At 41.7% G+C, this 57,693-nt stretch overlaps 2 protein-coding genes across 7 annotated transcripts in view; both read left to right on the top strand.

Annotated features, from left to right (window-relative positions):
• Nucleotides 1-13,439, top strand: part of LOC115148796 (BTB/POZ domain-containing protein KCTD7-like) — a 15,098-nt gene extending 1,659 nt beyond the window's left edge. The window contains exons 1-4 of one of the 2 annotated variants that reach the window (XM_029691029.1): nucleotides 1,859-1,954; nucleotides 2,209-2,378; nucleotides 2,615-2,793; nucleotides 10,538-13,439. In XM_029691029.1, coding sequence (XP_029546889.1) covers nucleotides 1,883-1,954; nucleotides 2,209-2,378; nucleotides 2,615-2,793; nucleotides 10,538-10,914 — 798 coding nt within the window. In that variant the 5' untranslated portion in view covers nucleotides 1,859-1,882 and the 3' untranslated portion in view covers nucleotides 10,915-13,439. Of the gene's footprint in view, nucleotides 1-1,858; nucleotides 1,955-2,208; nucleotides 2,379-2,614; nucleotides 2,794-10,537 lie in introns of those variants that run through there. The other variant, XM_029691028.1, reaches the window with a different exon arrangement.
• Nucleotides 13,440-17,827: 4,388 nt separating this feature from the next.
• Nucleotides 17,828-56,345, top strand: LOC115148794 (rab5 GDP/GTP exchange factor). Of its 5 annotated transcripts, XM_029691025.1 has the most exons (10): nucleotides 17,896-17,927; nucleotides 18,320-18,408; nucleotides 29,542-29,756; nucleotides 46,809-47,008; nucleotides 48,709-48,875; nucleotides 51,095-51,176; nucleotides 53,807-53,939; nucleotides 54,158-54,249; nucleotides 54,438-54,694; nucleotides 54,810-56,345. In XM_029691025.1, the coding sequence occupies exons 3-10, from the start codon at nucleotides 29,578-29,580 to the stop codon at nucleotides 55,227-55,229; spliced, it is 1,530 nt and encodes a 509-aa protein (XP_029546885.1). In that variant the 5' UTR covers nucleotides 17,896-17,927; nucleotides 18,320-18,408; nucleotides 29,542-29,577; the 3' UTR covers nucleotides 55,230-56,345. The 5 variants fall into 5 exon arrangements, with proteins under 5 accessions (XP_029546883.1, XP_029546886.1, XP_029546885.1 ...); XM_029691023.1 differs by lacking the exon at nucleotides 18,320-18,408 and having other exon boundaries at nucleotides 17,828-17,927; XM_029691026.1 differs by lacking the exon at nucleotides 18,320-18,408 and having other exon boundaries at nucleotides 17,847-17,927; nucleotides 29,546-29,756.
• Nucleotides 56,346-57,693: the final 1,348 nt, after the last annotated feature.

Below are 57,693 nucleotides of genomic sequence, written 5' to 3'. Positions count from 1 at the left end.
TGATAGTGGATTTTTTGACAATGATCCACGCTGTCAGGACCCACTGGCAGACTTGACCATAAGTTGCTCTTCGCATGCGGCCCGTTTTAGTGAAGGATTTCTCCCCACTTGTCATCCAAGCCTCCCGCTGAACACGGAGCGCCACCTTAAATGCACGATTTACACTGATGTCGAGTGGCTGCAAATATTTTGTTGTGCCCACATGAATCAGGGTGACAAAATGACTACCGTAATCAGAATGATGGGAAGTTTGAGAGCGCTCAATTTATTGTAAACAGTAAACAAAAAAGATGTTTGACCTTAACCCGTTCGGCAATTTCATTGGTCTAATGAAAGCTTCATGCCGCCAAAAAACTGAGCACGTCACAGAATGTGTTTTTTTGGAGAAAAACATTTGAAAGCGGGAAAAATACATATATTATCCGCGTCATTGTTTAAGCCGTGACGTTCAAAGCCTGGGAAAAAAGTTGCGGCTTATAGTCCGGAAATTACGGTATGTAGATGCCTACTGGATAACTTTATTTGTATTGCTTTTAAGTCTTTTAATACATTTTTATCTTGTTAATAACACATTTATTTGAGATAGCTATTTGTGTAGGTAGCTATCAAGTAAACAACAGTCGTGGGTTTTATTTGTTTGGACACCTACTCATTGAAGGGTATTTCTTTATTTTTACTATTGTATTTTTACTATATTCTACATTGTAGACTAATAGTGAAGACATCAAAACTATGAATTAACACATGGAATCATGTAGTAACCAAAAAAGTTTTAAACAGTGGTCTAAGGCAGTGCTAGAGGCATCCCTACAGACCCGGGTTCGATCCCGGGCTGTATCACAACTGGCCGTAATCTGGAGTCCCATAGGGCGGCGCACAATTGGCCCAGCGTCGTCCGGGTTAAGGGAGGGTTTGGCCGGGGTAAGACGTCATTGTAAATAAGAATTTGTTCTTAACTTACTTGCCTAGTTAAATAAAAATAATAAACAAATACAAATATATTTTACATTTGAGTTTCTTCAAAGTAGCCACCCTTTGCCTTGATGACAGCTTTGCACACTCTTGGCATTCTCTCAACCAGCTTCATAAGGTAGTCAACTGGAATGCATTTCAATTAACAGGTGTGCCTTCTTAAAAGTTAATTTGTGGAATCTCTTTGCTTCTTAATGCATTTGAGACAATTAGTTGTGACAAGGTAGGGGTTGTATGCAGAAGATAGCCTTATTTGGTAAAAGACCAAGTCCATATTATGGCAATAACAGCTCAAATTAGCAAAGAGAAATGACAGTCCATCATTACTTTAAGACATGAAGGTCAGTCAATCCGGAACATTTCAAGAACTTTGAAAGTTTCTTCAAGTGCAGTCGCAAAAACCATCAAGCGCTATGATGAAACTGGTTCTCATGATGACCGCCACAAGAAAGGAAGACCCAGAGTTACCTCTGCTGCAGAGAATAAGTTCATTGGAGTTACCAGCCTCAGAAATTGCAGCCCAAATAAATGCTTCACAGAGTTCAAGTAACAGACACATCTCAAAATCAACTGTTAAAAGGAGACTGTATGAATTAGGCCTTCATGGTCGAAATGCTGCAAAGAAACCACCACTAAAGGACACCAATAATAAGAAGAGACTTCCTTGGGTAAAGAAACACGAGCAATGGACATTAGACCAGTGGAAATCTGTCCTTTGGTCTGATGAGTCCAAATTTGAGATTTTTGGTTCCAACCGCTGTATCTTTGTGAGACGCAGAGTAGGTGAACAGATGTTCTTCGTATGTGTGGTTCCCACCGTGAAGCATGGAGCAGGATGTCTGATTGTGTGGGGGTGCTTTGCTGGTGACAGTCAGTGATTTATTTAGGATTCAAGGCACACTTAACAAGCATGGCGACCACAGCATTCTGCAGCGATACGCCATCCCATCTGGTTTGCGCATCTGGAGCCCCAAGATTAGAGGTGATAGAAGAAAACAAAAGACAATGACAGTAGTTATTTATTGTTGATGAGTTCTGTATTTGCACTTGTCACATTTTAAAATGTTTAGTAAAATTGGTCTGATATATAAAAGTAATTAAAACATTTTTTTTAAAGAATTTGGGATTATGGTATCCACCTTTTTTTTTAAAACCAAAATAAAATTTACTGTATTTTATGCACAGACCTTACAAAATGGATAATGCACTGTCCTGTTTTTTTCCAATCACTCGTAGTTTCCTGAGGTAATTTCTCTCAATGTGGGTGGCACCTACTTCACCACCCGTCTGTCCACATTACGGCGCTATGAAGACACCATGCTCGCCGCCATGTTCAGTGGACGCCATCACATCCCACGTGATGCTGAAGGTCGCTTCTTCATTGACCGGGATGGGGCATATTTCAGGTGAGCACTCTTCAAATAGCCTGCAGCAAAACATGCTTATTACATGTTAATAATAGTGAGTGAGCATGCCAGACCCTTATTCTACAACACTTTTGACATGAAAGCACCATTAACAGGTTGACTTACAAAATGGCAAGGTGGGCTATCCATGTCTAGACAAGGTTGAATGAACAGATGAAGGATGGTGGATGCAATTTCAACTCAAAACCGTGTGTGTTTGCATGTTCCTTGTATAGGGACATCCTGAACTTCCTGCGCGAGGGTGAGCTACCTCAGAGGGATCATGTGATGGCGGTACACAGGGAGGCCCTGTACTATGCTATTGGTCCACTGTTAGACAGCTTGGAGGACACTCAGCCACTCACAGGAGAGAAAGTCCGCCAGGCCTTCCTTGACCTCCTGCCCTACTACAAGGGTAACTGGCACTCTACTTTCACCCGCTAACCCTATTGCATATGGTTGCTTACGTGTAAAGCCCCAGTGCAGTCAAAATTCGGTTTTCCTGTCTTGTATCATATTGGACAACAGCTGAGGAAACTAACACTTTAAAAGTGTCAAAAAATATGATCAGTGTTACTTCCTGATAGTTGCTGGCTAAAAGTATGTGGACACCCCTTCAAATTAGTGGATTCAGCTATTTCAGCCACACCTGTTGCTGACAGATGTATATAATTGAGCACACAGCCATGCAATCTCCATAGACAAACAGTTTGTACTGATGAGCTCAGTGACTTTCAACGTGGCATCGTCATAGAATGCTACCTTTCCAACAAGTCAGTTCGTCAAATTTCTGTCCTGCTAGAGCTGCCTTTGTCAACTTTTAATGCTGACATTGTGAAGTGGAAACGTCTAGGAGCTACAAAGGCTCAGACGTGAAGTGATAGGCCACACAAGCTCACAGAACGGGACCGCCGAATGCTGAAGCGCATAAAAATCGTCTGTCCTCGTTTGCACCACTCAGGAGAAAGCTACCTGCACAGTGCCAACTGTAAAGTTTGGTGGAAGAGGAATAATGGCTGTTTTTCATGGTTTGGGCTCGGCCCCTTAGTTCCAGTGAAGGGAAATCTTAACGCTACAATGACATTCTAGACGATTCTGTGCTTCCAACTTTGTGGTAACAGGTTGGGGAAGGCCCTTTCCTGTTGCAGCATGACACTGCCCCATGTACAAAGCAAGGTCCATACAGAAATGGTTTGTCGAGATTGGTGTGGAAGAACTTGACTGGTCTGCACAGAGCCCTGACTTGAAACCCATTAATGCTCTTGTGGCTGAATGTTCCAACATCTAGTGGAAAGCCTTCCCAGAAGAGTGGAGGCTGTTATAGCAGCCAAGGGGGGACCAACTCTATATTAATGCCCATCATTTTGGAATGAGATGTTCAACGAGAAGGTGTCCACATACTTTTAGCCATGTAGTGTATGTTAGAGAAAGACCCCACTGAATGATTCAGAATGAATTTGTCTTGGTAAAATGTATTTTATAACATAAGGAAGTGAAATGTCATCACCAAAGCGCTCTGCACAGAGTGGGTGGACACCCTAGAATATGTTCTATGCAGTTATGAATTCATATATGCTTTTATGAATGCTTAGCAAATGTTGTAATGCATTTTTATGGGTGTAATAGGAAGCACCATAAACTCATTACACCCAGGTGGTTCATAGAAACTATTATCCATCTTTTCATCCCCATCTTAGCTTTTTCAAACAGGAAATCAGTGGAATACTGCCTTTAAAACAGACAATGTGTCTCCCACCAGGGGCTGGGTTAGGCAGAGATAGAAGCAGGCAGACAGGCAGATGAGAGACTGGCATGTGATTAATCCTACGCTGATGCCTCTCTCTCTCTTTCTTTCTATTCCTATCTATCGCTCTTTCTCTTTGAGCGTCGTCCTACCAGACTAATTGCATGAATGGGGCTATGGGCACCCACTCTCTGCCATCGTGATGATGCCAGAGAGCGAGAGCACAACTCACTACCGAGTTCCAAATTGCCTCTGCAAGCAATGTAACCACAATTACTGTTCATCGGGAGCTTCAAGAAATGGGTTTCCATGGTCGAGCAGCCACACACAAGCCTAAGATCACCGTACCAAGCGTCGGCTGGATTGGTGTAAAGCTCGCCGCCTGGACTCTGGAGCAGTGGAAATGTGTTCTCTGGAGTGATGAATCACGCTTCACCATCTGGCAGTCCGACGGACGAATCTGGATTTGGCGAATGCCAGGAGAACCGCTACCTGCCCTAATGCATAGTGCCAACTGTAAAGTTTGGTGGAAAGGAATAATGGTCTGGGGCTGTTTTTCATGGTTCGGGTTTAGCCCCTTAGTTCCAGAGAAGGGAAATCTTAACGCTACAGCGTTACAATGACAATTAGTGTTTTTGTCACAACCCGGCTCTTGGGAAGTGACAAAGAGCTCTTATAGGACCAGGGCACAAATAATATAATAATAATCAATAATTTTGCTCTTTATTTAGCCATCTTACATATAAAACCTTATTTGTTCATCAAAAATGGTGAATAACTCACCACGGGTTAATGAGAAGGGTGTGCTTCGAAGGATGCACATAACTCTGCAATAGAGGTCGACCGATTAATCGGAATGGCTGATTTAATTTGGGCCGATTTCAAGTTTTCATAACAATCGGTAATCGGTATTTTTGGACACCGATTTGCCAATTTTTTTTTTTTTAATGCACCTTTATTTAACTAGGCAAGTCAGTTAAGAACACATTCTTATTTTCAATGACGGCCTAGGAACGGTGGGTTAACTGCCTTGTTCAGGGGCAGAACGACAGATTTTTACCTTGTTACTAGTCCAACGCTCTAACCACCTGCCTTACATTGCACTCCACGAGGAGCCTGCATGGCAGGCTGACTACCTGTTACGCGAGGGCAGCAAGAAGCCAAGGTAAGTTGCTAGCTAGCATTAAACTTATCTTATAAAAAACAATCAATCAATCTTAACATAATCACTAGTTAACTACACATGGTTGATGATATTACTAGTTTATCTAGCGTGTCCTGCGTTGCATGTCATTGATGCGGTGCCTGTTCATTTCTCATTGAATCACAGCCTACTTCGACAAACTGGTGATGATTTAACAAGCGCATTTGCAAAAAAAGCACTGTCGATGCACCAATGTACCTAAGCATCAATGCCTTTCTTTAAAATCAATACACAAGTATATATTTTTAAACCTGCATATTTAGTTAATATTGCCTGCTAACATGAATTTCTTATAACTAGGGAAATTGTGTCACTTCTCTTGCGTTCCGTGCAAGCAGTCAGGGTATATGCAGCAGTTTGGGCCACCTGGCTCATTGCGAACTGTGTGAAGTCCATTTATTCCTAACAAAGTCCGGAATTAATTATGACATAACATTGAAGGTTGTACAATGTAACAGCAATATTTAGACTCAGGGATGCCATCCGTTAGATAAAATACGGAACGGTTCCGTATTTCGCTGAAAGAATAAATGTTTTGTTTTCGAAATGTTAGTTTCCGGATTCGACCATTTTAATGACCAAAGGCTCGTATGTCTGTGTGTTATTATGTTATATTTAAGCCTATGATTTGATAGAGCAGTCTGACTGAGCGATGGTAGGCACCAGCAGGCTCGTAAGCATTCATTCAAACAGCACTTTCATGCGTTTGCCAGCAGCTCTTCGCAGTGCTTCAAGCATTGCGCTGTTTATGACTTCAAGCCTATCAACTCCCAAGATTAGGCTGGTGTAACCGATGTGAAATGGCTAGCTAGTTAGCGGGGTGCGCGCTAATAGCGTTTCAAACGTCACTCGCTCTGAGACTTGGAGTAGTTGTTCCCCTTGCTCTGCATGGGTAACGCTGCTTCGAGGGTGGCTGTTGTCGATGTGTTCCTGGTTCGAGCCCAGGTAGGAGTGAGGAGAGGGACGGAAGCTATACTGTTACACTGGCAATACTAAAGTGCCTATAAGAACATCCAATAGTCAAAGGTATATGAAATACAAATCGTATAGAGAAATGGTCCTATAATAACTACAACCTAAAACTTTTTACCTGGGAATATTGAAGACTCATGTTAAAAGGAACCACCAGCTTTCATATGTTCTGAGCAAGGAACTTAAACGTTAGCTTTCTTACATGGCACATATTGCACTTTTACTTTCTTCTCCAACACATTGTTTTTGCATTATGTAAACCAAATTGAACATGTTTCATTATTTATTTGAGGCCAAATTGATTTTATTGATGTATTATATTAAGTTAAAATAAGTGTTCATTCAGTATTGTTGTAATTGTCATTATTACAAATAAATGGAGGGGGGGGAAAAAAATAAAAAATAGTCTGATTAGTCGGTATCGGCTTTTTTTGTCCTCCAATAATTGGTATCGGTGTTGGAAAATCATAATCGGTCGACCTCTACTCTGCAATGTTGGATTGTATTGGAGAGAGCCTCAGTCTTAAATCATTTTCCACACAGTCTGTGCCTGTATTTAGTTTTCATGCTAGTGAGGGCCGGGAATCCACTCTCACATAGGTACGTGGTTGCAAAGGGCATCAGTGTCTTAACAGCGCGAGTGCGACAGTGGCTTCTGATTAAATTGAATTTTCACAGAACCTCTTGTTGAAATTTCGATGAGGCTCTCTTGTTCAGATATCGGTAAGTGTACTGGAGGCAGGGCATGAAAGGGATAACGAATCCAGTTGTTTGTCATCCATTTCGGTAAAGTACCTGTGTAATTGCGCACCCAGCTCACTCAGGTGCTTCAATATATCACATTTGACGTTGTCCGTAAGCTTGAGTTCATTTGCACACAAATAATCATACAATGATGGAAAGACCTGTGTGTTGTCCTAATGCAGACAGAAAAGAGTTCCAAATTCTTAATCATAGCCTCAATTTTGTCCTACACATTGAATATAGTTGCGGAGAGTCCCTGTAATCCTAGATTCAGATCATTCAGGTGAGAAAAAACATCACCCAGATAGGCCAGTCGTGTGAGAAACTCGTCATCGTGCAAGCGGTCAGACAAGTAAAAATGATGGTCAGTGAGGAAAACTTTAAGTCCGTCTCTCAATTCAAAAGAACGTGTCAATTCTTTGCCCCTTGATAACCAGCACTTCTGTATGTTGTAAAAGCGTTACATGGTCGCTGCCCATATCATTTCATAATGCAGAAAATACATGAGAGTTCAGGGGCCTAACCATTTTCACTGTCGTGTCCAAAACGTCTTTCAAGCTGTCAGGCATTCCCTTGGCAACAAGAGCCTCTCGGTGCATGCTGCAGTGTACCCAAGTGGCGTCGGGAGCAACTGCTTGCATGTGCGTTACCGCTACACTATGTCTCCCTGTCATGGCTTTTGTGCCATCAGTACAGATGCCAACACATCTTGACCACCAAAGTCCATTTGATGTCACAAAGCTGTCCAGTACTTTAAAAATATCCTCTCATGTTGTCCTGGTTTCCAGTGGTTTGCAGAAGAGGATGTCTTCCTTAATTGACCCCACATAAACGTAACGGACATATACCAGGAGCTGTGCCAGGCCTGCCACGTCTGTTGACTCATCCAGCTGTAACGCATAGAATTCACTGGCTTGTATGCGAAGCAGTAATTGTTTCAAAACATCTCCTGCCATGTCACTGATACGCCGTGAAAGTGTTGTTTGATGAAGGCATTGTCTGTATAGTTTTTTTTGGCCTTTCCCCCCAGCATTGTCCCAGCCATATCCGCGGCAGCAGGAAGAATTAAGTCCTCTACAACAGTATGGGGCTTGCCTGTCCTAGCCACTCGGTAGCTCACCATATAAGACGCTTCTAGACCCTTCTTATTAATGGTATCTGTTGCTTTTATACGTCTTACTACTTGAAAGTCGTCTTTATTCTCGCTCAAAAAACTCATGTGGCTTATTTTTCAAATTGTCATGTTTCCTTTCTAAATGTCTGCGCTAGAGTGAAGGTTTCCCGTGAGAGAGTAATGTGATTGAATGTTAGTTATTTGACTAGGCTACCTGTATTTGACAATGTGTTGTTATTTCGCTGAACACTAGATTCATTTTATTTTTGACAGTGAAACAAGGCTACTCAGGCAAGAAAAAAAACTTCATTTTTATTTGTCGTACCCCTGACTGCATTGCGCGTACCCCAGTTTGGGAATACCTGATCTAGTGGAAAGCCTTCCCAGAAGAGTAGAGGCTGTTATAGCAGCAAAGGGGGACCAACTCCATGTTAATGCCCATGACTTTGGAATGAGAGTTTTGTCGAGCAGGTGTACACATACCTTTGGGCATGTAGTGTACAATTTACAAAGGACCATCTAATCAGCAGGTTTTACATGGGTGGGGTTTTGGCTTGCCTGATGACATCACCAAGCGCTATAAGCTGTCTGGGCAAGGTGGGACACTTGCGTCCCACCCTAGTCAACAGCCAGTGGAATCGTGTCGCGCGAAATACAAAACCTCATAAATGCTATAACTTCAATTTCTCAAACATATTACTATTTTCCACCGTTTTATAGATACACCTCTCCTGAATCGAACCACGTTGTCCGATTTCAAAAAGGCTTTACAGCAAAAGCAAAACATTAGATTATGTTAGGAGAGTAACCAGCCAGAAATAATCACACAGCCATTTAAAGCAACTAGATGCATCACAAATACCCAAAACACAGCTAAATGCAGCACTAACCTTTGACAATCTTCATCAGATGACACTCCTAGGACATCATGTTACACAATACATGCATTTTTTGTTCGATAAAGTTCATATTTATATATAAAAACAGCATTTTACATCGGCGCGTGATGTTCAGAAAATCTTTTCCCTCAAATGCTTCCGGTGAATCAGCGCTACAATTTACAAAATTACTATTCGAAAACATTGTTAAAATGTAATTTTGTCATTCAAAGAATTATAGATTAACATCTCGTGAATGCCACCGCTTTGCCAGATTTTAAAATAACTTTACTGGGAAATCACACTTTGCAATAAACGACGTGATATGCTCAGAAAAATAGGCTAGGCGATTCATGTTAGCTCCATCTTGGAACCATCAACCATCAAAAATACTATTGTAAATATTCCCTTACCTTTGATTATCTTCATCAGATGGCACTTCCAGGAATCCCAGGTCCACAACAAATGTAGTTTTGTTCGAAAAAGTTAATTTATGTCCCAATAGTTCCTTCTTGTTAGCGCGTTCCGAAGGCTACTCATAATGTACCGTAGTGCGCGGGACTTGTCGTCACGAATGTGCAAAATATATATATTTAAGTTCGTTCAAACATGTCAAACGTTGTATAACAAATCTTTAGGGCCTTTTTCAACCAGAGCTTCAATAATATTCAAGGCGGATGATTGCATTGTCTTACTAAACGTTTTGACAGGGGAGGGTAGCCATGGGCGGCCACGTCATAATGGTAAATGGCCCTCCCCCTGTGACCAGGTTCCACAGCCTCTCTTTGGGTCAGTTTGTACCATAGAAGACTCAAACCACTTTGTAAAGACTGTCAACATCTAGTGGAAGCCTTAGGAAGTGCTAAATGATTAATAAGCCCCTGTGTGTTTCAATGGCAAATGTTTGAAGTGATTTCCACACATCAGATTTCCATTTCCTGTTAGGATTTGTCTCAGGGTTTTGACTGCCATATGAGTTCTGTTATACTCACAGACACCATTCAAACAGTTTTAGAAACTTTAGGGTGTTTTCTATCCAAATCTAACAATTATATGCATATTCTAATTACTGGGCAGGAGTAGTAACCAGATTAAATCGGGTACGTTTTTTTTATCCGGCCGTGCAAATACTGCCCCCTATCCCCAACAGGTTTTAATAACAAAAAGCGTTCAAACCTCTCTACCAATAACAGCTAGTTTTCAGGTTACGTATCTCTCCCATTAGGCCACTCCAATTAGTCCCTCACTCAGACCACTCCCAGACAGTCCTAGCAAAATTATTGCTTGAGAAATCGTTTTTTTGGGTAAAAGCTATTTTTGTTTCTTTTTGATTGGAACCTAGAAATTACTTGATGTTGAGATAAAAGGCCCAATGCAGACGTTTTTAAGTGGCATTGACTATAATAAAGTAGAAATGTGTGAAGTAAATGGAAATGTGTCAATTAACTATTTTGGAAAAGCTTGGACTGGAGTGAAGTAAGTTATCCCTTGTATTGTTTCCAGATAATCTGGAGCGCATCGTGGAGATCGCCAAGCTGAGGGCCATGCAGAGGAAGGCGCGCTTCGCCAAGCTGAAGATCTGTGTGTACAAGGAGGAGATGCCCATCACGCCATACGAGCGGCCACTCTTCAACTCGCTGCGCTTCGAGCGCACGGCAAGCGAGGCCAAACTGTTCGAACACCACTGTGAGGTGGACGTGTCGTTCGGGCCCTGGGAGGCGGTGGCGGATGTTTACGACTTGCTCCACTGCATTGTCAGCGACCTGGCGGAGCGCGGCATCACTGCCGACCAGCAATGCATCGGCGTCTGCGACAAACACCTCATCAACCACTACTACTGCAAGAGGCCAATCTACGAGTTCAAGATCACATGGTGGTAAAGCAGGGGGAAGACAGAAGTCTCTCCCTTCCTGTCTGTCGCAGTGTTTTTTGTTGTGAGGTGGACTTGTGTCGTAATAGGCTGACTGATCTCCTTCCTGGTCCCTCAGGTTGAGAGAGAAAAAGGGTTGTCAATGTTATTCCCCCTTTTCAAGAACTGAAACCTATGAAGTGCTGAGTTTATAGAAAGGAGCGAGTCGGACAGTTGTTGTTCTGTTTCCTTATTGAATGGTTGTGACCAATGTTTTTTCTTTCTGTTTCTTTTTTTATAAACAGCATTAACCTAGGCTCTCATTGGCTGTTTTATTGTGTTAAACTCTGGGAGTTGTTGTGCTCATCCAAGTTTGTGGACCATCAAATTTCTCAGAAAAGGGTCAAGTTAATCTCATATTGTGATTACAGTGTTGTCAGTCCCTTTGGCTTAATTCCTACTTATGCTATTATGTTTTCTATGCTTTGCGTTTCTGTGTTAGCCACTTTGATGGTCGCGCGAGAAAGCCTTCACAAATTAACTGGATGCAATTTAGCAAGCTGATGAAATATTTCTCATGTACTGTATATAGCTACATGTAGAGTAAACATCTATTTTTGTTACTGATGCTGGTATTTCTGTCACTTACTCTCCCATAAACCGTTAGAAGTTCTAGTTTAGAGAGACAAGTAAATGTAGATGTTCTTTGCTATACTGTCTGTGATCAGCAACGCTTTGGAAAGTCATTCTCTTTTTACTATTCCAGTTTGAGAGACCCAGTCAATTAGAGAGTTTAAAATCAAATAGGTTAAAGGGGCATGGGATAAAGTTATTTTACTTCAGTTGCCTCATGAGAGATCCAAGATATAGCTTTTTTTTTACTGGAAATTTTTATTTTGCAGTTAAATTATGCATCTTCTTTTTGTAAGAAAAATTCCTGGTGGTGACCCTACTGCCCCAGAATGTATGTCTCTGAAGGGGTTTCTATAGCAGATGGAACATTGACATTTGCTGCTAAAGGTAATTTACACTTAAAAAGCTATTGTCAATTTAGCAGATTTTTATGATACTTTACATTTATCTGATATTTGCCATTATTCAATAATTGTATCTTCTTTTGCAGCATGACATAGATTAGTCACACAAGTTTCATAGATAATTTTATATGGCATGATATTTCTACTGATTTAAACAAATTCAGCTTAAGTGCCTTTTCTTAAGGGCAACTATTTCACTTACACTTACATGGAGTTTAAACCAGGAAACCACACATTTCTAATCAAGGACTGCAGTGACAGTATTGTCACCTCCCCTATGGGTTCTGTTTTCTTTATTGTTCCCCATGTTGTTCTTTAGTTATTTAGTGAATATGTATTAGATTTTCAGATGTCATAATATGTCCATTTTTATTACATTTCCATAGAATAGGCTACAAGTTCTAGTTTTAGAGGGATTATGTGCAATTTACTGTTTGTACAGCACCTGTATTTCTGTTGTCAAACATGTATGTGAATCCATTACTTTGATAGTTTTCAGAAGGTAATACAATTACAACACAATACTGTATGTCCAGACGGCTGGGGTTATCCAGTATAGGCTCATTAATGCATTAAAACAGAACAAACAATAAGGTAAGTCAGGTAGATCAAGATGAAGTCTTGATTCGTACTTGTTTTGTGCTATTGATGTGATGTCTCTGACACAGTTTGAGTTTTGACTTAGATAATGTGACTAGGACTAGGTTGAGTAATTGACAAAAAGTGTTAAGTTGCCACTTTCTTACTGATGGATGTCAATTGATTGGATTTTGTTGATTTTATGAAGCCTGTCACAGATAGAGGCTTCAATCTTTTAAGATTCAATTGCAGGGATAGTTTGGGGTTAAAACAATCCCATTTTATTTATTTCAGCATTTAAGGCAAATTAGGCTTTATGAACATTCCAGGCACCTTATAGAAGTTTCTCCCCTGGCTGGTGAATGTCTTTTGCAGATTCCATAGCTGGCCAATGTTGTCTACGCTGCTCATGTCATGGGAAAGTTGAAAAACAATGCACAGCTAGACCAGTGCTCTACTATTAAGTTTACAAGAGTAATATCTTGCTTTAACATACATATTGCATTATTTGTTGTAATGCGATGATGTATTGTGCTAATAGGAAGTCATGTATATTTTTTGTTTTTATATGAAGGTACAAATACAGTTTGTCTTAGACTGTATAAAACGATCAGTCTCTGTGGTCGTTAATGTTATGCAAACAATGTGCCAATGTTTCAAGTTGCCGAATGCAGTACTACCATGAAATGAACCAAGCAACCTACCTAATAGCTCCAGTTTCCTAAACTGAAAACATGTGGATGGAGACCCAGACCTGGGATCGGTTGCTGATCTGTCATTGAAACCAAGCTCATCTGTGTCATTCATCAGTGCAACAACTTGCCACTTATCACATTTTTGTGACCACATTTGGCCAGGATGTCATCTCTCCCTCTGCTTCTTGGCAGTGATCTGTGTCTTATTCATCATACGCCTAATAATAAAGTTCACCTAGCTTCAATATGCATCTCTCTCATATATAACCAAATATTCCACATTGTTGGTATGCTGACTGAGGAATTGGAATGGATGAATGCATATCAGGGGAAAAATATACACAGTACAATGAATGACGTGAATGTTACTGCACTCCAACCGCTAGGGGCACCATTCCAATTCTCCACCTCCTGACAATTCCCAGCCACATAATGCAGGAAAACTGAAATCCGATCACCTTTACTCCACACACCGAGACGCGTACAAAGCTCTCCCTCGCCCTCCATTTGGAAAATCTGACCATAACTCTATCCTACTGATTCCTGCTTACAAGCAAAAACTCAAAACGGCAAGTACCAGTGACGTGCTCAATGCGGAAGTGGTCCGATGAAGTGAATGCCATGCCAAGCTACAAGACTGTTTCGCTATCACAGACAAATGTATTTCCCGGAACTCATCAGATAGCATTGATGAGTTTACCACAGTCACCGGCTTCATTAATAAATAATAGAATGTGGCAGAGCTTGCAAACTGTCACAGATTACAAAGGGAAACCCAGCCACAAGCTGCCCAGTGACGTGAGCCTACCAGACAAGCAAAATGCTTTCTATGCTCGCTTCGAGGCAAGCAACATTGAACCATGCGTGAGAGCACCAGCTGTTCCAGACGACTGTGTGATCAAGCTCTCCGTAGCTGATGCGAGTAAAACCTTTAAACAGGTTAACATTCCCAAGGCCGCAGACGGATAACCAGGACAGGTACTTAGAGCATGGGCTGACCAGCTGGCAAGTGTCTTCACTGACATTTTCAACCTCTCCCTGATCCAGTCTGTAATACATACATGTTTCAAGCAGACCACCATAGTCCCTGTGCCAAAAAACACCAAGGTAACCTGTCTAAATGACTATCGCCCTGTAGCACTGTAATCATTAAATGCTTTGAAAGGCTGGTCATGGCTCACACGACAAGGCCTCTTCCACCTCAGGAGGTTGAAAAGTTTTGGCATGGGCCCTCAGATCCTCAAAAAGTTATACAGCTGCAGCTTTGAGAGCATCTTGACTGGCTGCATCACTGTTTGGTATGCCAACTGCTTGGCATCCGGTAGTGCGGATGGCCCAATATATCACTGGGGCTGAGGTCCCTGCCCTCCAGGACCTAAATACCAGGGGGTGTCAGAGGAAGGCCCTATAAAATTGTAAAAGACCCCAGCCACCCAAGTCATAGACTGTTCTCTCTGCTACCGCACGGCAAGTGGTACCGATGCACCAAGTCTGGAACCAACAGGACCCTGAACAGCTTCTACCCCCAAGCCATAAGGCTATTAAATAGTTAACCAAATAGCGACACGTATTATCTGCATTGACCCTTTTTGCACTAACTTTTTTGACTCATCACATTCGCTGCTGCTACGGTTTACTATCTGTCACTTTATTGCTAGTTATATGTACATATCTTCCTCAATTACCTCTTCACATCGACTCAGTACTTGTACCCCTTGTATATAGCCAAGTTATCGTTACTCATTTTGTATCTATTATTATTATTATGTGATTTATTTTTCTGTTCTTTCTCTATGTTCTTTTTCTTTGCATTGTTGGGAACTGCCCATAAGTAAGCATTTTACTGCTAGTCCACACCTGTTGTTTAAGAAGCATGTGACCGATAACGTTTGAAAATGTGATTGATTTGATTTTGTCCCGGCAGCCACAAGACTTCCGGTTTTCGATTTTTGCCTTTAAAAGTCTGCGTTAAAACGCTATGTGTATGATAAAACATCTATATTTTTTGCAGCTTTGCATAGAGCATAATGTTACAATTATGTAAAACAATTATAACTACTGGGGGAAAATCTAAACTCAAGAGAATTACTACTTTTTATAAGATTGTGAGATTTGGCCCGGAATAATGGGGTGTTAAAGTTTAACCTATACCTTTAAGCTAATAAATATTGTTGGGTTTTATTTCACTTATTAGATATGATGCATTACCATTTACAGTAGATGTAGGCCTAAGTATGAACGGACTGTAATGCACTAAGAGGTTTATATTGTATTAACATAGATTGAGCGACATATAATAGACATGACTAACTGGAGGGTTGCTGGCTAGTAGGAGTGTAGGCTGAGTAGACTCGTGACACACACACACAATGCCTGGTTGTGGGGTCGCTCAAAAACAGGTGTACGAGAGGGGCTGGTAGAATGGAAGCAGAAACTGTCCTAACTGTAGCATAAAAACAGGCACTGTCCTTGGGTGTCTGACTCTCGGGTACACACATGAAGATAAGCTAGAAGACAACTATGGTTGTCAACAAAGATGCGTCTAGAGGCTGGGACCAGCCTGCACGCCAACGATAGGATGAGTAAGTTTATACCACGCTCATCCTCCCTCTGACAGGCCAGCAGTGAGCTGGAACTATCTCTGCCAGACTATTTAATGAAGAACTTATGATGTCATTTTCAGTTCTCTGTTTTGCCCTGCGAGGTGTTACAGTGAACCCGTATATACGGAATTTGCATTTGCCATTTATTAACTGCTGAATAAATATTGACATTAATATAAAATATAATTGACTCTTTGTTCCTATATCAGATTCGAACACATGCAGCCTTAACAAGATAAATAATATTTTAAGGTGAAGCACATTGAGAAATGGTTGGAGCTTGAGTAAATGAATGTAAAGAACACAGCCAACTGGTAAAAAACATGACAATTTAAAAAAATAAATCACAATTTTGATTGTATGATTCATGTTAATTTCCTCGTGCTATTGTTCAAAGATGCAATTTTGAAATGTAATGTTTAAGAAAGTCTTACTGTATTCGTGTTGTATTGCACAAACACATTGCACTGCCACTGTACAGGAATAACGAACAATAGTGTGTCCATAAACCCATGGTCCAGTCTACTCACTAGAGTCAAACTTGTCCTGGTGATCACATCGCTATTTTACGAGGCAATAATACGTCACACAATCACAAAAAAAACGAAACCACATCTCTGCTGCTTTCAGACCAAAACCCTGTCCAAGATACAAACCTTTTGATGAATTGCGACCAGGGTGGGTTGAAGAATAGCGCTGTTAACCTCCGTGATAATCGTTGATCGGCTATAGGTATAATTGGGGTGATACTAACCTATAGCACTATGATCTTACTAGTATATGTTATGGGTGTAAGATGGCACAGTGATGCCATCTGTTGGTAAATGTTAATTACTACAACTCCAGTGTTTTACCGGTGTGCTTGAAATACCCGGATGTATTGCAATATACTGAACAAGACTGGTTACTCGCATCCATGCCTCTGTCTCGTCATTTAACATTCAAACATGGTGTCAGAAGTGGGAAAACATTTTTTGATATATATTTGTCTAGCTAAAACGCTTGACCTGGTGCATGTTTTGGCACCTAATGCGGGCTTTGGGCTGATTTAAATGTCTGCAGCCTGCTCATAATCAATACTATAATGTAGGTAATTTACACGTAGCTATGCCAGTCAGTTAATGTTTCCATTGTTTCTTTGAAGCGGTTAACGTTAGCTTTTCACCTAACACCTGCTAGGGCAAGACAAGAGTGCAAGTCTGTGGAATTGCGTTTTATTTCATACAGTAAACTAAATAGAAAGCTAATATAGTTAATTCATTGTTTTGGCATTTAGATATAGTCCTAAATTAGTCAGTCAGCAGAGTTAAAGTGACAGTACAGAAGTATGATTTAGACATGAGTTCCCCGACCTCACAGCCTACGCGTAGGTGCTGTTACCGAGTCTTGCTGTTCTGGCCTTGGTGGACCTCATCTGCTACTTGAAGAAAGAGGCTTGAAGAGGGGATTGGCTGTAATGTTTTCTAGGGATTCTAGTGATTAGACTGGACCCTGGTTTTATGGACACGCGATCGATGTTTTTGCATTTACAGTGCAATATTTGGCTCAATTTTAAGTCGTTTGACGTTATTTGTCAGGCCAAACGCATATTTTGGCACGATTTAAATGTGTGAAAAGCGCAACTGGCTGATCATTAGATTAATCTAGGTCGTTAACAGGTATGCCAGTCCATCATTGTTTTCATTGTGTCTTTGAAGTAACTAATCACCTATAGGCCTACAGTGTATTGAATGGAGTGGGTGGAGTAAAAAGTATTGCTGGGCATTAAATAATGATCATATATAGATTCTACAGACCCTAGTGAGTAATCCCAACCCCACTTTTACTTTGGCACCTATAATAGTTTTCTATCTATAAGTATTTTGTGTATTGCACATGTGGCATTTATTTGACGGTGAAACATAAATATGAACAAATATGAATCATTGTTAATGTTTAGACAATTTTTAAATATATCATGAATAAATACAGTTTAATTACACTTTTTCTACTATTACACGTAGGACTTTTATTTTGAGAATTTTCGAAATTCCGTGACGCTGAAGTACTTTTTTAGTGTTGCTGACGAGACGCTGATCCCAGCCGCACAGTCAGTGGCTACTGAAGAAGGTGTCTCGTCCTCTGAAAAAGGTGAGAAAGTAAGCCTTGTAAAGTTAGTTCTTGACCAGTTATCTAAGGCATGTTTGCAACAGCCAACACGTAAGTACGCATTTGCTAACATTAGCTTGCTAGCTAGCTAGACATAAAGCTACTCTACTGTTAGTTAGCATGCTAACACATATAGAACAAGCCTGGATACGGTAGTTAGGTCTGTTAAACATATTTTTAGTTATACATATCTACAGTAGCACGGTGGTTAGTTGCCTAGCCAGCTAGCTGTTTATTGTTATCAATGGGTTGTTGGTACGTTGTTTGACAAAATCTAACGCTTTTTGCCGAAACCCTATTTATGTTTGTTGTAACCTGTAACGTTACACGCTCCCCTCTCTCCGGCTTATCTTGTGTATTTTTGGTTGTTGCAGGCGTCATACATGATAACGTCAGCTAAATAACCAGCCAAGCTCCTGCTATGTTGATGGCTTAGCTAGTAGCTACAATCTGTCATATACAGGTGAGGTATCCACCTCCTGCTTGAGGGGGACTCAACCAGGGTTTAACCTATATACTGACAGTCTTGTTTTGAGTGCACATACACACTCATAGTCCTCAAGCTGCAGCCTGCAGGTGAATGGTTTCTTTGTTTTGAAGGACAAGCTGGCCTACCTCAATTTCTTCTGGGGAAATTTCCAGTGACTGGAGTTAAATTACAAAATCAATATTCAGGAGCCACAACCTGATGTACATAATCTGCACACTATAGATAGGCTACACACACACTGCACATGACACACAGCTTTTAAAGGGATATTCTATTTGGTTGGTGAAGTATGTTGATGGCGTTGCAGTGAGATGTATTATTTCATTCACAGTCATTCCATGTAGTTTTAGTCACTGCCAGGAAAGCTTTCTGGTGATTAACAATAGCAAGTAAACCATCTCAAATATAGGCTAGGCGCCATTGTCCCCATGGGTCGTTCCATGTCATTTCAGCAATCCATGACACCCAACATCTCAGATTGTTCTAAAAATCAATTCTGTAGTTAGAAACAGATACGATTAGCATTCTTGCAACATTATTTTATTGAAATATAATTTAATCTCAGAGAAATTAAGCTAATTGATTACATACATTATTATTTACAGAATTCATATAATACCCAATAAATATAGTGCCTAACATCCAATTTGACCTAACTTTTTTCGAACAATGAGTAAGACCGGAGGAAATGGTCAAAAGCCAACCACGGATCCCCCCCACAGCAAACCCACCCCAACAATAAGTATACAGTACCAGTTCTCTATGTCTGACAAATAGTATGGAGCTGTGGCTCGGAGTATTGTTTCTTCATCCTATGTAATGTATTTTGTTGTGAATTTGGGTTCCTTAATAACACCTGGAACAGCACCATCTAGTGGTCCAAAGCTGGTAATATCAGGATTTATTATGGAACATAAATTACTAAACTCAGGGGAAAAAATAATTGTCCCTTTTTCAGGACCCTGTCTTTCAAAGATAATTTGTAAAAATCCAAGTAACTTCACAGATCTTCATTGTAAAGGGTTTAAACACTGTTTCCCATGCTTGTTCAATGAACCATAAACAATTAATGAACATGCACCTGTGGAATGGTCGTTAACCTATCTGGGGTATGTGGGACGCTAGCCACTCGCCAACAGCCAGTGAAATAGCAGGGCGCCAAATTCAAAAATCTCGTAATTCAAATTTCTCAAACATACAAGTATTATTCTCCATTTTAAAGATAAACTTCTCGTTAATCCAACCACAGTGTCCGATTTTCAAAAAGGCTTTCCGGCGAAAGCATACCATTAGATTATGTTAGGACAGCACCTAGACAAGAAAAACCACACAGCCATTTTCCAAGCAAGGAGAGGCGTCACAAAAACCAGAAATACAGCTAAAATGAATCACTAACCTTTGACGATCTTCTTCAGATGACACTCCCAGGACTCAATGTTACACAATACATGTATGTTTTGCTCTATAAAGTTCATATTTATATCCAAAAACCCAATTTTACATTGGCGTGTAATGTTCAGAAATGTTTTGCCTCCAAAACAACCGGTGAATGAGCACATCAATTTACAGAAATACTCATCATAAACATTGATAAAATATAGAAGTGTTATGCATAGAATTAAAGATAAACTTCTCCTTAATGCAACCGCTGTGTCAGATTTAAAAAAAGTTTTACGGCGAAAGCACACCTTGCAATAATCTGAGTACAGCGCTCAGTCACCAAAACTGTTCACCCACGACTGCGTGGCCATGCACGTATCCAACTCAGTCATCAAGTTTGCAGACAGTGGTAGGCTTGATTACCAACAACGACGAGACGGCCTACAGGGAGGAGGTGAGGGCCCTCGGAGTGTGGTGTCAGGAAAATAACCTCGCACTCAATGTCAACAAAACAAAAGAGATGATCGTGGACTTCAGGAAACAGCTTAGGGAGCAGCCCCCCATTTACATTGACGGGACAGTAGTGGAGAGTTTTAAGTTCCTCGGCGTACACATCACGGACAAACTGAAATGGTCCACCCACACAGCCAGCGTGGTGAAGAAGGCGCAGCAGCGCCTCTTCAACCTCAGGAGGTTGAAGAAATTCGACTTGTCACCATAAACACTCACAAACTTTGACAGATGCACAATCGAGAGTATCCTGTCGGGCTGTATCACCGCCTGGTATGGCAGCTGCTCCGCCCATAACCGGAAGGCTCTCCAGAGGGTAGTGAGGTCTGCACAACGCATCACCGGGTGCAAACTACCTGCCCTCCAGGACACCTACACCACCCGATGTCACAGGAAGGCCAAAAAGATGATCAAGGACAGCAACCACCCGAGCCACTGCCTGTTCACCCCGCTAACATCCAGAAGGCGAGGTCAGTACAGGTGCATCAAAGCTGGAACCGAGAGACTGGAAAAACAGCTTCTATCTCAAGGCCATCAGACTGTTAAACAGCCATCACTAACACTGAGTGGCTGCTGCCAACATACTGACTCAACTCAAGCCACTTTAATAATGGGAAAATTGATGTAATCAATTTCACTTGCCAATTTATATTATTTATTTTAGATAATGTTTACATAACCTACATTATTCATCTCATATGTATTATTCATCTCATATGTATATACTGTACGCTATACCATCTACTGCATCTTGCCATCTTGATGTATTAGATGTATCACTAGCCACTTTAAACAATGCCACTTTGTTTTCATAACCTACATTACTCATCTCATATGTATATACTGTACTCTAAGCCATCCTGATGTAATGTATCACTAGCCACCTTAAACAATGCCGCTTTATATGTTTTCATACCCTACAATACTCATCTCATATGTATATACTGTACTCCATACCATCTATTACATCTTGCCTACGCCGTTCGGCCATCACTCATTTATATATTTTTATGTACATATTCGTATTCATTCCTTTACACTTGTGTGCACAAGGTAGTTGTTGTGGAATTGGTAGATTACTTGTTAGATATTGCTGCATGGTCAGAACTAGAAGCACAAGCATTTCGCTATACTTGCATTAACACCTGCTAACCATATGTATGTGACAAATACATTTTATTTTGATTTGACAAGCCATACAGATACCCGCCATGTTGTGGAGTCAACAAAAGTCAGAAATAGCATTATAAATATTCACTTATCTTCGATGATCTTCATCGGAATGCACTCCCAGGAATCCCAGTTCCACAATAAATGTTTGTTTTGTTTCGATAAAGTCCATATTTATGTCCAAATACCTCATTTTTGTTTGCGCGTTCAGTTCACTATTTCAAATGCAGACAAAGTCCAGACGAAAAGTCCAAAAAGTTGCATTACAGTTTGTAGAAACATGTCAAACGATGTATAGAATCAATCTTTAGGATGTTTTTATCAAATCGTCAATAATATTCCAACTGGACAATTCCTTTGTCTTTAGAAATGAAAAGGATCTCAGCTCGCTGTCACGGCTGTGCGTGTGACTGAGCTCATGGCAGTTTTCCAGACACCTGGTTCAAATAGCTCTTATTCTCTCCCCATTCACAGTAGAAGCCTGAAACAACGTTCTAAAGACTGTTGACATCTAGTGGAAGTCGTAGGAAGTGCAATATGACCCCACAGACACTGTATATTGGATAGGCAATCACTTGAAAAACTACAAACCTCAGATTTCCCACTTCCTGGTTGGATTTTTCTCAAGTTTTAGCCTGCCATATGAGTTCTGTTATACTCACAGACATAATTCAAACAGTTTTAGAAACTTCAGAGTTTTCTATCCAAATCTACTAATAATATGCATATCCTAGCTTCTGGGCCTGAGTAGCAGACAGTTTACTCTGGGCACGCTTTTCATCCGGATGTGAAAATACTGCCCCCTACCCCAAAGAAGTTAAGACACTAACAGCTTACAGACGGTAGGCAATTAAGGTCACAGTTATGAAAAATTTAAGACACTAAAGAGGCCTTTCTACTGACTCTGAAAAACACCAAAAGAAAGATGCCCAGGGTCCCTGCTCATCTGCATGAACGTGGCTTAGGCATGCTGCGAGTAGGCATGAGGACTGCAGATGTGGCCAGGGCAATAAATTGCAATGTCTGTACTGTGAGATGCCTAAGACAGTGCTACAGGGAGGCGGGACAGACAGCTGATTGTCCTCGCAGTGGCAGACCACGTGTAACAACACCTGCACAGGATCGGTACATCTGAACATCACACCTGTGGGACAGGTACAGGATAGCAACAACAACTGCCCGACTTACACCAGGAATGCACAATCCCTCCATCAGTGCTCAGACTGTCCACAATGGGCTGAGAGAGGCTAGACTGAGGGCTTGTAGGCCTGTTGTAAGTCAGGTCCTCACCAGACATCACCGGCAACAACGTCACCTATGGGCACAAACCCACCGTCGCTGGACCAGACAAGACTGGCAAAAAGTGCTCTTCACTGACGAGTTGCGGTTTTGTCTCACCAGGGGTGATGGTCAAATTCGCATTAATCGTCGAAGGAATGAGCGTTACACCGAGGCCTGTACTCTGGAGTGGGATCGATTTGGAGGTTGAGGGTCCGTCATGGTCTGGGGTGGTGTGTCACGGCATCATCGTACTGAGCTTGTTGTCATTGCAGGCAATCGCACCGCTGTGCGTTACAGGGAAGACCTTCTCCTCCCTCATGTGGTACCCTTCCTGCAGGCTCATCCTGACATGACCCTCCAGCATGACAATGTCACCAGCCATGCTGCTCGTTCTGTGCGTGATTTCCTGCAAGACAGGAACGTCAGTGTTCTGCCATGGCCAGCGAAGAGCCCGGATCTCAATCCCATTGAGCACGTCTGGGACCTGTTGGATCGGAGGGTGAGGGCTAGGACCATTCCCCCCAGAAATGTCTGGGAACTTGCAGGTGCCTTGGTGGAAGAGTGGGGTAATATCTCACTGCAAGAACTAGAAAATCTGGTGCAGTCCATGACATGCACTGCAGTACTTAATGCAGCTGATGGCCACACCAGATACTGACTTATTTTTGATTTTGTTCAGGGACACATTATTCCATTTCTGTTAGTCACATGACTGTGGAACTTGTTCAGTTTATGTCTCAGTTGTTGAATCTTATGTTCATACAAATATTTACACATGTTAAGTTTGCTGAAAATAAACGCAGTTGACGGTGAGAGGATGTTTCATTTTTTGCTGAGTTTAGTTTCTCGGAACGGGGGGACAAAACATCACTGAATTCGCTGGGCATACATTACATTGGATGAAGAAACAATACTCAAAGCCGCAGCTCCATACTACTTGTCAGACACAGAGAACTGATACTATATATTCTTATTTGGGGTGGGGTCCGTGGGTGGCTTTTGACAATTTCTTTGGATTCCTCATGTCTAACTCATTGTTAGAAAAATATTTGTCCAAATCACATGTTGGCTATTATATTTGAATATTATATGAATCCTATAAATGAAAATGGCCAATTTTGGGTGCAATCAATTAGCTTAATTTTTCACATTCTATTTCAACAAAATAATTTCAGAATGCTAATTTTGTGTTTATAACAATAGAAACAATTTCTGAACAATCTGAGATGATGGCTGGCAATCCTCTTTCTTGTGCTTTTTGAGGTGGAACAACCCCCACCTAAACCTTATGTGTTTGCAGTGGTAGAGCTAAGCTGATGCCCAACCCTAACCTCTGTTTTTACAACAATCTGCTAAGGCTACAGAGATGTAGGTTACTCTCAGCACAGTTTAGCATACTTTTAGAATCCCAATGCAGTGAGCTTGGTAAGCACCTCCGTGTCTCCTTCCACTATAATGTGTGTAAAGTTGACCACACGGTGAGTCTTGTTGTCCACGGTGTATATGGGTGTTGGAAACAGTCACGTGAACTGTTAGCTTCAGGCTGCATTCTCTTTAACCTAGTCCCTGTCCTTGTTCCTGACCACATTGTGTTCTCTGCAGTGTCAGCAGCATCACACTGAAATATTGATGCTTTGTCTGCTTTCTGCTGTGTAGTGATGGGTCCTGTTACCTACAAGTCACTCTATTGCTGTATGTGCATATTATACTGGGCAGTACTGGATATGGCCCCCCTGTAACGAGTCACCTTGTTCCTCCATAAGTAGGGTTGCAAAGGGTCGGAAACTTTCTCTTGTGGCATATTTTGGTTTAACTATCCGCAATTCAATGGAATTGCAACCCTCTGCATGCACAGTGCATTCTTCCATCACATGTACAGCTGATTCTCAAGATCTTGCACACTAATGAGATGCTATTGAGCCCACACTACTACACTGTTTGAGCCAAGGACTACATGCTTTCTGGTAACTTTTGATTACTATACTGGGTGGGGTGAATATATTTTATATTAGCTAGTAAATAGTAGCCTACAGCAAAGTGTGTTTAAATCATTTCTAACTTGTTAACAATTTCTGCTAGTTAGTTTTTGCTACCATGTGGGTTTTAGCCTGCTGAGTGTTAATTCACCTGTTTCCATACGTTTCATTTTAAAACATTTGTCTTTAGTGATGCAACGATATGACATTTTTAACCGATATATTCCTTGCCCAAAAAATGATACTGATAAGCGATATTTAAAATGTTTGCTTTTTTTTTTAAGCAGTCTAGTACAGTTAAATAGTTAACACACACACAAACGCAGCGGTCTGAGGCACTGCATCTCAGTGCAAGAGGCGTCACTACAGTCCCTGGTTCGTATCCAGGCTCTATCACATCCGGCCGTGATTGGGAGTCTCATAGGGCGGCACACAATTGGCCCAGCATCGTTCGGGTTTGGCCGGGGTAGGCCATCATTGTAAATTAAGAATTTGTTCTTAACTGACTTGCCTAGTTAAATAAAGGTTACACACACCACGCTGGCCCAAAAATTATTAAGTTGGCATTTGCGTATGTCCCCATTACCAGTAAAACATCATCAAAAACGATTTATGTTACTTACTTGCTGTGCTGTTTCGTTGTTCATTTCTTCAGTCGTTACATTCTCAACCAGGATTTCTATGGAACGCCGTTTGGGTCTTTGCGTGTCAAAAAAGACGCGTGTTAAATAAGCTTGTTGCCCAATCAGGATATGACTGCACGTCACATAATAAATTTATGCATTCATTAAACACTTTCATACATAGTGTAATCAATGTGTAATAACTACACAATCACTCGTATTTCATGTCACAACGATTCATCGATACGTATGCTATGATGCTGGTGAAGTTGTCTTGCGCACCTACAGTGCTGGTCATTAAAAAAAAAGCTAGCTAGCTCATGGATGCAATGTTCTTCCCCAAAAATATAGCAAAACGACATCTGTTTCAGTAGCTATAGTTAGATAGCTAACTATATAGCTAGGTGTCATCATCTAAAATAGCCCTAATTTACAAGACGGTTCTTATTTGATTAATGGTGGTCGGACCCATCTATGTGAAGCTAGCCACAATAAGGATAGTGGACTTTGCGGTTAGCCTTCAAATAAAAGTATGGCATAATTCTACTATTTGTATTAATTTGCATCACTGTCAATGACATACTTTTATTTTGACGGCAAACTGTAAATTCCACTATTGTGCCTAATCCATATTGTGGCTAGCTTCACAACACAACCCGGTCCGGTTGAGCCTCACTAGCCAGATGAAGCTAGCTGGCTGCTTATAACGTTAGCTTTGGGCAACATGGTTAAGTAGCTGGCTAGCTATTAATTTTCATGAACTGAAGTTCAATTTCAATAGGCAAACGACAAGTGGCAACCTAGCTAATACTTACTCACAAGGATTCCTAAATCATTGCTAAGAATAATGAAAATGATTGCAGTTTCTACTAGTCATTGTTTTCAGTCTGGTTGTATTGGTGCTAGCTAGGTACCAAGCTAAAGCTAGCTACCCCAGAAAAGTAGTGGTTAAACAAATAATGCTTTATTAAACATCGTTCGTGGCCCGGTGTTGGCTTGTCTGCAGACTTTTTTTGTACAGCTTTGACAGTGCTACTGTATCTTTTTTGACACGCAAAGACCCAAATGGCGTTCCATAGTATGCATGTCGTGAAGCTAATAGCAGTGACGCTATTACTGTGTAACTCCGGTAGGGCAACATCTGAAAAATAGCGCACTTGGTAGAGTGTACCGGTGCTCGACCAGTCGACGAAAGCCAATATCACCCACGACAGAGAACGGTTGATTGTTAAGGACAATGAATTCCATTATCTTGGCTTTAATGGATTTTGCCTTTGAGTTGTCTCGCTGAAATTTTCTTACTCTTTCAAATGACTGCTCGACTTGTTGACTGCTCGATCCACACAGCAGACATTGTGGGCTAGGTTAGGAATGCTGTGTTGCACGTGTAACGCAAAATTTCACGTGGTGTCATGTACCTACGTTATATAGGTATGTACGGCAGCTTTGACATCGTTTTTTTACATCGGCGTTAAACTAGACATTCGGCCGATACCGATGATGGCATTTTTAGCTAATTTCGTTGTTTAATCTATCTGCGTAACTATTTATCTGTACATGGAATTGTATATATATATTTTTTTACTCATTTTTGTCTAATCTTTACAGGAAAATGCCACGGGCACGATCTGTGTGGAGACATTTCACTGCAGCTAATGTAGAAGGAAAAGCTGTGTACATTTGCAAATACTGTGCCAAATCATATGTCAAGAATGCAACAAAAATGCAGAATCATCTGGCCAAGTGCATAAAGTTCCCTCAGCGCTCACAACAAGCAACCTCTGACAAAAGTCCCTCTACTTCTATTCGAGGTGAAAATTATGAATCGGACACTTTATCGGTAACAACAGCTCATGGTCCTCCTGGAATCTGAAGTTTTTTTGACTCAATGGAGGAACGTAGTCAGAGAAATGCTGATGAATGTCTTGCTCGAGCTGTGTATGCAACTGGTTCACCTCTGATGCTCACAGGCAATGTGTATTAGAAGAGATTTCTGAATATTCTTCGCCCAGCATACACCCCTCCAACCAAACATGCTTTATCTACTCATTTGCTGGATGAGAGTTCAAGTGCAGGTCAAGCAAATCATGTGGAAAGCAGACTGTATGGCAATCATCTCTGATGGGTGGTCGAATGTTCGTGGGCAAGGAATAATTAACTACATCTCCACCCCTCAACCAGTATTCTACAGGTGCACAGACACAAGGGACAACAGACACAACGGTCTCTACATTGCAGATGAGCTGAAGGCAGTCATCAATGACCTTGGACCACAGAAGGTATTTGCACTGGTGACAGACAATGCTGTGAACATGAAGGCTGCTTGGTCTAAAGTGGAGACGTCCTACCCTCACATCACACCCATTGGCTGTGCTGCTCATGCATTGAATCTGCTCCTCAAGGACATCATGGCACTGAAAACAATGGCTACACTCTACAAGAGAGCCAAGGAAATGGTTAGGTATGTGGAGGGTCATCAAGTTATAGCAGCAATCTACCTCGCCAAGCAAAGTGAGAAGAATAAGAGCACCACATAGAAGCTGCCCAGCAACACCCGTTGGGGTGGTGCTGCCATCATGTTTGACAGTCTCCTGGAGGGGAAGGAGTCTCTCCAAGTAATGGCCATATCAGTCTGCCGATATGGACAGCCCCATCAAGAGGATCCTCCTGGATGATGTATTTTGAGAGAGAGAGTGGTAAGCAGCCTGTAACCTATAGCAGTAACCATTGCACAAATTGAGGGAGACAATGCCATCCTGCCTGATGTTCAGACTCTGCTTGCAGATGTAAGAGAAGAAATCAGTACTGCCCTGCCCACTTCACTGTTGCTCCAAGCAGAGGAAACTGCAGTTCTGAAATGCATCAAAAAGTGTGAAGACTTCTGCCTGAAGCCCATACACGCTACAGCATACATGTTGGACCCCAAGTATGCTGGCAAGAGCATCTTGTCTGGTGCAGAGATCAACAAGGCTTATGGTGTCATCACTACAGTGTCTCGCCATCTTGGCCTGGATGAGGGCAAGGTTTTTGGCAGTCTGGCAAAGTACACTTCCAAGCAAGGGCTTTGGAATGAAAATGCAATATGGCAGTCGTGCCAACATCTCATCAGCCACCTGGTGGAAGGGACTTTGTGGATCTGAGGCTCTTTCCACTGTTGCCTCCACCATCCTCCAAATCCTACCAACATCAGCCGCCTCAGAGCGCAACTGGTCCTTGTTTGGGAACACACACCCCAAAGCACGCAACAGGCTGACAAAATTGGTGGCCATCCGGGCAAATTTGAGGCTTTTTGAGCCTGACAATGAGCCATCCTCAACAAGGTTGGAAAGTGACAGTGAAGATGAGGCCTCAGTCTGATGTTCAAGAGGTGGACATTGAGGAGGTCCAGGGAGAAGACATGGACGCCTGAGAGGAAGACAACCAAAGCTTTAATTTCTAGACTGTCATTTTACCGATGTATGTTGAAAACGTTTTGGGGAGATGCGATGGATCATTGGGGGTTGTTCAGTGAAATCATCCCATGTGAAGAATCAACTCATTTAATTAAAGTTAAATTCGTAACAGAATTTTTTTATTATTTTCTATTGGAAGGATTTAATACTTTGCAATTATGTCTACTTATGATATGGTAAATATATCCAATTCAAAAAACATCCATTCTAAATGGTATTGATATTAATTTGCATATATTCCCACGGAAAGTTCCCACCTTCCGAATATTCCCCAAAATGCCATAAGGCATGGGGTTGATTTTTATTTATTTTTTTCATCCAGGAATGGAGCTTGTTTGATTGGAGAGCAGTTCTTAGGTCTGAATGTTCTCAGTATTTCTGGGCTTGATTGGCCTGTGTCTGTGCCTCCTTCCTGCTGGAACATCAGGGGTTTGTGGGGGGTGATTCATCTTGTCATGGTATATTTAGTTAAATGGGGAAAAGCCCATGGACTTGAATAAGTGTGTGAAAATGCTCAATTCTATCCAAAACTGCATTGACTGATTGTCAAAAATGTGGCCATGCAAGCCTTAGTTAGAGAAGGTGGTAAAGGTGTAAGAGTAAAAAAAAAAAAAGATAACTATAGGCTTAGCTCAATGTCCCAGATGGTCTCAATGTCTTCCTCAATTTCATTGGTGTGTGAACAACAATTAAAATGTCATCTTTCCCCACCAGCCAGCTCTTATAAGTTCCCTCCAGCCAGGCAGCTAGATGAGTCAGCGGAAGGAGCGCCGCGGGATCCACGTGGACCAGTCAGAGCTGCACTGCAACAAGGGCTGCGGTTACTATGGCAACGCAGCCTGGCAGGGCCTGTGCTCCAAGTGCTGGCGGGAGGAGTACCAGCGGGCCCGGCAGAAGCAGATCCAGGAGGACTGGGCCCTAGCTGAGAAGTAAGGAAGAAACAGTCTTAGTCCTGGATCAATGGGCCTCAAACTGGGGGTGGGGTGTGATGATGGAGGGGTCCATAGATAGTTGGTGGGATGACGTAGGATGAAATGTAGGCCCACTTGTGAAATGTTCTAATCAATTGCGACGTGTTGTCAGTGCTGGGGTGCGTTCCTTCCTCAGTGGCAGGGTAGATACTTTTACATCACAAAGTTTCATGTGCGATGCCTCACTATGTTGGAATGTCAACATTCAACCCCAGGTCACTGGCCAGCAGTGTTAACAGTCAAGCTGGTTTGTCTTATCCACATGGTATTCTACTGTAGCAGAGGATATGTGCCTATAAGTATTCACCCACTTGGATTTCTTAACATTTATTGTGTTATAAAGTGAGATTACAATTGATTTATTATTTTTTTGTCAACGATCTAGACACAATCTATTGTCAAAGTGGAAGAAAAGTTATAATTTTGTTTAAAGATGAATGAAAAGTAAAACTCAAATATACCTTGATTTAAATAAGAATTCACTCCCCTGAGTCAATACATGTTAGAAACACCTTTGGCAGTGAATAGATCTGTGAGTCTTTTTAGGTAAGTCTCTAAGAGCGGAAGGTGCTCTCGAGTGGCAAAAGGCGTCACTGCAGTACCTGGTTCGAATCCAGGCTGCATCACATCCGGCTGTGGTTGGGAGTCCCATAGGGTGGCGCACAATTGGCCCAGCGTCGTCCGGGTTTGGCCAGGGTAGGCCATCATTGTAAATAATAATTTGTTCTTAACTGACTTGTCTAGTTAAATAAATATAAAAAAGAGCTTAGTTTGCACACCTTAATTGTGCATATTTGGCCATTTATTTTCAAAATTCTTCAACCTCTGTCAAGGTGTTGGGGATCATGGCTAGACAGCCATTTTCAGGTCTTGCCATAGATTTTCAAGCAGATTAAAGTCAACTGTAACTTGGCCACTCAGGAACATTCACCGTCTTTTTGGTAAGCAACAATGGTGTATATTTGGCCATGAGTTTTTGGTTATTGTCCTGCTGAAAGGTGAATGCGTCTCCCAGTGTCGGTTGGAAAGCAGACTAAAACAGGATTTCCTTTAGGTTTTTGCCTGTGCTTTGCTCTATTCTGTTTATTTTTATCCTAAAAAAACTCCTTAGTCCTTGCCAATGACAAGCTTACCCGTAACATGATGCAGCCACCATCATGCTTGAAAATATGAAGTGGGACTTAAGGATGTATTGGATTTGCCCCAAACATAACGCTTTGTATTCAGGACACAAAGGTCAATTCTAAAACCATAATTCCACCTTGACATTATGGGGTATTGTCTGTATGCCAGTGACCAAAAATCTGCATTTAATCAATTTTAAATTCAGGCTGTAACAACGCAAGCTCATGTTGTGGACGCATCTATATGTATAAAACAACATCATGGGTAACTCGTCTTTTATTTTGTGGGACCAAGTCACACATGAATAGAATCAACCTGCATACATCGATATTTGATACAGATATTCAAATATGATTACATTAAGCTTATTGACCTTTTCAACTGCTCTATTGAATGTATCAAATGTTTCTTTGGAGCTATTCACACAATGGAGAACTATGGAGAACTCTTGTGAAAGAACGTCAAGGACGTTTTGTAGCCATTGAGTTATGCTGAGCTTATGTGGAGGCTTCCATCTGGTCACTAACATCCTTTTTGCTGCAGTCAGTTCAGACAACCATACTCGTTTGTGTGGTACGGTGAGAGTCAGTGAAGAGTCGTCATTCACCAATAATATATGGGGAGATGGGGAATGGAAACACCAACTATGCTCGATAGAGACCTGTCAAACTGGGGTAGTCCTACATCATATGCATGTAAGTTCCAATATTTATTACAGAACACAACAGACAATTTGGAATAGGAGCAAGTTTAAGTTGGCAGCATTTCCTATGTCAATTAATTTGTAGTGTATTAGTTGATGATTTCAAATTTCGGGAAGACTTTGGGATATTCATTATGTCCGAAAGTTTATGAATACCTTGTTCAGACCATGATAGGTTTTCCCTTCCAAAGGTAGGGAGTTATTTCTAAATATTGGTGTTTGGGTATGCAATTGCACTTCCCAATTACCAAGTTTTTCAATTTGTTGCCAGGTCTGTATTGAGTGGGTGATGATTGGTCCAAACTGATTACGGCAAAACTTAGGAGATAAAGAAGAGAATAGTACATCTTTCAATGTAAATGGTGACATTATATTTTCCTCTATTTCCAACCAAGGAAGACCTTGTATCTTGATCAAACCATTTCTTAGGTGGGCGGAGCTCGAGAGACAAAGCATATAACTTCAAGTCCGGTAAACCTAGACCCCCAAAACCTTTGGGTTGCTGGAGTGTAGTCATTTTAATTCTAGGATGTTTCCCTTTCCATAGAATTTTATATCTTTCCCAGTACCCGAATGGCGGTGGCAAAGAAATGTAGTCTAGGCAAGACATTCCTTCTGACTATCGAAATTCGACCTGATGAAGGTTAGATTAAACCGTCTGCTGTAATTGCAGTTGTGACTGGTTTGTAGTTCTTCAAAACAATTTTTATCTAGAGGGAAAAATGTTTTTATTTTTTCAATTTTGTGGTATCAAACTGGTAGTTAGTCTTGTCCCATCGCTGCAACTCCCGTACGGACTAGGGAGAGGCGACGGTCGAGAGCCGTGCGTCCTCCGAAACTCAACCCAGCCAAGCCGCACTGGTTCTTGACACAATTCCTGCTTAACCCGAAAGCCAGCCACACCAATGTGTCGGAGGAAGCACCTTGTGACCGTGTCAGCGTGCATTGCCGCCCGGCCCGCCACAGGAGCCGCTAGTGTGCGATAAGACAAGAACATCTCTGCCGGCAAAACCCTTCCCTAACCCGGACGACGCTGGGCCAATTGTGCGCCACCCCATGGGTGTCGCGGCCGGCTGCGACAGACCCTGGACTCGAACCAGGATCTCTAGTGGCACAGCTTAGACCACTGTGCCACTCGGGAGGCCCCGGGAAAAATGTTTTTTTTTCTTCCACTAATGGCGCCAATGATAGGGCAAATAGGAGGCTGGACAGCCTTGACGAGTTCCCCGTTAGATGGCGAACTGTGAGGAGCATTGGATACCCATCAAGACCATCGCATAGGGGGGTACTGTAAATTATTTTTTAACATAGTTATAAACATTTAGCCAAATCCATATGATGGGTTTGGATTTCTAAACTTTAAATGTTATTAATCATCAGTTATACTAGAGACATGAGGAGTGCCATAGTCTAGAGTCTACACCAGAAGTTAATGGTTATCTGTAGGAGGAATGTATATGGTGGATGCAGTTAAGCTTGGAATGTTTAATTTTTTTAACTTAACCTTGATTTAACTAGGCAAGTCAGTTAAGAACAAATTCTTATTTACAATGATGGCCTACCAAAAGACAAAAGGCCTGCGGGGACTGGGATTAAAAATAAAATAAATAAATATAGGACTGAACACACATCATGACAAGAGACAACACTACATAAAGAGAGACCTAAGACGACAACAACAGCAACGCAGCAACACATGACAACACAGCATGGTAGCTGCGCAAAACATGGTACAAACATTATTGGGCACAGACATCAGCACAAAGGGCACGAAGGTAGAGACAACAATACATCACACAAAGCTGCCCAAACTGTCAGTAAGAGCGACCATGATTCAGTCTTTGAATGAAGAAATTGAGATAAAACTATCCAGTTTGAGGTGTTTGTTGCAGCTTGTTCCAGTCGCTAGCTGCAGCGAATTGAAAAGACGAGCGACCCAGGGATGTGTGTGCTTTCGGGACCTTTAACAGAATTGTGACTGTATGTGGAGGATGAGGGCTGCAGTAGATATCTCAGATAGGGGGGAGTGAGGCCTAAGAGTGTTTTATAAATAAGCATCAACCAGTGGGTCTTGTGACAGGTATACCGAGATGACCAGTTTACAGAGGAGTATAGAGTGCAGTGATGTGTCCTATAAGCACTGATGGCAAATCTGATGGCCGAGTGGTAAGAACATCTAGCCGCTCGACAGCACCCTTACCTGCTGATCTATAAATGATGTTGCCGTAATCTAGCATGGGTAGGATGGTCATCTGAATCGGGGTTAGTTTGGCAGCTGGGGTGAAAGAGGAGTGATTTCTGATAGAGGAAACCAAGTCTAAATTTAACTTTAGCCTGCAGCTTTGATATGTGCTGAGAGAAGGACAGTGGACCGTCTGGCCATGCGCCCAAGTACTTGTATGAGGTGACTACCTCAAGCTCTAAACCCTCAGTAGTAATCACACCTGTGGGGAGAGGGGCTTGCTTCTTACCAAACCACGTGACCTTTGTTTTGGAGGTGTTCAGAACAAGGTTAGGGGTAGAGAAAGCTTGTTGGACACTAGGAAAGCTTTGTAGAGCATTTTACACAAAATCTGGGGAGGGGCCAGCTGAGTATAATACTATATCATCTGCATATAAATGGATGAGAGAGCTTCCTACTGCCTGAGCTATGTTGTTGATGTAAATTGAGAAGAGCATGGTGCCTAGGATTGAGCCTTGGGGTACTCCCTTGGTGACAGGCAGTGACTGAGAGCAGATTTTCTGACTTGATACACTGCACTCTTTGAGAGAGGTAGTTAGCAAACCAGGCCAAAGACCCCTCAGAGACACCAATACTCCTTAGCTGGCCCACAAGAATGGAATGGTCTACCATATCAAAAGCTTGGGCCAAGTCAATAAAAATAGCAGCACAACATTGCTTAGAATCAAGGGCAATGGTGACATCATAGAGAACCTTTAAGGTTGCAGTGACACATCCATAACCTGAGCTGAAACCAGATTGCATACCAGAGAGAATACTATAGACATTAAGAAAGCCAGTCAGTTGATTATTGAAAAGTTTTCCAACACTTTTGATGAACAGGGCAAAATAGAAATAGGCCTATAACAATTAGATCAGCTTGATCACCCCCTTTAAATAAAGGATGAACCGTGGCTGCCTTTCAAGCAATGGGAACCTCCCCAGAAAGGAGAGACCGGCTTGGTGACGATAGGGTCAGCAACCCTGTACTGAGTGAAGGAAGGATGATGTGAAGGAAAGATAATCACATGTGGCAGGCACTGATAAGGATGGAGAGGTGGATTAGTGAGGAAAGGGGTCGAGGTCAGGTCACCTTAAGGGAGAAGGAACAGTTTATTGCCCGTGTCACATAATTTCCTGCCTAGCAATAGAGATGTAATGTTTTTAGAGATGGAGGACGTCACCCATATTGGGGTATATGTACTACCACTGGTGGAAATATGTCATTGTCTAAGTTCAGCTGTTCGATCCTTTTGGGCGAATAAACTTGGTTGGAGCTTTCATAGTGTCCGTCAATTTCTTACTCTGATATTTAGAACCTAACACAGTATACCAGAGGTAGAACCATTCGAGATGGTCAAAGGCCTTTTCCGCATCAATTGGCAGGACTGCACAGGAGGGCGGTATATTAGGTGTAATGTGTATTATATGTAGGAGACGTCTCAGATTGTTTGACGAGACCCATTTGATCAGGTTGAACTAGTTTTGGTAAAATGGTTTCAAGATGTTTGGCTAGAACCTTGGCGTACACCTCATGTCACATGAGGGAGAGAGGCCTATGACTTGAAAAAATATTTGGTTCTTTACCTTTTTTATGTAACAGAGAGATAATTGCATTATTAACGTCTCTATTGAAAAAGCCCATTTGAATAGATATTCGTAACATCTCTAATAATATCAGACCAAGTTCAGACCAAAAGGTTAAATAAAATTCAGGTGGGATGCCATCCCATCCAGGGGATTTACCTCGGTTCATGTCTTTCAATGCATTGTGCAATTCATTGAGTGTTTTATAGGTGCATCTAAAGAGTGTGCATCATCAGAGGAGAGTTTTGCAGTACATTCAAGCCCTCAAAAAAGGGTCTCTTGCTGTCTGAGGTATTTTGTACTTCAGAACTGTATAATTTTTCATATACATTTTTTAAAATATAGATTGATGGAATCATGCAAGAGAACATTGTTTCCATTCAGGCTGACAATGTCAGCAAGACTATCATTATTCCGTAATTTACTCACTAAGAGGAAGCTAGGTCTATTTAAAGTCAGATTTAATGATTAATAATTCTCTCTTCGGCGGAGAAACTGTTCTGCTTGTTGACGAGTTAGTAAGAATAAAGTGGACAACTGTTTTTTGTTTTTTTTAGTTGAGACTTGTCTTCAGACTGTTTGAGGATAAATTCATGTAAATCAGACATGAATTGATCAGAATTCCAAATTTTTTAAAGGAGTGAGATTAAATCTCCACCTTGTGGCACAATTTGGAGCATTGGTTGTTGATAATTTGCATAAATTTGCAAGATCATTAGGCACACTACATGACCAAAAGAATGTGGGCACCTGCTCGTCAAACATCTCATTCCAAAATCATGGGCATTAATATGGAGTTGGTCCCCTCTTTGCTGCTATATCAGCCTCCACTCTTTTAGGAAGGCTTTCCACTAGATGTTGGAACATTGCTGCAGAGACTTGCCACGAGAATTAGTGAGGTCGGGCACTGATGTTGGGCGATTAGGCCTGGCTCGCAGTTGGCGTTGCAGTTCATCCCAAAGGTGTTCGATGGAGTTGAGGTCAGGGCACTGTGCAGGCCAGTCAAGTTCTTCCACACCGATCTCTACAAACAATTTCTGTATGGGCCTCGCTTTGTGCATGGGATTATTGTCATGCGGAAACAGGAAAAGGCCTTCCCCAAACTGTTGCCACAAAGTTGGAAACAGAGTCGTCTAGAATATCATTGTATGCTAAGCGTTAAGATTTCCCTTCACTGGAACGAAGGGGCCTAGCCCGAACCATGAAAAACAGCCCCAGACCATTATTCGTCTTCCACCTAACCTTACAGTTGGCTCTATGCATTGGGGCAGGTAGCGTTCTCTTGGCATCCGTCAAACCCAGATTCGTTCGCCAGATGGTGACCGCGATTCATCACGCCAGGGAACGCGTTTCCACTGCTCCAGAGTCCAATGGCGGCGAGCTTTACACCACTCTAGCCGACACTTGGCACTGCGCATGGTGATCTTAGACTTGTGTTTAGCTGTTCGGCCATGGAAACCCATTTCATGAAGCTGACGTTGCTTTCCGAGGCAGTTTGGAACTCGGTAGTGAGTGTTGCAACTGAGGACAGGCGATTTTTTTTTTTTTTTTTTTTTTTTTTTAACGCGCTTCAGCACTCGACAGTCCCGTTCTGTGAGCTTGTGTGGCTTACCGCTTCGCGGCTGAGCCGTTGTTTACATTTACATTTACATTTAAGTCATTTAGCAGACGCTCTTATCCAGAGCGACTTACAAATTGGATGTTGCTCCTAGATGTTTCCACTTCACCATAAAAGCACTTACATTTGACCGGGGCAGCTCTAGCAGGGCAGAAATTTGATGAACTGAGCTCCTGATTGCTCTGGAGCAGGTTTTCATCAAGGATGTCTCTGTACTTTGCTCTGTTCATCGATCCCTCAATCCTGACTAGTCTCTCAGTCCCTGCCGCTGAAAAACATCCCCATAACATGATGCTGCCACCACCATGCTTCAACGTAGGGATGGTGCCAGGTTTCTTCCCGACGTGACGTTTGGCATTCAGGCTGGAGAGTTCAATCTTGGTTTCATCAGACCAGAGAATCTTGTTTCTCATGGTCAGAGTTGTTTAAGTGCCTCTTGGCAAACTACAAGCGGGCTGTCATGTGCCTTTTACTGAGGAGTGGCTTCCATCTGGCCACTCTACCATAAAGGCCTGATTGGTGGAGTGCTGCAGAGATGGTTGTCCTTCTGGAAGGTTCTCCACAGCGTAACTCTGGAGCTCTGTCAGAGTGACCATCGGGTTCTTGGTCACCTCCCTGACCAAGGCCCTTCTTCCCCCAATTGCTCAGTTTGGCTGGGCGGCCAGCTCTAGGAAGAGTCTTGGTGGTTCCAAACTTCTTCCATTTAATGATGAAGGCCACTGTGTTCTTGGGGACCTTCAATGCTGCAGACATTTTTTGATACCGTTTCCCAGATCTGTACCTCAACACAATCCTGTCTCAGAGCTCTACGGACAATTCCTTCGACCTCATGGCTTGGTTTTTACTTAGACATGCATTGTCAACTGTGGGACCTTATATAGACCGGTGTGTGCCTTTCCAAATCATGTCCAATGAATTTAATTTACCACAGGTGAACTCCAAGTTGTAGAAACATCTCAAGGATGATAAATGGGATGCACCTGAGCTCAGTTTTGAGTCTCCTAGGAAAGGGTCTGAATACTTATGTAAATAAGGTTTTTCAGTTTAAAATTTTCTATACATTTGCAACAGTTTCTAAAAACCTGTTTCGCTTTGTCATTATGGGGTATTGTGTGTAGATTGAACAATTTGTATTTAATCCATTTTAGAAAAAGGCTGTAACGTAACAAAATTGTAAAAAGTCAAGGGGTCAGAATTAGAGGTCGACCGATTATGATTTTAACGCCGATACCGATTTATTGGAGGACCAAACAAAGGCGACGCCGATTAACCGGCCAATTTTTTTCTTTTCTTTTTTAAATTTAATTTTTTACTTTTTTCTCCTTTTTATTTTTAATTTAATTAATTTTTTAAATTTTATTATTATTTTTTTATATATATTTTTTGTAATAATGACAATTACAACAATACTGAATGAACACTTATTTTAACTTAATATAATACATCAATAAAATCAATTTAGCCCCAAATAAATAATGAAACGTGTTCAATTTGGTTTAAATAATGCAAAAACAAAGTGTTGGAGAAGAAAGTAAAAGTGCAATATGTGCCATGTAAGAAAGCTAACGTTTAAGTTCCTTGCTCAGAACATGAGAACATATGAAAGCTGGTGGTTCCTTTTAACATGAGTCTTCAATATTCCCAGGTAAGAAGTTTTAGGTTGTAGTTATTATAGGAATTATAGGACTATTTCTCTATACAATTTGTATTTCATATACCATTGACTATTGGATGTTCTTACACTGGCAATACTAAAGTGCCTATAACAGTATAGCTTCCGTCCCTCTCCTCGCTCCTACCTGGGCTTGAACCAGGAACACATCGACAACAGCCACCCTCGAAGCAACGTTACCCATGCAGAGCAAGTGACGTTTGAAACGCTATTAGCGCGCACCCCGCTAACTAGCTAGCCATTTCACATGGGTTACACCAGCCTAATCTCGGGAGTTGATAGGCTTGAAGTCATAAACGGCGCAATGCTTGAAGCATTGCGAAGAGCTGCTGGCAAAACGCACGAAAGTGCTGTTTGAATGAATGTTTACGAGCCTGCTGGTGCCTACCATCGCTCAGTCAGACTGCTCTATCAAATCATAGACTTAATTATAACATAATAACACACAGAAATATGAGCCTTTGGTCATTAATATGGTTGAATCCAGAAACTATCATCTCGAAAACAAAACGTTTATTCTTTTAGTGAAATACGGAACCGTTCTGTATTTTATCTAACTGGTGGCATCCATAAGTCTAAATATTCCTGTTACATTGCACAACGTTCAATGTTATGTCATAATTATGTAAAATTCGGGCAAATTAGTTCGCAGGAGCCAGGCTGCCCAAACTGTTGCATATACCCTGACTCTGCGTGCAATGAACGCAAGAGAAGTGACACAATTTCACCTAGTTAATATTTCCTGCTAACCTGGATTTCTTTTAGCTAAATATGCAGGTTTAAAAATATATACTTCTGTGTATTGATTTTAAGAAAGGCATTGATGTTTATGGTTAGGTACATTCGTGTAACGATTGTGCTTTTTTTCGCAAATGCGCTTTTGTTAAATCATCCCCCGTTTGGCGAAGTCGGCTGTCTTTGTAAGGAAGAAATAGTCTTCACAGTTCGCAACGAGCCAGGCGGCCCAAACTGCTGCATATACCCTGACTCTGTTGCAAGAGAAGTGACACATTTTCCCTAGTTAAAAGAAATTCATGTTAGCAGGCAATATTAACTAAATATGCAGGTTTAAAAATATATACTTGTGTATTGATTTTAAGGAAGGCATTGATGTTTATGGTTAGGTACACGTTGGAGCAAGGGGGTGAATACTTATGCAATGACTATTGTAGTTGTTTAATTTGTAAAAATGTGTAGAATTATCTTTTCACTTTGACATTATAGAGTATTTGGCAAACAAAATCACAATTACATATGTTTCAATCCCACTTTGTAATGTAACAAAATGTGAAAAAAGTCCAAGGGGGTGAATACTTATGATACCCACTGTATATGATAATTAAAATAGTTTTGGGGCGTTAAAGACATTTCAAATTTGACTAGCTTTGTCCAACCCTCCCTTGACACATGGCGCCTGAGTTTCAAGTTAGGAGAAATTGGAAGAGAGAGAACTCCTTTATGATAAAGCGTTGCATGCATCTACAGTGCCTTCACAAAGTTTTCATACCTCTTGATTTATTCCACATTTTGTTGTGTTACAGCCTGAATTCAGTATTTTATTAAATAGATTTTTTTCGCACCCATCTGAACAAAATACCCCATAATGACAGTGAAAACCCATGTTTTTAGAAATATTAGCAAATTTATTGAAAATTAAATGCAGAAAAATATTATTTACACCCCTTTCCTATGACACTCCAAATTGAGCTCAGGTGCATCAAATTTTCTTTGATCATTCTTGAGATTTCACTATAACTTGATTGGAATCCACCTGTGGCCAATTAAATTGTTTGGACATGATTTTAACAAAAACACCTGTCATAAGGTCTCACAGTTGACAGTTCATGTCAGAGCAGAAACTACACCGTGAGGACCAAGGAACTGTCCGAGATAGAATTGTGATGAGACATATATCTGGGGAAGGGTCTAAAACAATTTCTGGAGTGTTGAAAGTTTCCAAGAGCACAGTGGTCTCCATAATTGGGAAAGTGAAGAAATATGGAGCTACCCAGACTCTGCCTAGAGCTAGGTGTCCAACTGGGCAAGAAGGACCTTGGTCAGTGGGGTGACCAAGAACCCAATGACCACTCTGACACAACTACAGAGTTCCTTGGCTGAGATGGGACAACCTTCCAGAAGGACAACAGCCTCTACAGCACGTCACCAATCTGGGCTTTATGGGAGATTGGCCAGACCGAAGCCACTGCTGAGAAAAAGGCACATGACAGCACTCCTGGTGTTTGCAAAAAGGCATTGTGAAAGACACTGAGATCATAAGGCAAAAGATCTGATGGTCTGGTGAGACATAACTCTTTGGCCTGAATGCCAAGCACTACGTCTGGAGGTACAGCTCATCACCCTTCTAACACCATCCCTACCCGGAAGCATGGTTGTGGCAGCGTCATGCTATGGGGATGCTTTTCAGAGGCATGAACCGGGATACTGGTAAGGATAGAGGAAACAATGAATGAGGCAAAATACAGGCTAATCCTTGATGAGAACCTGCTTCAGAGTGCAACGACCTTAGACTGGGGGGAAGATTTACGTTCCAACAGGACAATGACCCCAAGCATACAGCCAAAGAGACACTGGAATAACTTCAGAACAATAATGTGTAAGTCCTTGAGTGGCACAGCCAAAGCCTAGACTTGAATCCTATTTAAAATCTGTGGAAAGACTTGAAGATTGCTGTTCAGCTCCGCTCCCCATCTCATTTAACCGAGCATAAGAAAAATCTTAATGAAAGAATTGGACAAAATCCCAAATCCAGATGTGCAAAGCTGATACAGACATACCCAAGATGACTCCAAGCTGTAATCACCGCCAAAGGTGTGTCATGACATTGCCCTGTTGGGTGAGGTTTATAACCCCCCCCCCCCCCCATAAATACCTTTTCTCTCCACTCTACAGAATGGACTCTTGGAAAGCCCTTTGTTAACACAGAGAGAGTATGGTAACATCAAAAGGTTGGGGAAAGGTACAATATTTCTGTAATCCAACCAGTTGAAAGTGTCTGTTGGTACTTAAAGAATATGTCGTCAGATCAGTTGGTGTCTGGGACACATCTGATGATAGGATGACATAAATTGTATTTTGGAAAGTCTACACATTCTAGTTATCAGATTCACATGGAATGGGTGTGCAATTTAAATGTTTAAATTTGAAACTATTTGTGAAAAGATTAAATGTAATTTTAGCTTCTAAATGAGAATTGTTTGCATGAGTAAACTATGCTCACTCAGTGGCCATGCCAAAGTGAACAGACATTGATTGAGAACTATGAAACACGCCCTTCTCTCCCTCAATACAAAAGCTTGTTGACGGAAGTCAAACTTAGTTCCTGACGATGTGAGGACTGGTGTCCATACGTTTTAAAAGGGCTAATTTCAACATGAAAGGACAGACAGTCTCCTAATAAGAACGACAGGGTACAACGTATCACCCCTACAACACTACGACCAGAAATATTCTTCAAAGGACAAGGGCGATCTCTGCTGGGCAAACCAGTCTTCCAACTTCGAAGATAGAAGACTGGTTTGTAAATTATATAAACTCAGCAAAAAAAGAAACGTCCTCTCACAGTCAACTGCGTTTATTTTCAGCAAACTTAACGTGTAAATATTTGTATGAACATAACAAGATTCAACAACTGAGACATAAACTGAACAAGTTTACAGACATGTGACTAACGGATTGAATATTGTGTCCCTGAACAAAGGGGGGGTCAAAATCAAAAGTAACAGTCAGTATCTGGTGTGGCCATCAGCAGCATTAAGTACTGCAGTGCATCTCCTCCTCATGGACTGCACCAGATTTGCACAGATTTGCCAGTTCTTGCTGTGAGATGTTACCCCACTCTTCCACCTGCAAGTTCCCGGACATTTCTGGGGGGAATGGCCCTCACCCTCCGATCCAACAGGTCCCAGACGTACTCATTGGGGTCCAGGCTCTTCTCTGGCCATGACAGAACACTGACATTCCTGTCTTGCAGGAAATCACGCACAGAATGAGCAGTATGGCTGGTGGCATTGTCATGCTGGAGGGTCATGTAAGGATGAGCCTGCAGGAAGGGTACCACATGAGGAAGGATGTCGTCCCTGTAATGCACATCATTGAGATTACCTGCAATGACAACAAGCTCAGTCCGATGATGCTGTGACATACCGCCCCTGACCATGACAGACCCTTGACCTCCAAATCGATCCCGCTCCAGAGTACAGGCTTGGTGTAACGCTCATTCCTTCGACGACAAACGCGAATCCGACCATCGCCCCTGGTGAGACAAAACCGCGACTTGTCAGTGAAAAGCACTTTTTGCCAGTCCTGTCTGGTCCAGTGACGGTGGGTTTGTGCCCATAGGCGACGTTGTTGCCGGTGATGTCTGGTGAGGACCTGCCTTACAACAGGCCTACAAGCCCTCAGTCCAGCCTCTCTCAGCCTATTGTGGACAGTCTGAGCACTGATGGAAGAATTGTGCATTCCCTCCATCATTGCGTTTGTGTAACACTTGGGCAGTTGTTGTTGCCATCCTGTACCTGTCCCGCAGGTGTGATGTTCGGATGTACCGATCCTGTGCAGGTGTTGTTACACGTGGTCTGCCACTGCAAGTATGATCAGCTGTCCGTCCTGTCTCCCTGTAGCGCTGTCTTAGGCGTCTCACAGTACGGACATTGCAATTTATTGCATTTGGCCACATCTGCAGTCCTCATGCCTCCTTGCAGCATGCTAAGGCATGTTCACGCAGAGGAGCAGGGACCCTGGGCATTTTTTCTTTTTGGTCTTTTTCAGTGTCAGTAGAAAGGCCTCTTTAGCGTCCTAAGTTTTCATAACTGTGACCTTAACTGCCTACCATCTGTAAGCTGTTAGTGTCTTAACGACCGTTCCACAGGTGCATGTTCATTAATTGTTTATGGTTCATTGAACAAGCATGGGAAACAGTGTTTAAACCCTTTACAATGAAGATCTGTGAAGTTATTTGGATAATCTTTGAAAGACAGGGTCCTGAGTTTATCTTGCATTTTCCTTTTCTGAATGGGCAGTTATTAGAATGCATAAGATTCTGTATTTACGGTAGCATAGCTCTTCTTCAAGGTGCAATAGAGACCCAATCTCCTTTGTCCCTCAGTCTTCCCGCTCTTTGATTCAAACCCAACACCCTTCCTTTGTGTAACTAGCCGTCATATCGGTTTCATCCGCTAGGAACTTTTTATGACATGATTAGTAATTGATGTATGATCCATCCTGTGTATATTCTGTGTGATTATTTAGTAAGTAAATAATTAAGCCCATTTTTGTATTGCTGATTCAACTTGTTAGCCAGGGTTTGTGAAGACAACCAAGAATATTACGACGTTCAGATGAGACTGATTAATAATTGACTGCTATTGATATAAAAGATCTTTAAGAGGTTATTCAGAAGACAGGAGCTCTATAAACACTCTTCCGTGGTACCCCAGGTTAGTTACGAGTTAATTGTTGCTTGGTTTAATTCAATCACGTAATCAATGAAACGTTAGGTAATCGATTTGATAAAATAGCCTGTCATAAAATTTTATCAGTCAGAGACATGGCAGGTGCTTCTACAAAGTATTGACTTAGGGGTGTGAATACTTGTGTTAATGAGCTTTCTGTATTTCATTTTCAATCAATTACTTTTTTTCTTCTTCTAAAAACATGCTTTCATGTTGTTCTTATGGGCTATTGTGTGTAGATGGGTGCGAATTTTTTTATTTTTTTTATTTTTTTTTAAGTATTTAATTTCCTTTAAACAATTATTTAATTCCTGCTGTAACACAACAAAATGTAGAATAAGTCAAGGGGTATGAATACTTTCTGAAGGCACTGTATCATCACATTTGCAGACCAATGTAAAATAGCCTACTATTTCTAATGTGATGAGTAGATTGGATAGTCATTTAGTTAAGCTAATAATATAACTGACTCACTGTTCACAAAAAATACCGTTATGCTTTTCTTCTCCTTTCTTTGCACATATCCGGAGCTCAGACCCAGCTAGAGGGCCATTTTTAAAGAGGATACGAGAAATGTTTTGCCTTTTTATAAACACATTTTATGCAGTTTTAGGACACTTTACTCTTCATGACTGGAGACAATAGCATAATGTTTAATACCACAAAAATGACAGGGTAGACTACTCTGCTGACACTGACAAACTGAGGTCAATAAAAACGACCTTGTCTTGTATGCAACCATCTAATCGATGCTTATGAAAAGGGGAGACACATATTGTAGGCTATGACATCCATCTAGCTTGGAGGAGGAAATTGTCCTAAAAAACATTACACCGGAGATATGGCCGATATTCTCCGCTATAGTGCCAATTAGGCTTGGTCGGTGTACTGTATATACCGGGATATTTGGAAATAGTCACGGGATGGTTATTAAATACCGTCAATATTGTTAAGTATTTCTTTGAAGTTTAAAAAAATATACAGTACCAGTCAAATGTTTGGACACCTACTCATTCCAGAGTTCTTATTTTTACTATTTTCTACATTGTAGAATAATAGTGGAGACATCAAAACTACGAAATAACACATATGGAATCATGTAGTAACCAAAAAAGTGTTTAACAAATCAAAATATATTTGAGATTCTTCAAAGTAGCCACCCTTTGCCTTGATAACAGCTTTGCACACTCTTGGCATTCTCTCAACCAGCTTCACCTGGAATGCTTTTCCAATAGTCTTTAAGGAGTTCCCACACATGCTGAGCACGTGTTGGCTGCTTTTCCTTCACTCTGCGGTCCAACTCATCCCAAACCATCTCAATTGGGTTGAGGCCAGGTTTGTGGAGGCCAGGTCATCTGATGAAGCACTCCATCACTCTCCTTCTTGGAGAGCCCTTACACAGCCTGGAGGTGTGTTGGGTCATTGTCCTGTTGGAAAAACAAATGATAGTTACACTAAGCGCAAACCAGATGGGATGGCGTATCACTGGAGAATGCTATGGTTGCATTCAAAGTGTGCTTTGAATTCTAAATAAATCAGTGTCACCAGCAAAGCACCATCACACCACCTCCATGCTTCACGGTGGGAACCACACATGTGGAGATCATCTGTTCACCAAAAAATCTCAAATTTGGACTCTTCAGACCAAAGGACAGATTTTCACCAGTCTAATGTCCATTGCTCGTGTATCTTGGCCCAAGCAAGTCTCTTCTTCTAATTGGTGTCCTTTTAGTAGTGGCTTCTTTGTAGCAATTTGACCATGAAGGCCTGATTCATGCACCCTGAAGCATTTATTTGGGCTGCAATTTCTGAGGCTGGTAAACTCTAATGAACTCATCCTCTGCAGTAGAAGTAACTCTGGGTTTTCCTTTCCTGTGGCGGTCCTCATGAGAGCCGGTTTCAACAGTGCTTGATGGTTTTTGTGACTGCACTTGAAGGAACTTTCAAAGTTCTTGAAATGTTCCGGATTGACTGACCTTCATGTCTTAAAGTAATGTTGGACTGTTGTTTTTCTTTGCTTATTTGAGCTGTTCTTGTCATAATATGGACTTGGTCTTTTACCAAATAGGGCTGTCTTCTGTATACCACCCCTACCTTGTCACAGCACAACTGATTGGCTCAAACACATTAAAAAGGAAAGACATTCTACAAATGAACTTTTAACAAGGCACACATGTTAATTGAAATTCCCGGTGACTACCTCATGAAGCTGGTTGAGAGAATGCCAAGAGTGTACAAAGCTGTCATCAAGGAAAAGGGTGGCTACTTTGAAGAATCTCAAATATAACACTTTTTTTGGTTACTACATGATTCCATTTGTGTTATTTCATAGTTTTGATGTCTTCACTATTATTCTACAATGTAGAAAATAGTAAAAATAAAGAAACCCTGGAATGAGTAGGTGTGTGAACTTTTGACTGGTACTGTAATTCTGGCAAATTCTATTTAATTTAGGGGAAGCTTAGCATATTAGACGTGCCTATTCCCTAGCCTGTTGGACGCGCCACCTATGACACAGTAATTAAAACAAAACACCAGCGGTTTGTCTTGTTAGTTAAAAATAATAGCTTAAAGTTAATCTAATCATCAGTTGCTCCCCCTGGTCTACCTCAGGCTGCAGAGGGAGGAGGAGGTTGCCTATGCCAGCATCCAGGGGGCCCAGTCTCAGCCCCTGTCTCAGCCCCAGGCGCCACCCCAGGCCTCTCTGGCGCCCTTCTCCAAGTTCGAGGAGAAGAAGACCAATGAGAAGACGCGCAAGGTGACCACTGTGAAGAAGTTTTTTAGTCCCTCGTCACGGACAGCCCCCAAGAAAGGTACTGACTGCCTGACTGACTCTACAAAACAAAGACAGTTCTGCTTTCCATTTGATACATTAAAGCCTGAGTTATCTCCAATGGCATTTCTCCAGTGCAGTTTCTGACACACACACACACACACACACACACACTTTCCATCCCAGCGTATCAGCCTAGTACTTGTCTCATCAGCTCACTTCTTTGAAAGTGATCCCCGGAGGCTCTAAAGCAGGGCATGTTAGTGATTTGAAGGTCTTCTGTGCCCACCAAGCCCATAACAGCCTATTATAGCCTGGGTTATTTAGTGATGCCCTCTATTAGCCTCACTGTTCGGCAAACTCCCCTAGCTCCTATTTATACAATGGCATTGAGAACAATTGCAATGGCATTGAGAACAATTGCAGACTTCAATATTTTTTTCTTCATTCAAAGAGGTGCCTTATCCCTCTGCCTAATCTCAGTGTGGGGATCATGGTTGATTGTCATTGACGCCTCACTCGTCGAGATTGTGACTTTGTCTCATCACATTTCACTTTTGCTTTGCAGTAATAGCTGCTGTGCACCATTCTCTAGTGTTAGGTCATGTTTTTAACCGTTTTCCATATCCTTTCCAATCCCTTCTATCTCATTGATACCCTCATCATAACACAATGGTCCCAAACCAAACAACCCTTCTCCTCCCTCTTGTCTGATCCCCTCATTCCGCACTTCTGTCATCGCTAGTGTTTTGTTGATCTATGAATTCATGAATTTATTATCGTCCATTATTCTCCATACCCATTCCACCTTCACCCACCTCTCTCAAATCCCATGTACCCATTCTCTCTTGTATGCCATTCTGGTACCCTTCATCCCTGTTTCGCGTGCCCTGCGGCCCCACTTGGCCCTACCATCTCATTCTCAGCCCCCACTGTGGGAGAGGAGAAGCTGACAGGCCTCAGGGACTGGAGAGGAATGTTTACTCCCCCTTGGGAAATGGGCTCTCCCACCGAAGGTAATCATTCCTACCATTGGAGAGGAGTTTTGCATTGGATAGCGCTCCCATTTTAATCCCTGTAGATTTAAAACCAACTAGGAAACCATAAGGCCTTAACTAGTGTAGTCGACTTATAATTACCCTCCAACCAGGTAGCATTAAGATGTACCAATAGTCTCACCATAGTAGCACCCGCTCAGTCTGATTGGCTGAAAGACCTGTCCATCAAACTGACTCCGCTGCTCCGGTTGGTTTTGAGTTTGTTTGATGTGTAGTGTGTGTGTGTGTGTGTGTGTGTTCAACAAGAGTCCCTTTTTCATGTTGCTCATAAAGTTCATTATCTCATTGTCCTCCTCTTGCGTATGGTCATTATACTGGCAGCACTGGTGGCAAGACTCAGAGGTGGGTGTCTGTCATTCTCTCTGTAGTTGTAGATACACTTCTACAGAATAGATGACAAAACTGACTGTGTCCCTGAAACTGCCAACAATGTGTTCTTACAACCATCAGCAAAAGCAGTTCTAAAGTATCTGTTTATTTGTAGTTGTGACACAATACTGTTTTGCTGATTTTCATATTTGAGTCTGTTTTCCTGACCTCAGCTCTTATGTAAAGATGCACACTTCTGACAGTTTACCTTCTTTACCTGAGGCTCAGTCAGTTAGCGAGGGCAACCATGAAGAGGAAGGTATGGCGTAACATTAAGAGTAACACATGTCATGGTGTGTCCCCCCCCCATCAGAGAACCAGGAGGGCAAGACCCCCAGCCCCTCCATCAGCCGCCAGTCAAGCATTGAGACAGACCGCGTCTCCAGAGACTTTGTGGACTTCCTGAAGACCCTGCATAAGCCCGGCCGTGAGGTCCACAAGCAGAGCCGAGCCTTCATCGAGATCATGGCCAACAAAAAGGTCAGTTGAAAACGAGTCTGAATGCTCATTCATTGATTTTTAAACGTGCAGGGTACAAAACGATATCTGAAAGGAATAGATATACAGTTGAAGTCGGAAGTTTACATACACCTTAGCCAAATAGATTTAAACTCAGTTTTACACAATTCCTGATATTTAATCCTAGTAACAATTCCCTGTCTTAGGTCAGTTATGATCACCACTTTTTATTTTAAGAATGTGAAATGTCTGAATAATAGTAGAGAATTATTTATTTCAGCTTTTATTTCTTTCATCACATTCCCAGTGGGTCAGAAGTTTACATACTAATTGAGTGTATTTGATAGCATTGCTTTTTAAATTGCTTAACTTGGGTCAAACGTTTCAGGTAGCCTTCCACAAGCTTCCCACAATAAGTTGGGTGAATTTTGGCCCATTCCTCCTGACAGAGCTGGTGTAACTGAGTCAGGTTTGTAGGCCTCCTTGCTCGCACAGGCTTTTTCAGTTCTGCCCACAGATTTTCTATAGGATTGAAGTCAGGGCTTTGTGATGGCCACTCCAATACCTTGACTTTGTTGTCCTTAAGCCATTTTGCCACAACTTTGGAAGTATGCTTGGAGTCATTGACCATTTGCAAGACCCATTTGCGACCAAGCTTTAACTTCCTGACTGATGTCTTGAGATGTTGCTTCAATATATCCACATCATTTTCCTTCCTCATGATGCCATCTATTGAGATGTTGCTTTAATATATCCACCATTTTCCTCCCTCATGATGCCATCTATTTTGTGAAGTGCACCAGTCCCTCCTGCAGCAAAGCACCCCCACAACATGATGCTGCCACCCCCGTGCTTCACGTTTGGGATGGTGTTCTTCGGCTTGCAAACCTCCCCCTTTTTCCTCCAAACATAACAATGGTCATTATGGCCAAACAGTTCTATTTTTGTTTCATCAGACCAGAGGACATTTCTCCAAAAAGTACGATCTTTATCCCCATGTGCAGTTGCAAACTGTTGTCTGTTTTCTTTATGGTGGTTTTGGAGCAATGGCTTCTTCCTTGTTGAGTGGCCTTTCAGGTTATGTCGATATAGGACTCGTTTTACTGCGGATATAGATGCTTTGGTACCTGTTTCCTCCAGAATCTTCACAAGGTCCTTTGCTGTTGTTCTGGGATTGATTTGCACTTTTCGCACCAGAGTACGTTCATCTCTAGGAGACAGAACACGTCTCCTTCTTGAGCGGTATGACGGCTGCGTGGTCCCATGGTGTTTATGCTTGCGTACTATTGTTTGCACAGATGAACGTGGTACCTTCAGGATGAACCAGACTTGTGGAGGTCTACAATTTTTTTTCCTGAGGTCTTGGCTGATTTCTTTTGATTTTCCAATGATGTCAAGCAAAGAGGCACTGAGTTTGAAGGTAGGCCTTGAAATACATCCACAGGTACACCTCCAATTGACTCAAATTATGTCAGTTAGCCTATCAGAAACTTCTAAAGCCATGACATCATTTTCTGGTATTTTCCAAGCTGTTTAAAGGCACACTCAACTTAGTGTATGTAAACTTCTAACCCAATGGAATTGTGATAGTGAATTATAAGTTAAATAATCCGTCTGTAAACAATTGTTGGAAAAATGACTTGTCATGCACAGAGATGTCCTAACCTACTTGCCAAAACTATAGTTTGTTAACAAGAAATTTATGGAGTGGTTGAAACACTGAGGTTGGAGTCATTAAAACTTGTTTATGTAAACTTCCGACTTCAACTGTACATGCACAATTTATGCTTGTGTGCAAATTATGACAACATTTCAAACAGAAGGTCTTGATCCAGCTGAAACTTTGCAATAAACTGTGTGGGTATGGGAAAACACTCCAAGGTTTTGTCGTTTCAAAAAGTTATTGGTTTTTATTGGCTAGACAAGAATGTATTGTGGCTGTAGTAGCCTCTCACGATCGGTAGTTGTGTTGTACATAGTTTTACAGGACAATGTCTTTTATAATATCCTTCAGAATAAAGCTCTTTTTTTATGGTATATCTTTTGTAGAAATGTAATTAAATTATATAAATAGAGAAAAAAACAGAGCTGTTGTGATGAGGTTAAAAAGTTATTTCAAGCTGTCACACATTTTGTCTGGAACATGCAATTTTGTTTGTTTGGTTGTTATGGTATGTAGTTCCTCTCATATCGTCCAGACATTGATTGACAAATACCTGGGATGACGTTTGATTTTTCAGGACTTGAGTGCTGACGAGCTGTCTGAGTGTGTCCAAGACTTCTACCAGAATTTGTCCGACCGCCTCATGACTCATTTTAAAGGTAGGTTGAAACAACATTAAGAATGATGACTCAACCAGCCAAAAAGGATACAACAACTTGCACTGTACAAAATGCATCACAAAAATGTAAATACAATGCATTCGTTAGATTCACAAAAATGGACTAAACGGAGTCCCAATGTGTTTCAACTAACTGTGTTCTAGTGCACAATAAAGTGTTCTGTTGGTCTTTTCGGCTTACAAAATGCCTTTTGGTTTTATTTGCAAGTAGAAATATCTACTGATTTAACCTTTATTTAACTAGGCAAGTCAGTTAAGAACACAGTCTTATTTACAATGACGGCCTACCCCGGCCAAACCCTAACCCAGATGACGCTGGGCCAATTGTGCGCCGCCCTATGGGTCTCCCAATCACGGCCGGTTGTGATACAGCCTGGAATCGAACCAGGGTCTGTAGTGACGCTTCTAGCACTGAGATGCAGTGCCTTGGAACCGCTGTAACTACTACTGTAACTAGAAAAGTACATTTCCTGAAGTGTGGGCTTGCAAGCTTGGATACAATAGCCTGAACATGTGAAAGTTGGTTTGGTGTCTGGCTTGAATGGTTCAAGAGTTACTATTATTGTGCTGGGTTATTTATGCAGTAATGCCCAAGGGGGTGTGGTATATGGCCAGTATACCACGGCTAAGGACTGTTCTTAGTTACGAGTGCCTGGATACAGCCATTAGCTGTGGTATATTGGCCATATACCACCAACCCCAGGAGGTGCCTTATTGCTATTATTAACTGGTTACTAGAGCAGTAAAAACAAATGTTTTGTCATACCCATGATATACAGTCTCGTATACCACGGCTGTCAGCCAACCAGCATTCTGGGCTGGAACCACCCAGTTTATAATTATTTTATTAGGATCCCTATTAGCTACTGCTAAAGCACTCTTGTCTGTCATTCAAACCCATGTTAATATATGCACATTTTCAAATGTTTTACTTAAGTATACAGATGGTATGCAAGTGCACTAATTTCAGTCAGTCTGCACATTTCAACGTTGGTTTGGAATTCCAATCCAGTGCAGAGCTGGTGTCCGGATGATGTGCTGACTATGGTCCTGAATCCACCTGTTCTGCCTGTACTGTAGATCGTTCCTTTGAGTGGGAGTGGTTGATCTGATATTTTGATTATTTCATAAGGTTGGATAGTCGGACTGAACACTTCATCCAATATCTGTATTTTTTGACAGTAGGCCTATAATTTAACATTTTATCACTGCAATTGTCTGCTGCTTTAGAATTTCTCGCTCTCTTTTGCTCTCTCTCGGGATATGTAGGCAATAGACGTTGTGTATTTCAATATATTTGTTTACTGTCGGACTCTTGAGAGTCAGCCTGTTTTGTCAGCGGTGTTGTGTAGTTGGTTGCTAGCTCTATCTACTTGGCAATAATAACGGGCTTGTTTGTCAAGGAAAATTTGTGTTTTTTGGTCACATCCTGTGTTTGCACAAATTTTCACTTAAATATGTCTGGTAATGGAGGTTATACCCACTTTTTTTCAGTGGTCATTACGTATACTCACTTCTTAATCCCCACTGATGCGTATCCAAAGTAGTGTAGTGGAGTTTTACGGGGTATCAATTATGTAGTACAATAGAGAAATCATGCACAAAGTTGCCTACACACATATAATATGGGTTTGAAAAGTGCGAGTGTGAAACCATAACAAAATGCGGAAAAAAAGAAGTGGTCTGAATACTTTCCAAATGCACTGTATGTGGAAACCATGGTGTGTGGAATTGAATGTAGCCTAACCCTTTTTTTGTAACACATAAATCTCCTCTAGCAAAATGCAGAATACAGAGATTAATCAGCAGCGACTAGTATCCAAGCCTTCAGCTACTGTGAAGTGTAGGAACTCCTCATCCCGTTCTCATGTAACGCACCACCACAGAAATATGTTCCATTTCTTACCTCCATCCTTATCTGGTCCCTTTGCTTAACATATCAGCCATAAGGGCTAGGCCTATTATTTAATTCTGGATATGATGGTTGATGTGTTTCACATTGCCATGCTTTTAGGTCACTGAGTAGCCTACATCTGTTTCTCATAGAATTTTTCACACAGGGCACTTTTCATTTGCCAGGCAGACCGTTTGGGAAGTTCTTGTCAAAATTTGAATATGCCTACTTCTCCATACACATTTTTTTTTAAACATTTTAGTCATTTAGCAGACGCTCTTATCCATGACTACACCACTGATGTCTGGGTATTTTTGCTAGAAAATGTTGGCCCAGCCACATAGCAATTTCTGCCTATGCCTCTGACACTAATACAAGTGATGTCTAAGCACTTCACCAAGAGGCCAGTGAGGACAAAAGGAATGACTGATAAGCCTGTTGACTCTAAATCCTTTCTCTCATATCAAAGGCTAAAGTCCTATATCTTGGTCCTCATTGACTGATTTGGGAAACGTTTTTGTGAGATGTCAGGCCTTTAGACACAATAGATTATTTGATGTGTAGAATGTTTGCATGACTCATCTGTTCCTCACTCTGTGTGCTACATAGGCATAAAGCTAATAACATTACCACAGTATCAACTGTAAATGTTTTATATGTAAGCTAGATGTAATGAAGACTAAAGTAAAGCCTCATGGGGTGTCTTTTCCCTCCAGGCTCTTCAGAGCGTGTGGAGCGAGTGATGGATGAGGTGGAGAAGTACATTATGACACGCCTGTATAAGAGTGTCTTCTGCCCCGAGACCACAGATGATGAGGAGAAAGACCTGGCCACTCAGAACCGGATACGGTAAGGACTACCATATCCTGTCTGAGGACAGGCAGTTTAATCTGTGTTTGTGTGTTGGGATATTTGCCACTGTGGACAGAGAGATGCATGCAATTATGTGACTATATCACTGTGGGTGGTAATGCTCCTTTTGCGTGTCTGTCTCTGTGGGTGTTGGTGGCACGGTGGGTGTTAGTCACTGTAGGCGTCTCTCTCACCCACGGCTCTGTGTTGTACAGGGCGTTACACTGGGTGGACATTCAGATGCTTTGTGTGCCAGTGGATGAGGAGATCCCAGAGGTTTCAGACAATGTGGTCAAAGCCATAACAGGTGAGTTATGGATGGTGTTACACTGGACACCATTAGGACTCAACCAAAACATGGGTAGTGTGGTTCGAGGACACTGCAGGGTGTTGCCTTTAGTTTGCTGTAAGTCGGTTGTACAAACATTCATAAACTTTGTTAATGAAATCTTGTTAGTGTGGACAGGATTGTGAATTGTGTGTGTCGCGTCACAGATGTCATCGAGATGGACTCCAAGCGGGTACCCCGGGACAAGCTAGCATGCATCACGCGCTGCAGCAAGCACATCTTCAGCGCCATCAAGATCACAAAGAGCGAGCCAGCCTCGGCCGACGACTTCCTGCCCACCCTGATCTACATCGTGCTGAAGGCCAACCCTCCACGCCTGCAGTCCAACATCCAGTACATCACCCGCTTCTGCAACCCCAGCAGGCTCATGACTGGAGAGGACGGATACTACTTCACTAACCTGGTACCTGTCTCTGTGCCACCGCACACCACTCCCTCATGCCCACACCAAGTTGATGAGAACCAAGCACCCACACTTTTTGTTCAAAGCTCACCTCATGTGTCCTCTCTCTGTTTAGTGCTGTGCAGTTGCCTTCATCGAGAAACTGGACGCCCAGTCTCTCAACTTGGACCCCGAGGACTTTGAGCGCTACATGTCGGGCCAGACCTCTCCTCGCAGGCCTGAGGCAGACGGCGGCTGGCCCCAGGTGGACCCTCCTACTGGTTCTGCCGCCTCCAGTCCCGCCCTGTCCCAGGTCTACCAGAACCTGGACCTCCTGTCTGGCCTGGGGAGCCGACAAGACAGGGTTCTGGAGGGGGTGCAGAGCCTGCAGAGAGACCTGATCACCTGGCAGGAGAGTGTGGAGCGAGAGGTGCAGGAGATACTGGAGAAGTACCCGCTGGAGATCCGCCTGCCCGCCCCCTCCGCCATTGACTCAGACAACGTGGAAAACGACCGGCTGCCGCCACCACTGACGCCCCAGGTGTTTGCTGGGTAATGTCTCTGCAGAATCGGAGGCAACAAAGGGCTTCTTGAACAAATGACTGCGCCTCTCTAATGTCTTGAGACGTCATTGGCTCTTCACTTTGGTGAGGTTCAGGAAGTGACAGCCCCCTCCTGTCTCCACTGCTACGCTTTTAAACATTCTCACATACTGTAAGCCAAGTAGGCTTTGGTCCATTATGACCCCTAGACCCTTTCCTGATAGCATTCACAGATCTTACTATCTCAGCCTGGTTAAATTAAGCATTAATAGATCAAAAGGATGGACTAAGTTTGAGGAAAAGAGTTTAGGGACTGAAATGGAGCCAAGCCAAAACAATGCTCCTGCATACACACTCCTTTTAGACCAGACCTCTTCAGATCAGATGGCCTCACACTATGTATGGCGGAGTTGGCATTCGGCCCTAGTCTGTACTCCTCTACACCCCCGCTGCACAGACCCAGATGGCACATCTTGATACTGTAAGATTACTTCTCCAGCTTGTAATGCCGAGGAAAGGGGTATGTATTTTTAGATGGCTGCTGCTGAATTTGGGAAACGCTGACTTCTGCATCTTGCAGTATGCACTCTGCAGAATTGTATACTCTGCCTGCATGTGCTTTGCTCCTAGCCTTCTTGAGTCTCCAGCAAGGGACCAGGGTGCAGGCTAATTGTGCGCAATGGGGGGAAAAAGGGATGTGTTTCATCCAAAACCAAAGGTCTTAAGCTGGTTCTTATGTGATTATGCCCCAATGTGTGGTCTCAACTAATATTTGTAATGGTAATATAGAGCGCTTAATCAGAAAAGTATGAATTAGGTAGGTAAGGTACTTTAACTTCTCTCGTTAATTTTATATCTCAACTATGTGTCAGTATGGCCAAGAGCCCTTACTGTATGTATTAAAGGACCTTTTTCCTGATGATGTGATCTGACCAGGAAAACTCCTGTTACTACTCATGTAGGATGCCCATGAGGCATAGTAATGCAGAAGCATGCTTCTTGTTATAGACTTTCTTTTTTTTGATAGTTGAACCATGGCGCTGATGCTGTGTACTACAATAGGGAAATTATCCTGTATGTTCCTAAATGAACAATGTATTAAAAGGGAATTTCTTCTCCCAGGTACATAATGTATTAGTTGGAGATAACTTCTTACACTGCCCCCCAATAATATTGTTATCTTTTTAACACGTTAATGTTGGATAAACGATTACTACCTATGGTATTATGGGAGGCAGAGCACATAACACTCCTCAATTCATTTGTAACTTGAACAAATACTTTTTAATTGTTTCCTTGGTGCACTGCTGCTGGGCGATTCCAAGTCAGCGGAAGCAGAAAATATTGTTAATGTGGTTGTTCTGGCAATTTTCACATAGTAACTTCATTGATAGGAAGGATGTTTAACAAGCTTTTTACATCTATCACAAACCATTTTTTTATCATGGTGAAAGTGGCCATTTTAGGCCCTCTTTATACCTATACATGCCTCCTGTAAGACCCTATGATCTGTGAACAGTACATGATACAGACATCTTGGTGTCATTATACTCCTTATAGCATGCTCTCAAATATGGAGTATGTCTAGATTCTGAAATACAAATGTTCACATGAATTTATTCAACATTACAAATACTATTATAAATATCTCAAAACTACCCTTTTTGATTGTGTTCATTTGAAGACATATTGTTTGGAACAATATACTCTACAAGTATATTATATTTCTAGAGTGGGCGCTCTGCTAATTCTGAAGTAATAATACATTTTATGAGCACCACCAACATAGTGAATGAGGAAAAATGGATTTAAAGGGAACTCCATCTTTTGGTGATTTGCTAAATGTGCAAGCCTAAAGGAGGGATGTGATTGGTTAATGACCTATAATGTCAATTTCTATGTAGAAAATGTATACTTTTTTTAACAGTAGCAGAGAGTCACTCTGGAAATGTGATGTGTTTGAAGAGTGTATTGTTACAAACAATATGTTTATAAATAAGACAAATCAAAAGGCGAGTTTTGAGATATATTTTTTCATGTTTAATAAATAGATGTGAAAATGTGTATTTCAGAATCTAGACATACTCCATATACTGGATCACACTGTAAGGAGTATAATGACACCAAGATGTTGTCTGTATCATGTACTGTTCACAGATCATAGGGTCTTACAGGAGGAATGAATAGGTATAAAAAGGGCCTAAAATGTACACTTTCGTCATGATTTTCTCAAAAATGTTTTGCGATACAAATGTAAAAAGCATGTCAAACGTCCTTTCTCCCAATGAAGTTCCTATGTGAGAATTGCCAGAACAATCTTCCGCTGGGCTAGAATCGACCTGCTATATTTCTAATTTGTTTTGTGATTTTGATGGTGCAAAATTATCTGGCTGTAAAAAAAAAATTTTAAAAGGCAATTGTACTACTTAAGCTAAACGTGAGAACGTATCAATAAGCTTGCTAAAATATGTGGCCCTT

Source organism: Salmo trutta, chromosome 15, assembly GCF_901001165.1.
Source record: "Salmo trutta chromosome 15, fSalTru1.1, whole genome shotgun sequence".
Lineage (NCBI taxonomy): Eukaryota > Metazoa > Chordata > Actinopteri > Salmoniformes > Salmonidae > Salmo > Salmo trutta.
Note: the sequence above shows the minus strand (reverse complement) of the source record. Positions and strands in the feature narration are given on the sequence as shown.

Coding starts and splice junctions, on each gene's coding strand:
- LOC115148794 (XM_029691023.1), top strand. CDS start 29,578: ATGAGTCAGCGGAAGGAGCGCCGCGGGATCCACGTGGACCAGTCAGAG. Junction 53,940..54,157: donor GCCACTCAGAACCGGATACG/GTAAGGACTACC, acceptor TGTGTTGTACAG/GGCGTTACACTGGGTGGACA. Junction 54,695..54,809: donor GATACTACTTCACTAACCTG/GTACCTGTCTCT, acceptor CTCTCTGTTTAG/TGCTGTGCAGTTGCCTTCAT.